Genomic DNA, 72,089 nt, shown 5'->3' with positions numbered 1-72,089 from the left:
GCATTCGGCTCCTTGATCCATTTCCACCAAAGCTTAGCTCCCGAAACTTTACTGAGAGTTTCCGGATCATGCAACCCCAAGCCACCATGGCTTTTGGGCTTGCAGATCTTGTCCCAGGCAACTAAGGCCCACTTTTTTTTCTCTTCCCCTCTGCCCCATAGAAAGTCCCTTTGAATGTTCCTTATCTATTGCTTAATACCTTGAGGAGCAGGGATAGTTGCAAACATGAAAATGGGAATGGCTTGCAAGACCACCTGTGTGAGCACAAGTCACCCTGCTAAGTTTAAAGATCTGCATGTCCATTTTCTGATTTTGTCCTGAAGTTTATTTAAAATTGGTTCCCATATTTTCTTGTTGAGAGGTTTATCAGTAAGAGGAATACCAAGATATTTGGAAGGCAACTGATCCCTTTGAAAACCCAGAATTCTGGTAATGTTTCTTTGTATAGCAATATTTGTGTTAAAGAAAAAAACTTTGGACTTATTTTGGCTTACCTCTGTGCCTGCTACCATAGCAAAGTCGTTTAAGATATCTTTGATTGCCCTTGCTTCCCTGACTGTGGGTATGCCCTGCAGCATAGTATCATCCACAAATTGTTGATGAGTATTAGCCTCTCCATCCGAGGTGAGCTTGATCCCCTGAATTTGACCTTCAACATTTGCCCTTTTGATTGACCTACCTAGCCCATCCATCGTGAGGAGAAAGAGGAAAGGGGAGAGCGGATCGCCTTGTCTGAGCCCTCTGGAAGGTGTGAATGTATTTGAAGGGGCTCCATTAAGCAGAATGGGAAAGCTAGTCATGGTGCCTAGTGCCATAACCAATCTTATCCAATTTTGGTCAAATCCATATGCTTTCAGAGTAGCTTTGATATAATACCAACTGAGCTTTTCATAGGCTTTCGCAATTTCCAATTGAATAATCATTCCTACTTGCTTTTTGCTTTTGAGAGAGTGTACCACCTCATGTGCTTGGATGATGTTGTTGAGAATTTATTGTCCTTCCACATAGCCTGTTTGCTCTTCCGAGATGAGGGAAGGTAGTAGGGGCTTGAGTCTATTGGCTACCAGCTTGGAGATGATTTTATACACCACATTACCTAATGCTATGGGTCTAAATCCATCCGGAGTCATAGCATTTTCCTTTTTTGGGATTACAGCTATGAAGGAAGCATTCAGTGCTTTCAGAACCTTTTTGTATTTTTTTGAGTCTTCCACAACTTCAATGATATCCTGTTTGATTATATCCCAACAATCTTTAAAGAAATCAACATTGAATCCATCCGAGCCTGGTGCTTTTCTACTTTGCATTTCCTTGATCACCTCACTGACCTCCTCTTTCGAGACTAGCCTATTGAGATTGTGGTTGTCCTCTCTAGTGACCAGCTTGGGGATATACTGGGTGAACTGATTAATGAACCTAGACCTATCCTCCATTGGCTCCTTTGCAATATTAGAGAAGCGTTGTACTAGATTTGATTCCATGTCCTTATTTGAGACAAGCTCAACACCTTGAGAATCCTTAATCTTCATGATTCTATTATGTGATCTATGGGCCATAGTGGATTTGTGAAAAAACTTAGTATTTCTTTCTCCCTCTTTGATCCATTGAATCCTGGATTTCTGTCTCCAGAAAGTTTCCGCTTGTAAGCATCGATCTTCCCATTCTTCCTGTAAAGAATTATTTAGCTTTTGCCTTTCTTCATTGAAGCCCTCTGGTATTGATCTGATTGATTTCCTGGAGTTTCTGTTCAGTCTCAATTCTAGCCTTGAGGATATCGCCAAATTCCTTTTTGTTCCAAGCTTTAAGTTTGGATTTAATATATTTCAATCTTTGCTGGAGCATGTAAATTTTAGTGCCCTGAATATTCAGATCCTCTTTCCACCATTTATCAATGTTACTGGTGAATTTGGGGTGTGAGAGCCAGGCATTCTCAAATCTGAAGGGCTTGTTCCTCGGAGTGCCCATAAAGGTAGCTTCTAGCTGAACTGGCCAATGATCCAAACCTCCAAAGGGAAGAATGGACACTGTGATGGCTGGTCCTGTGAGGAGGAGATCCTCAGAGATGATAAATCTATCAAGTTTTGAAGCCACTTGGGAAGCCCCTCCCATTTTGTTATTCCACGTGAAGGTTCCATTTATTGTCTTGGTGTCCACTAGTCCCATGTTCATGATGAAATCTTGGAAGGCTTCAGAATCTCTGCCTAGCTGTCTAGTGCCTCCTTTTTTTTTTTTTTTTTCTGAAAGAGATCTTATCATATTGAAATCACCTACAACTATCCAAGGCATATTGGGATATCGTGCTCTTAGATTTTCTAGGGAGGTAAGAAGCTTGAGTTTATCTACTTGCTTCTGAGGTCCATAAACATTTGTTATCATATATGTTTCCTTCTCACCTACCGAACTGCACACCAAAGAAAGATAGTTCATAAAAATTTGTTATCATATATGTTTCCTTCTCACCTACCGAACTGCACACCAAAGAAAGATAGTTACTAGATGCTTCAACATCTAGGATTCCAAATTTTTGTGGATCCCACAACATAAGAATCCCACCTGTCGAGTTATTTTCCTTGAGCTCTAAATACTCATACTTGATTAACCATTTATTATGAATTTCTCTTATTTTATCCGTTGAACATTTGGTCTCTTGAATAAAGACCATGTCTGGTTTTTCTTCTTTAATTATGTTACTCAGATTCCTTTGTTTCCTTCTACTACCTAAACCTCTAATGTTCCATGTTGTAAGCTTCATTAAGAAAGGTTAGTAAAGGAATAGCTGGTAAGATATTTCATCTTACCTGAGTTAATTAGTGGTTTTCCACATTTGTTTAACAGTTCATTCTATCTTTTCTCCCTCTTTTCCTTCTTGAGTTCTTTGGAGATTGTGCCTGTGAGTTCTCCATAGTTTTGACCCCACTTTGCTCATAGCTTTCATGGTTTCTCTTGACACCAGTTCCCTTCAATTGTGCCCTCCATAGAAAGAGCTGTTGAACTCGATCATAGTCTTCTTTTGGCAAGGAGTCCACTCCTTTGTTCCTACCTTGTTCTAGAAATAGTTCTAGATCCAGATTTTCCCTGTCTAGAATCTCCTATAGTTCATGGTCCTCTATTCCTGCCTCACTTGGAGTCATCTCATAGTCTTTACTGATCTCCATGCAACTTGGTAGATCCTCCTTCTGCTAGTTGTTTACTGTGATATCCTCCATTTCAGCTTCTGTTTCCTGCTCCTTGGATGTGTTCTCCCTATCCTGGACTGTCTCCACGTTCTCCTCTACTTCCTCTAGGATTTTGAAACTATTGTGTCTTGTATTTCTGTCTTCACTACTTTTCTTGTGTGGCCGTTTACCCCCTTTCCCTTTGGCTTCAACCTTGGTAAAACCCTCGTGATCTCTATCCAAAGGTGTTTTCCCATTGTCTTCCATATTGTTTGTTGGGCAATCTCTAAACAGATGGCCGTGTTCATGACATTTGCGGCACCTGAAAGTTATGTGCTCATAGTCCACCATTTGCATCCAATCTTCATCATATACTTCTAAAATTCTTGCTTCTGGAATAGCTCCAGATAGATCCATTTCCACACATATTCGGGTAAAGGAGGTGTATTTACCTTTAAGAGTTTCCTCTGATATCTTCAGAAAATGCCCCAGCTTGTTGCCTATGGTTTCCAAATATTTTGGGAGCCAATAATCCAGAGGTGGTGAGTATAGTCTGATCCAAACCGATATAGAAGTAAATGTTTCACATTCCGGGACAAAGTTCATCATCCATGGTCACATGTAGAGTCCTGCCACAAGATAGAAATAAGGCCCCCCTTCAAACACTCTGTCTTTGTCCTCTAGGTTCATGAACACCACCGTGAAGAAGCCCTTAGAACCCATATGTAAATGTATTTCTCCCTTTGGCTTCCAATGGTTCCTAATCCAGATGTGTAAAGCCCTCTCCATTGGCCATAACCCCATGAACTTGCAGATGATCGTATGTTCTTTCATATGGTCCCTGTGTGTTTGAAGTGTAGGATCACTCAATACAACCCGAGAAATGATGCTCGATTTGGGTTTTCTTCACTTGTTTCCTGTTGATTCCCTTCTTGATCCGGGGATTCGTTTCTTCCAACTATCTCCTTGCCTCTTGCTTCTGAAATATTTCTCGACGGTTTTTTTAAATGCTTCCCTCTTGCTTCCTTGCCTCCTTCTGTGACTACCTGACTATAGGAGGGAGCGATGCTCACCCCTGTGCATCCCGCCATGGAACCCTAATGCAAAACCCTAATGTCAACTTCGATCCTCATTCAATTTGTAGACCTCCAGTTCCGTAACCCCCGTATGTATCGATTTATATGACAATATCATCAAGTGAGGTAGTTATGATTTGTTTGTGTTGTTTTCTCTAGTAACAAGTTATTGCGAGTTTGTGATTTTAATGTTACCATACACGGTGTACTTTTTGTGATGGTAAAGGGAGAAAACTTAATGAGCGGGAAATGTACAAGGTGCAAGTTTTGGCTTGTTGATCTGGAAAAAAGTTAAAGAATAGAAAAAGAAAATGTTGAATGGGAGTGCCTTAAGGAAGGTCAATCAATTAGAAAATCTCTTTCTGCTCTTGGTGATGTTATACCTATGCTAGCAACTCAAAACAACCACATACGCTATAGGTTTGTTGCAGTGTAACTATCTGAAGGGTTCAAAAGTGTTTCACTATTGTTCATTTGTCACTTCCTTTTGCATATGTTGCCTCTTTTTTAAATCAAATTTAATAATGACATGACTGTTGTTTTTGGTGATTTTAGGAGTTCTAAGCTTACAAATTTTCTCCAAGATTCATTAGGTTCCATTCAAATACCTTTTCTCTTGATGTGCTTTTTCCTTTAAGTTCATTGAACTTTGCCACCAGAGTGAGGGGCATAGAACTAGGTCCAACATGGAAACAATTAGATTATTGTGAGATTTTGAAGTATAAACAAATGGTACTTTTAAATAAATTTATTTTACATTGCTAGTTAGCATACAGTTAGAATGATTTTGCATGCATCTTTTCAATGAGTATTATTATTTAATTAAGAACATTCCTTTTACATTAGGATGGTTAGGCTATTCCTGAAAGTGTGAATGGATTTGTGTATTTTGAGAAGGTCAAACAAGAAGGAAAGGTAAAGGATGGCATGAAGCAGAAGATGGATGAGACCATGAAGAACTTGGATGTGAAACTTAACGGAAGAGAACAACTTTGTAGAAATTTTCACGAAGAGGTATTGATTGTGCATTCAATTTTTCCAGTACATGTGATGGTAGGGAAGCTCATTTCTAGAGTGCGTTAAAGAGATTGAAGTTATATAGGTAAACTAACTAGAAGGATAACTTGAAACCAGGACCAGAGAGAAAAAACAACAATGGGAGAAGGATATCATGCAATATGGGGAAAAATTTAGAGGAAAAGAACAGATGTGTAGGAAATCTTAAAGAGAAGGTAATGCTTATTTTCATTTTTTATTTAACTTTCTTTTTAAGTGCTAAAGATTTCATTTGTTTGATTCAATGTACTAAAGTAATATTTCTCTTAATATTACTAGTCATGTAGGTAAAGGATCTTGAAGCACAACTTGAGGGCAAAGTGAAATGGAAACAATTACAGACACAAAAAGAACTAGAAAAACAACTTGAAATCAGGCTTAAAGAGCAGAGACAACAAACAAACAAGGAGATATTACAATATCTGGAAAAACTTAAAGGAAAAGAACAAATTTCCACCATCAGTCCATCAGTTAGGGGGCTTTATAACTTGTGACATATGATGTACTTTTTGAGGGCTTTTGGAATTAAGGGAGAGTTGACGAGGCCAAAAATATTTTTCTTGAGTTTTTGTGAAAGGGTTGTTTGTTTGAGGAGCCTCACGGTTAGTTTGAGCAACCACAATCTTAGATTTTTTTAGGATGTTTTCTTTCTCAGGGATTTGACAGATGGTCTTATATATTTAGTAATTATCTTTCCATCCTTGTTTTGCAGGCCATTTATAAACATTATCACAACAGTGGTAATCTTACATTGCAAGAAATCATCATTTTGTTTGGAGTGTTTGAATTGTTTTTGTCACAATTTCTGGACATCCATTCTTTTAGATGGGTGAATTCAGTTTGCACATTCAACACTGCCAAACTTTCTGCCACAACTATTGGTTTCTCTTTATATGATGATACTCATCACTATCCCTTAGCAGCTGCTTATTGTAAGAACTTTTGGATATGTTTCTTTGAGTTGCATGCATCAAGTTTGTTTTGGTTTAATTTGAACTTTGTCTATATACCTTCTTTGGCGAAAGATTCTATCAGAACGAACATGCCACTGAAAAATATTTGGGATGACTAGGTATTGAGTTCCATGTTGAGAATTAAATAAGGAAATGAATACGTTAATTATATTTAACTTGATAATTGTTTGTGTATCCCCTTTTTCTTATTATCTTTTCTCCTTATTATTATAATTTGAGATACATCAAACAATTACCAAAACAATAAGAACAATGACACATCATATAGGTTGCAAGCCAAGGCCAAAACCCCTCCTCTTCAAGGGAAAACCCTTAAATCTATTCTCCTTTTATAGGTCCTTCAATTGACTAATACCATGACTTTGTGACTCACACAAGTACCCTCCAAGATCAAGATCAACCACTAACTCGGCCTCCTGCTGCAAGAATTTGACCTCCTACTGTAAATATGAAATTTTGTCTTCTCAACAATTGCTACAATTGTTAATGCCACACTAGAAGACTTTGAACTTCTTCATTGGAGCCTATTCTTCCCTCCACTTTCCTTTCCTAAAGACTTAGGACTAGAGAGATACCTTATGTGACATTTGCTTGACTTATTTTCTCTCTTCCTTCCAAGATAGAACTAGTTATAACCCTTGTGCAGAAACCCTAGCTTTGACTTGCACGTGGGAGAGAGAACTAACCCAAACACTTTGACTTCCTTCGACCTCTTCTTAATCCTCTTCCTTGACCTCTTCTTCGTCCTCTTCTTCACATAGAATGAGAGATGAGAGTGTGTTTCTTTGGAGGACAAGTTCCTCTCTTTATATAGGCTTCTTTAAGGGATAGAAGTGGCTTTTCAATAGGCTAACTTGATCTTGGAGGGAATTTCAACACTTTAAAGACAAAAATATTTTTTCTTTACAATATACAATGTGCCCATTAGTGTCTTCAATATATGACAATGACTTTTAGAACTAGGACAAACCCTAGAAGCACTCAATGTGTGCTTGACCTATAAAATAAGATAACTTTAGCATAAAACCCATGCTCCAATAATAATAATAATTTATTTTCATTTTATAATTTACAAGATTACATTTCATAATTATGAAGACCGAAATTAGTTACACATTTTTCAACATGTCATGCATCCAAAATCATTGCGTAGAAATGAGCTTCTAGGCGTGAAATTGATTGACAAATGGTAACATAAATAAGCTAATATCAACAAACTAATTCACTACAAGTTACATACGCCCATTGTGTAACGTTTTTTATTTGATTCCTCAAAGCCACAACTTTAACTACTTTCTACAATGGGCCAATATTTCCTATATGGGAATTACAAGTCTAGGCACTTTCAACTTGTAATGGAACTTTATAATACATGAGTGTCAATGCTCCCACTCTTTAGTCTGCATACAATGAAATCAATTTCTTTCTACACATTGACCCCTAAATATATTATGAAACCTGCTAACTTACTGCAGAATCTACTGACACATAACAGGGTTTCAAAATGGACAAATCTTTTACAACTCACTGATCCATAAACAACAAGTTTATGGTTCGCTTATCTCTTCAACATGGATCCTTAAATAAAATAATTCACTGCATGTTAGATATGCCCATTGTGTAACCTTTTGCATTTTATTCCTCAAAGCCTCACCTTTACCTTCTTTCTAGAATGGGCCAATATTACCTATATGGGAATTACAAGTCCAGGCACTTTCACCTTGTAATGGAACTTTATAATACATGAGTGTTAATGCTCCCACTCTTTAGTCTGCATACACTGCCATCAATTTCTTTCTGCACATTGACCCTTAAATATATTATCAAACCTGCTAACTTACTGTAGAATCTACTGACACATAACACGGTTTCAAAATGGACAAATCTTCTACAACTCACTGATCCATAAACAATAAGTTTATGGTTCATTTGTCTCTTCAACATGGATCCTTTATATATATATATATATATATATATATATAGCAATCAAAATATATACATATGTATAATTCACTTCACTCCTCAGCCATCGATGGATGATGGATCACTATAGTGATTCCACAAGTAAGAAGACACTTCGTTCCAAAGCTCATTCAACCATGATTACCTAAAGCACCATTCTTCAAGTCTTTGTACCATATGGAAGCCATTAGATATGGCACTCTTAGTCCATATCAAGTTTATTTTTTGAATATTAATTATGAAGAGTGGATAAGATGAACACACCACTCAGTTTAAACATATTCCAAGCAACAAGAAAACATTTTTTACTCAAACCATTGATCTAAGAACAACAACCAAGTCACATAGCTTGGGAGGAAGACATTTAGCCAGACAAAAGAGTGTATAGCTTGAGGGAAGGTGTGTGGACATGTGTGGCCTAACCCAGAAAGAAATTAGAGTCACGTAGCTTGGGAGGCAGACATTCATCCAGCCAAAAGAGTGTATATCTTGAGGGAAGGTGTGTGGGCTAACAAAGAAATAAGTTAGCTTAGGGAGACGTGTGTGACCTAACTAATAAAGAAATTAGTTCATGGATACGTGTGTGGCCTGTGGGAAAGAGAAGACACCCAACAAAGGAAAAATTGGCACTGCGAGGGTGTTTGAGCTGTCAAGGGTTTTTTCAGACATGTTTTTCTAACTATCTTTGATTGTTGTGTGCTTAGCTTGTGTTTTGTTCAGTTCAGATATCGAGTTTCATTAAGAGACAAAAAATTCCCGTAATCTAATGACTTCTGCTTGAAACATGACATATAAATCCTTACAGATAAGAGAAATTAGTGAGATTCTTGCTATAGGTAGTGTACATAATTCTATTCTTTTGGTTCATAAATTATAACATTAAAATGTAGGAAACTAATCGATAATTAAACTAATTATCTCATGCATCCATGATTTGGATTATCAGTGAATATGGAGAAAGGATTGAAAATGCTGATGAATTGCTTGAAAGATTTTTGAATACTTTTCCTGAACATCCAGCTCAAGTGCAATTGCAATTACTCACTGCTACTATCAAATTATTGCCTAAGAAGCCTACTAAAGGGCCCCAACTAATGATTCAAGTCTTTTTCATTCATCCCCACTACCTTCTCTTAGAGACCCATGCCTCCTTCATATTTTCCTCGATATTTGATCTCCTATTTATTTTTTATTGTACTTAATATCTGCATGAATAAAAAATTTAGGAAAATATGAAAATTTCATTGGGGACATTTTTGTCCTTATTTTTAGGATGGGAAATATGCCCTAGTCCTATGAAAACATTCCCTGGGGCAAGGGATGAATATCCATGTAACACAGTGTTTGTTATTACTTATTTGTCAATAGTCTTCTTGGTCCCATGGGGCACAAAGAAATTGCAGACACCAAGGCTACATTAGTTGCTTCTACCTCACATTTGGACAACCTACCTCCAAAACATCCAGAGGATTCAAAATTTGGTCTTAAAGTTTATGAGAGAGTTAGGTAAGGTTGATTGGTAGAATGAAGTAGTCTTCGAGAGACATCATTTGCTTAGGACCATGGTAAACAAATTGTGACCATAAGAAGGTGTGTAGACAAAATAATGGTTGGAACATGGAGAAAGTTAATAAACTTTATCACATCTAGCCATATGATGAAATCTTGCAGGAAAATGTTGTAATGCTTAGGCATTATGCTATAGTAGTCAATATAAGAATAACTAAGGGCCTAGTTGGCATGGATTTGTTCTCTCCTCCACTTGCTTAGGGATAAGAACAAACCCTCGAATTTTTTTTTTTCAAAGCTTTGGATTCATTATTTTTAAAACAAGCCCATGGGTGGGTTGCAACTATCAAATTGAACACAAGATGTGTTGTAGGTTGGAATTGATAAAATGTTTGTCTCTACTACAAACTTGTTTTCCAATTGCAAGTGAGTCCTAAAGTACTTCAGGTGCCCATGTTGGCCTACCTCTATTTGGTCCTTCAAAAGGTCATAGATACTTAAAATGATGGGTGACCAACACCTACTTTTGGATGAGCTATCAATGCCTTGCAATCATTTGGATGAGTGAAGGCACCTCTATTTGGACGTTTAAAAATTGTCCAAATTCATATTCCAGGAAACCAGATATGTTATTATCGAACCCACCATCAATTTCAACACAACCCTTTTCTATTTTGGGAATTAAATAATGATCCAAGATCTTTTGCTTATAGATGTATTAAAGAATTACATGGATAAATTTCAACTTAACCATATAAATTTAATGTGCATGTGAAAGAAGAGGAGAAACACATAAAAGCATGAAAAGAAGACAAGAGACTTGATAACGGAGTTCATCCAATTTGGACTACATCTCCGGGCCCTGCTCGATCAATGGGGAGGCCTTCATTCATTAAGTGGGACGAGAAAGAAGAAATACAATCAACATTTACAAAAGGAGTCTTATACCTCCAATCTAGAAAATGGCCAAAAATGGAGATATCTATTGTAGAAACTAGCATCACCATTGAGTTCTTGTTGCCGAGAGGTGAAAAATTGATATAAAACTTGCCCAATTCTAACACTGGACCAAAAATGACCCCCTATAAAATGTGCTCAGGCAAGGTTCCGCTCCCTGTCACAGGTCTGCTCACAGTTCCACCTCCTCTGTCTCGAAATTTGTGTTGCGCTCCCTTCCAAACACACTGTGCATGAGTGTTTAAGTAATATTTCTGCTGGCAAATCTCCTAAGGGAGATCATTGGCGTGTTGGCTAAATTTGGTCGGATGGTTAAGGAGGGGTTAGGGGATCAAATCCCGCCCCTCCTTTTTTTTATGACATAACCATTAATTAAATTGAAATGGGGGCAGGTCCACCGGTCCGGTGGCCTGCTCCCCAAAACTCCACCGTCATATGTGTTAACAATAACGTGGAGGGGCGACGGGGTTGACTGCCTGCCCCCTAACACTATTTATATTATACGGTTGTGGTGGGTACCGAGGGGGCAGGGTTATGGACACCCACCCCATATTTAATGTGTTTGTTTTTTGGTGGTTCCGGGGGTGGCGGGGTCATGGCCGCCTGCCCCCTTTTTTTAATATAATTTTGTTGAGGTTCCACTGGGGCGGCGGGGGTCATGGCCTACCACCGCCCTTTTTTTTAAATTTTATTAACCCACCTTATAAATTTTCTAGAACCTTAGGGGTCATTGGATGAATTAATCATCCTACAAATTTGCCCAGAAAACTGGCCAGATTCCAGTGCCGAATTTCTACCAAATTGCACCCTCCTTAAGCCTACCACATGTGCAAGTCAACTTGAAACTTTGGTTTCTTCTACCTTTCGCATACACACTCAGATTAGAGTGTCATTCATGCCGTTGGAATCAAGGCAACGAGCACTTTGATATGGCGTGAAGTTTATGATCTTTATGCCACTTTGAATTTTGAGCCTTTTTCATGCCACTGGTGTCTAGAGATCCACTTGGATAAATCCTCCCCACTGAGAGATTTTGGACCACCAAAAGCATTAACAATTTTAAACATACAAATTGTGTCCTTTCCAAACCACACTTTCAATCATTTGCACACAAAACTAGTACATCTTCTACACTCACTCATGACTCAACAATCCCTCACTTGGAAAGAGTTTATAGCACACATCCTTTGGTCAAGGGTTACAAAATAACAATCAATACTTCAACTACTCATAAGAAGTCCTAAAAACATCATCATTGCATTTTGAATTGATGGAAACACATCATCACTTTTACATTTGCTTGTAACACATGATTTACAAACTGAGGCCATACAAACTACTATTAAAAAAAGCATCCTGTCTTTAATAAAGCGGACCACTATGAAGGTGTTTGAGCATTGTCACCGGCTGACTTCTCTATTGCTGTTTCCTAGCCGTGGAGCATTTGGAACATGCTTTCCTGATGTCCCTCTTTTTTTTAGCGACTAAAATGATTTTTCTTTCTCCAGACCTTCTGGGTCCTCTAGAAACGCTTCCCTTTGGTGTTCCTCTGATAAGGGTTTATGAAGCCCTTACTATCACTAGAATAGGAGGAGGAAGTCTCGTCATCCATTGTTGACTGATCATTAATTGCTTTGGAGCCTTCCCGAATGTCCTTCCTAACATAACGAAGTCCTTCATGACGAGGCATTTCCTCTACTTTGATGGGGTTCATGATGCCCTGGACATTAATGCTGAGGCCCTTTCACTGATATCCCATATTCTTTAATAGCTTGGACACGATACCTGTAGTATACTTTTCAAAAGCAGCAAAATCATCATCAGAAAAAGTACATGGAATCGAGGAACCATTTTTTACCTCAAGGGGGTTAAGCTACAATCTTCCTAAGGCCTCATTCTTAGCTTGCAACTGGTGTAACAACCTCTATTTCTCCTCTTCTTCTTCCTGTAGGAGCCTCCTTAACTTAGAATTCTTTGCTTGAAGGTTTTGGTTGGTCTCCTCAAGATCCTGGAGCCCTACCACATTGGGTGCCCTTTCCATATTTGGTACAATATCTATTGAAATTTTTGCTTCATCACCTGAATCAGAACCCAGATCGATGGGTCCGTCTGTTGCTATTCCAAGAGCTGCAATCCTCCTTTCATCACTGGAATCTGATCCCATGTCAATGGGTCTACTTCGTGAAAAACCGTAGCTGTGACCTTCTCATCTTCTTCTGACTCAGATGTTTGATCTTGTTGCACGGTGGCGATGGTTTTCTGCTTCTCCTTTCTATCATTTCTCTTAGGTATCAATTCAGGGTGAAGTTTCCAACAATTCTCTTCATCGTGTCCCTCTTTCTCACAATGTGTACAAGAGGGTTTTGTCCCTCTCCTCTTGGTTGTTGCAACTCTTTTTTGGTGATCATTTTGCATGTGCATCCCACTTCTTTCAAGATGCATGGCTTTCACACTAGCCTCATCGATAGTAGCAGGTTCAAATAATAATAATGAATGCCTTATGTAACTATGTAAAGAACCGATATACTTAGTTACAATCTCTGGTGAATCTAATGAAATGCTCAAATTCAATGCTTGTCTTCTAAAGTCTTCAGTAAAGTTTTGCACATTTTGACCTTTGCTTTGCCTTAGGTGTTGCCATTATATTAATGCCTTCTGGCTATATCCCAAAGGGTAAAATTGTTTTTTCAATGGAGACACAAAATTTGACCATGAGGAGAGAAGGTTACCCAGATTCGTGTTGCCCTGCAATTTTTTCTGCCACCAAACGAGAGCGGTGCCACTCAGTCGAAGGGATGCCAACTCAATCTTTTGCAAGTGAGTCCTAAAGTACTTCAGGTGCCCATGTTGGCCTACCTCTATTTGGTCCTTCAAAAGGTCATAGACACTTAAAATGATGGGTGACCAACACCTACTTTTGGATGAGCTATCAATGCCTTGCAATCATTTGGATGAGTGAAGGAACCTCTATTTGAACATTTAAACATTGTCCAAATTCATATTTTAGGAAAAAAAGATATTTTATTATCAAACCCACCATTGATTTCAACACAACCATTCTATATTTTGGGCATGAAATAATCAACAAGATTTTTTGATTTGCAGGCTTGTTTCTCATCCTTGCTTCTTGTGCATTCTGGGTGTTCTCCCACCATAGAAACCACATAATGTTCTTGATATCTATTGTTGAAATTGCCTAGGCCAGTGTCTATTTTCATTGTAGCAGTACTTTTATGCCCAAATTTCAAATAACAAATAATTGTCTCTATTTGTTTCTGATTCTGAAAAACATATTTCAAGTCACCAATCTTTATAACCTCTTAGTCAATGGATTGTTTACTTATGCTCCAATCAACTCCCTGTTCATATTGTCTCATCCAGGACAGGGGATCTCACTACATCTGGTTCTTACATGTTTTCCATAGACATCATCAGCCCTCATATTAATATTTTCACCATGACTCTCATCGTCTACATCATAACAAGGGTCTTCATCAATGTCTTTGGAATTCAATTTTTCTTCATTTCTTAATTCACATAATTTTCCCTCAGTGGTATTAATTTTGAGGCCCTTGGGAAAATCGTCATTTTTGTCTTTGTTTGTTGGTTGTGCCTCTCTATCCGCTTTACTTTTCTTGCCCATTGTCCAGAATGGAGATATGTTACTGGAAATCTTGTTACCAATAGGAAGGGGGAGGATATATTTATCCCTAGAGTGAACAATGTGGCTCAGTCCAAATTATGGGCATAAGTTTTCCTTTAGTAGTAAATTCATTATCAAAACCTGAAGCATAAATCTGGGTAGCCTCATGTTTCTCCTCCTGACTTGAGGAATCAATGTTATCATTTGTGTGGTGAGTAGCATTACCTTCTTTAAATTTTTTATCATCTTTATAGTGGAACTCATGAACACCCACAATTCCATCATGCCTAATTTTTGTCCATAAAGAATTGGTAGAATATCAATTCCTTCTTTGTTAAGGATATTCTTGGGTTTGCAGTAGGTTGGTTCTAACTTCTACCTCTGTCAATAATTTATTTTTTCCTATTGTCTATCCAAGTAAAATGATCATAGTGTGTAACATTAGCCTCCAAAATTTCATCAACTTCACTAAAAGCAATTCTATTTTCATTCACATGATGATCAACTTTGGTATTAGTCTGGACTCTGACCCAAAATATGGTTGTACTTCTCATTAAGGCCTCCTTCTACATGCATGCATTATGCTTGACCTTCTATCTATGTTACTTCATTATCCTTGGATCCTTATCTTTCAGGTGCATCATTCTCCTTTCCAGAAATTGTGTTTGTAATTTTAGAATTCTCTATTATTATTTCACCTTTGTTACCTTCAAGTAGACCAAAAATATTTCACTTCTATAGGACTGCTAGTTAAATTGGTTAAATTATATAACTAACTTAGATTCAAATTAGTAAATCAGTGAGGGGTTGGGACAAAGTGTAGTAGGTTCAATGGTTCAAGTCAGGTTGGGTATAGAGCTATTGTACATAGGTTTTAAATTTTGTTGAGTATAGAGTTATTGTATGTGAGGAAAGTTGTTGAGCTTCTTAGAGTTGGTTTTGTTACCTAAAACTTTAGTGTAATTAGATTGTAGATTTTGGAATATATAGGAAAATCTGTAGATTTAGTGAAGTCAATGGTTTTTCTTCACTTATGTCTCTAGATTTTCAAAATATTTTGAAATCTGTAATTGTGATAAGGATGGCCCTTTCCAAAAAAGAAAAATTGCCACACTAATTGTTGAACTTAGAATTAGTTTTGTTTCATAAAACCTGAGTCTAATTAGATTGCAGATTTTGTAATATTTAGGAAATTTTATAAGCATGAGCAAAGTTAGTGGTTTGAATTCACTCATGTATGTGAAATTTCCAAAATATTTTAAAGTCTACAATCAAGATAAACGTGGCCCTTTCCCAAAAAAACACTAATACATATCCCTCAAAAGAACTTGCAAGTTTAAAATGCCTTTATACCAATATAACATATATTGTGTAGGCTACCTCATTCCCAATGGTTATGAAGGTCATGCCACTTTTAAAAAACATTTATCATAATCTAAAATTCTTTCACGATCCTCATACATTTGATCATTCCAAATTTGAGGTTAGTGAATGTGATGTTTCCAGAATGTTTGGATTTTGAGGAGCATCATTGGTTTTATATATATGTGTGTGCGTGTGTGTTTTTCCATGGTTTAATCAAGATAAACATGGCCCTTTCCCAAAAAAACAGTAATACATATCCCTCAAAAGAACTTGCAAGTTTAAAATTCCTTTATACCAATAAAACATATATTATGCAGACTACCTCATTCCCAATGGCTACGAAGGTCATGCCATTTTTAAGAAACATTTATCATAATCTAGAATTCTTTCAGGATCCTCATACTTTTGATCCTTCCAAATTTGAGGTTAGTGAATGTGATGTTTCCGGAATTTTTTGATTTTGATGAGCGTCATTGGTTCTATGTGTGTGTGTGTGTGTGTATGTGTTTTCCAGGGTTCAAAGTTGGGATTAATGAAAATTTGTGATTTTCACTGTCTTCTTTTCAATATCTACTGATATATTATTTACTTAAAACATATTAAGATTGCGTCTTTGTTGTTGCAGAGACCTCCAAAACAGAACATGTTTCTTCCCCTTGGCAGTGGAGTCCATTCATGCCCTGGGAATGAATTAGCAAAGTTGGACATGCTTATCCTGATCCACAATCTCACAACCAAGTACAGGTACCATTTCTACCAGTATTTGATTCCCTAAATCTATTGAAAAACTTAAAAGCTACAAAATTATATTTTTAGATCATTTCAATCCTGAAGTTTTCAAGATGCGGACTAGATTTGAGCTTCGGCTAATAGATATACATAGAACTTACAATTTTTTTTCTGCACCCATCCCCATCATTTCGTCGCACATACCTCGCTATGTTATGGATATAAAAGTGGCTAAAGTAGAAAGGAATACATTGACAATATTTTAGGCATTAGATTTTGTAATTATTTGGCTAGATTTGGGAGGCCTTTCACAAATATAATGAATTGTCTCTAGAAATACTGGGTTTTCAACAAATAAATAATATACTCATGAAAAAAACTTGACTATAAGGAGAAGCATATAGTAAAATATTGCAAGCAGAGACATGGTTGTGGATTTCTTGTTTATTGTTAATGGTGATCTATCAAGACTTCTAAGACTTATTTTTGGACTTTGTGTAGGTGGGATGTTGTGGGCATAGAGAGGAATTGAATATGGTCACTTCCTTGTTCCCAAACAAGGACTTCGAGTAAACGTCAGGCCCAAGATTTAAAAAATGACCCTCCTCATCACGTACTTCTCAGTGTTTCTAATGATAACAATAGTGGGTGCATGAGACATATATGCAAGATTTACACACTACTACACAGTGGGTTATTTAAGAAAAAAATTACTTAAGATGAAATTAATATTTCATCTGAAGTATTTAATTAAATAAATTTGGATTGAATTAATATGGATCTAAGATCATGTACGAGACTTTTCAATGTTTTCTTTTTTATATTAAAATCTGTTGACAGATATGCAAAATTGCGGTTTTCATAAAGACATGGCAGGGAGGAGAGTAGGTTGGGCTAAAGGGGCTAAAGGGGCTACTCAATTTGCTAAATGAGGTTTTCATACAGACATACGTGTTCAAATGGGTTAAAAGAACTATTCATTTTGCTGCAATTAATTAAACCAAGTGGTAATGGTGTCCATGAAGCGATTTGAAGCATTTATGGGACCCTTTTTTGTATTTCATTATTGGCAAAATCTTATGCAAAAATAAATATGAAAGTTAATTATTGTGGCAAGATATTAACAGCTTGTGCTAATTCTAGTTACTTTTCTTTGTAGGACTAGATTAAATTATTTGTAGATTATTATGTATTATTAGCTTGTTGTGTGGGTCATGCTACAAGGGTGTGAAATTTAGCTAACTTGATTGAGTTATTTTTTATTAAGTTAAAAATAGGTGTTGCATGATTATAGATTTTATAAAGATTGTGCCATTATGTGTTGAGCATTTTTTTTTAAATCAATGTCTACATATGCAATTTCAAGGACTGCTATAACTCACATAATTTTTTAAAGGGTGCTAGCTTAATGGAAAAGCACCTGCCTTATAAGTAGGAGGTTGGTGGTTCGATCCCACTATGCCCTAACATGAATTAATGAATGATATTGTATTTTATTTTTAAATTAGATATTTTTTATATTGATTTATTTCAATGGTGAGATATTTTTCTAGATTCATTGTTTTATATTGTCTCTAAAGAGACAAAAGTGATATTGTATTGCTTTTAAATATAAATTTTTATTGTCTCTAGAGAGACAATAGTTAGGATTAAAGACTTATTGTCTCTATAAAGATAATATGTCTTTAATCCCAACTATTGTCTTTGGAGAGACAAAAATGAAATTGTCTCCTAAGAGAGAATAATGTTTGTGTTATATATTGTCTTTATAGAGACAATTTTTTAAGACAATTAATTTCAGACACCCGCTTAAAGACAATATTTAAGACAATAAAAAAGTTTTGTTTTGTCTCAAGTTGAGACAATTTACCCAAAAATTGTCTTAAATATTGTGTTAAACACCCCTCATGTGTAGTAGTGGGTGGTCCAACATCGCAGTGTGACAAACATTGTCTGAATATGAAAATCAACCATGGTCGAACATTGCATTGTGGAAAAGATTCCCTTGATATGAAAATCAATCATGCTCAAGCATGGTCAATCATGGTCCAACATCGCATTGTGATATTGATTTCCTCATAATGAAAATAAACCATTGTCAACTATGGTCAACCATGTCTATCTTAGGGTTTATATACCTTGATTTTATAATATTAATCCCTTGGGTTTAATATTATTCCCTTGGGTTCATAATCTATTGGGGTTTTAGTATTAATCCCTTGGGTTTATAATATCAAACGTTTGGATTTATTAATCTAAGGGTTCAACCATCATCGAGCATGGTCCTACGTCTTATTTTGACAAAGATTGTCTCAATATGAAAATCAATCATGGCCAGCCATGGTAAATCACGGTTAATATGAAAATCAACCATGGCCAATCATGGTCAACCATGATTAACCATTTTTTATAAAATCAATCATGGTCATCCATGGTCAATCATGCTCAACCATGGTGCAACGTCGCATTGTGACAAAAATTGTCTCAATATGAAAATCAACCTTGGTCAACCATGGTCCAATGTCGCATTGTGAAAAAGATTGTCTTGATATGAAAATCAATCATGGTCAACCATGGTCTAACATCACATTGTGACAAGGATTGTCTTTATGAAAATAAACCATGGTCAACTATGGTCAACATTGTTTATTTTAGGGTTTATAATATTTATCTTAGGGTTTATATACCTTGTGTTTATAATATTAATCCCTTGGGTTTAATATTACTCCCTTGGGTTCATAATCCCTTGCAATTTTAGTATTAATCTCTTGGGTTTATAATATTAATCCCTTCGGTTTATTCATGTAAGGGTCCATATTCCTATGGTTGAATATTGTTCCCTTGGGTTTAATATTATTTCCTTGAGTTTATAATCCCTTGGGTTTATCATTCCCTTAGGTTTATAATGTCAATCATGTTCAACCATGTTTTGTAAAACTAATCATGGTCCAATGTTGCATTGTGACAAACATTGTCTCAGTATGAAAACCAACCATGGTCAACCATGGTTCAACATCACATTGTGACAAAGATTGCCTCGATATGAAAATCAATCAAGCTTAAGCATGGTCAAGCATGGTCCAACGTCGCATTGTGACATTGATTGTCTCAATATGTAAATCACCCATGGTAAACCATGTTTATTTTAGGGTTTATATTATTTGGGGTTTCTATAACTTGGGTTTATAATATTAATCCCTTGGGTTTAATATTATTTCCTCTCGCTCATAATCCCTTGGGTTTTTAGTAGTAATCCCTTGGGGTTTTAGTAGTAATCCCTTAGGTTTATTATTCTCTTCGGTTTATAATATCAAACACTTGGATTTATTAATATAAGGGTTCAACCATGGCCGAGCATGGTCCCACATCGCATTGTGATAAATATTGTCTCAATATGTAAATCAAGCATGGTCAATCAAGGTCATTCATGGTCAATCATGATTAATCACACTCAATATGAAAATCAACCATGGTCAATCATGGTCACATTATGACAAACATGATTTCAATATGAAAATCAACCATGGTCCAACATTCCATTTTGAGAAGTATTGTCTTGAATCTTTTTATCAATGTTATTAATAATATTAATGATATAGATTTGCATATACCAATTATATAATTATGTTAATTTAATTAATTTTTTTTACCACATTCCAATAAAAAATAGTTACAAATTAAAAAATAATTATTTTGATTTAAACAACAATTATTTACCTTTAAATCATTTTTTTAGATTTATTCATATTTAAATTATTATTTGTTTTTTCCCATTACCCGAAAGTCTACGTCTACGTGATGGGATATGGGAGGCAACAAAAATCCTCAAACAGAGGATACATGAAAAGACTGGAATCCCACCAGGCAAACAACTCCTTCTCTATGCAGGGAAGGTAATTCAGGAGGGGTTCAAACTAATGGAATACGGCATAGCAAAGGACTCTACGATCTGTCTCAGCACAAGATTGCGCGGAGGCTGCCCCGGCACAAGTTCAAAAGGACCTGCTTCCTTCAAATATGCAGTCAAAGGGAAGATGGAACCACAAAAGAAACCAGAACAACAAGCTACAGCACCAGGGGCATACATTGTTGAGCAGACAACACAGAACCCTGCATTAACAATCTCCTTACCAGAGGTAAATGAAATACAATCTGATTACTCAACTAAAGCAGTGATATGCAGGTTCAATGGATTTTGGCCCAAGCCGGAAGCCCTTCGCCAATGGATATACTCCATATGGACAGAAAACTGTGATATCCACCTCTGTTCAAAAGGATTCTTTATTGTCAAATTTGACACCATAAAGGACAAAGAATATGCATTGAACGAGGGTCCATGGTTTTGGGGAAACGCTGGCCTATTCTTGAAAGCTTGGTTCCCGGAATTCGATCCAAACAGCATGGTGGTTACCAAAATGCCAGTTTGGGTAAAACTGTTCAACCTTCCTATACATTTTTGGCACTACAAGGTACTGGAAGGAATAGGCAATACCCTGGGATCTTTTTTAAAAGCAGATCATGAGCGCCTATCCAAGGATATCTACACTTTTGCCAGGATATGCGTGGAGGTAGACCTCAGTCAAGGCCTACCAGATCACATTCTCCTAATACATAATGGAAAACAATGGGCACAACCATTGGATTATGAAAACACCGCCTTCCGCTGCCGCATATGTAGACAAACTGGTCATCTACAGAATGCATGCCCACAAAACAAAAAAGAGAGGAAAAGGAGACAACCACCAAAGCCGAAAGGATGGCAATTTTCAGCCACATGGGCGGAGGATATAGAAGAGGATATAGCAGAGGAAAAGAATGCAGAAACCACCAGCGATCTACAAGAAGATGAAGAAGAAAGGAACAACCCAGAGATCAGCAAAGAAAGCTACCCACGCTACCTACAGAACAAGGAAAATCTGATTGAAGGAACAATAGACACAAATACAGGTAACCCTCAGCAACAATATGAGAACTCCAGGCAGGAAATAGGAGGCAGCAAACGAGCATGTTCACCAACAAGCACAGATTCTGAAAAGGACATCATGGCTGCCACAAATGAAACAAAAATGATTATTGTAACAGCTCCGCCTAACAATGAGGGTTGGCGGAAAGTGGAAAAAAAGAAGAGTAGGAAAGCCTAGGTTGACAATTTGATCGATTATTAGCTCCTGATTAGCAGGACAAGTTTATTACAGCAATGCTATACAACATCTACAACATGTAATTTTACTCTTAAATGAATAAAATTACGATTTTTCCAGTGGAAAAAAATATATTTCATTCTTTTTTATTCATAAAAGTAACTCCAGCTAAAAAAATAACAATAAGAGCTAACCACAGTTATTATATGGTTTCAGACAATAAAATAACAATATTTAAAACGAAGAGGACCGTGATTGAACCCAAGCGTATCGATTGCCCTCACACACCTAAGAAGGAAATGAAAAGATTCCATTCAAGTTGGTCTAATGGTTTCAATTTGCTAAATAAATTATATTTAAATTTAATTTATTATTCCTAGGTTTGGAACTGAAAATCTAGTCAATCCCTTTCTTATTATGATAGGATGTAACAACAAATTATGATAGGATGTAACAACAAGAATTTTGAAATCAAATTTTGTCTATACATTTATTGAAAAAACAAAACACATACATTTATTAAAAAATCAAAACCCATATCCATAAGTTGAAATAAGTGTGAAAATAATTTTATAATGTTAGCACAACCACATTAAAAATATTAATGTAATTGATATAAACCTAATACTGCATTTATATTTACTATTAATATAATAATAAATTTATATAAAAAAATTATTACAATTAAAATATTATCTATTACAATCAAAATATTATTATTATCTTTATAATTAATAATTTATATTAATTATTATTTAATCTTAAATGTAATTTATTATTATTTAATCATAAATGTAATTTATTATTATTTAATTTTAAATTATGTAATATAAATTAATTATCTAATAATAATATTTATTTGATAATAGTAATAATATTAATATATAATAATAATATTAGTAGCAATAGTTATTTTCGAATAATTATAATAATCTTTAATTATTAATTTATTGTTAACCGCTATTAACTTATTATTGATTATTAATTCATACTATTAATAATTTAATATTTATTTGTTATTGATTATTAATGATGAACTAAGTATTATTTTTTTTTGTGAACTTAGGCATTAGTACTTTCTATATTATGATATCAAAATTTCTTACATCAAACTTATGTTTCAGGTGGCTAGCCTGCCCGTAGGAAACCAAGCCACCACCTGTCAGCATTATACCCAGACCAAAATTTGAAAATGTTCTTCTCCTTGATTTTGTCATATCTGTTCTTTCAAACGCTACTAACTATTCTATCTATTAGTCTATAATAAAACATCCAGAAACAGTTCATTTCCTAAAGCATTTTAAACAAAACTATCCAAGAAACCAGCTTCATCATTCCTCATCTGAAGAATTAACCGGGGCGGGCGCCATGGCACTTGAACCTGGATTCACATTCTTCTGCTCCAGAACCCATTTCATTTCCTGCATCATTTGTTCCATTTTTCCCAGAATCAGATTATTGCTCGCGGCTTGGATCTGAACCGCAGCAATTTCCTTCAGGAGTGTGGACTTTATATTTTCTAATTCTTCCTGTGTCTGACTCCTTAGCTGCTCCTCCCTCTGCTTTCTTTCCTCCTCTTCTTCCTCCTGGACTGCCTGGTTCATTTCCATTGCACGGGCTACCACGTGCTTCATAATCCAATAATGTTGGATCGACTTATTAAACAGTGAATTGTGACTCCTGGTATTTCCTGGATCTGGAACTAAATCCTCCCATTCCCCCCGGGGAATCTCCTTGTTCGAGCTAATGGATCTCAGCTCCTGTTCCCACCCATTTATCTATTCTCAGATTTCGGGGGAATTCCCGGCCATGTAAGCATTGATCATATACATTCTTTTCTCGGACTCTGGTTTCCTTCCTCGCCGCTTCGGGTTGCTGCTCGATCCTTCTTCCTGGGTCCGAACTTGTTTCTCTTTCTTCGGAGCCATCTTGCTGTTTGCCTGAAACCTGTTCTTGATTGTGTCTTGCCTACCTATCAAGACAACAGACCACAAGTCAGTAACTCTGATTCGAATTCCTACTTCAACCCACTCACTTACCCCCCTTGTATTAGTCTGGTGATCCCGAGTTTGCTTCTGGCAAGAGGTCCCGGGCCACTCCACGACCTGCCCTGCAAGTCGGCCCCTTACCCTCACGCCACTCTCTGCTTCTCTATATTTCCCTCGATGTCCCTCTTGTTGGTTATCTATGTAAGAAGCCATCATGGCTCGTCTCCCCGACTGATGGGGTAAACTACTTTCCCACCTGTTAACCGGTGGAGTTCTGCTCTTTGCCTTCCGGGAATTGCCTATGTAGCAGACATAGTCATGGTTCCTGCGGCCAACAGGGAACCCTACTCTTCCCAACTTAGCTACCCTCCCCACCCAACAACCTTTCCTGGACTTGGGTTTTTCCTTCCTCAGAGATCCGTGTTTCCTTCTTCCCGGGACACCATCATATCTGATGGAGTAGAGATTTTTCTTCCCATTTCTGGGATTGCCTCTTCCCTGCCTACGTCTGCCTATCGACTTCATTTTCATGGACATCTATGAGAAATAACAGAAATTTCTACTTCTATCTATCTCGAGAGCAGCAGGATAGGAAAGTGAATATACATACCACCTTTCCTCGCTGGTACCGTAGCTTTGGTCTGATCTCTACGCCTTGCTGCCACCTTTCGTCATTCCTTCTTGCTTCGTGCTCTGCTGCATGTAAAATCCTGATGCCACCTCAGGCCCTTGTTTGTATAATCCCCTTCATCCTTCCGTCCTTACCTCCACCTGTCCTTTTGTTTTCCCTGCTCTCATCCCCGCATCCCTTCCTCGGGATTTGTCTCTACCTGTCTGACCACCTTTACTCGTCATAACTACTACATTCTCCCAGCTGCTCCTACCGTACCCTTTCTGTACTACTGTTGCCACTTGCCAACCCTTCGCGGCCTCTTGTCCCGACTCCCCACACTCCCTCCAACTCCCTTCTTAATGGCGTCTCGATTCTCTCTTCTTCCCCATCAAGTGACCCTACCCTTCCCTGCCTCGTCAGCTGCCCTGCTCCGTCACTTGCACCACCCCTGTCCTTTCTCACGATTATCCTGTCTGTCACCACCTGCTGTGATCTTTCCCCGCATCTGCCACTTACTAACTTTTCCTGGCCGTTCTCCTCGGAATTACCATGGCCACCCTTATCGACGTCGAGAAGTTTCTGCAATTGTTTGCGCTCCTCCGGGAGCAAAAGCTCCATTCCTCCGCTGTCTATCAACTTTCCCTTGTTCCGGCTTCCCCAGTTCACTAACCAATTTTCCGGTTGATTGCATGAGTGTCTTACATGGGTGGGGATCAGATATTATATTATGGTAAGTAGCTTCCCTATTTCACTGATGAGCCACGCTGTTCACCAACTCTTACTTATTTTTTCCGTTGGTTTTTTCTGTTGCAGCTACCTTACCATATCCACCACCAATTTTGAGTCTCCTTCAATTTTGAGGCTCATAAACTTTTCTTTAATCACAATTTCAAGGCCACGCTTCAGCGCATGTAGTTACGCTTCGTTATTAGTCGCTTCCCCACAATCCATCGTAAATATTCTCAAGGTTTTTCCTCTGTCATTCCTAAAGATCCCCCGATTCCTGCTTCTCCCGGGTTGTTTTTGGCCACCCCGTCGAAATTTAATTTTGAAAATCCCTGTGGGGAATGCCTATACTGTTTAATTTCTTCCACCTCTCTGACTTGGTCTTTTCTTCGGTCACTGCATATCATGCTCTGGGTTAATTCTAGCCTCTGCAAGATCTTCGCCTCTGTTTGTATGACCTTCCAGTCCTCTTCCTTCCAGCGTTCTGTTAAAATTGTTTCTCTCGTGTTCCTGATTGTTTGTTCCCATATGTCTGCCGGGGTGCGTTTTTCTTCTTTGAAGATCACACTGTTCCGTGCCTTCCAGATGTTCCAGAGTAGGAACCCAGCAGACAACATCCATGCACGATTTAACACTAGGTTTTGGTAAGGTTTCCTCGGCCAGTTTTCTAAGGTATTTTTGATGTTTTGGAAATTTCTATAGCGGCGCTCAAACATCTTGTAATGGCTGTCCCACAAGGTGTTGCTGACAATGCATCTGTTCATAAGGTGTTCCATCGTCTCCTCCTGTGCATTGCAGAGTGCGCATCGTGATGGTCCCTGCCTCCCTTTCCTCTGTAATTGATCCCAGGTAAGCGCCCTGCCATGTAACAGAATCCATAAAAAGAAAGTGACTTTCGGCTAGTGCTTTATTTTCCATAAGTTTTTCCATTTCTTTGTCTCTGTCTGTTGATTCTGTTTTGCTTTTAAGTAATACCCTTCTGCTATAGAAAAGGTTCCTTGTATTCGGGTTCCCCATCTTAGGATATCTTGCCCTATTTTTATCGCCACTTTACGGGATGCCATTTCTTTGTGGTAATCGTCCCACCTTTCAGAGTCGGGGGCCGCTACCCAATCCTCCTTCTGTTTCCAATTACGCCAATATTCCCCTATACCTGGTTTCCAAAATTTTTTGACCACGTCCCCCTCTGCCTGGGAGGTGAATGCTTGGATGACTTGAAGGGCTTCCTTATGGATAAGCGTTTCTCATTGTTGCCAGGATTCCTCCCAAAACTTAGCTTTGTCCCCCGCTCTTATCTCCCAAAAGTTGTATTCTCTTATCAGTTCTTTATTACTCCTCGCCAAATTCCATATTGCGGAGCCTTTTACCTCTGTCTGGCTTCTCATCCTGTCTTCTGGTTTCTCAGCTGCCTCATATTTCCTTTCCCAGATTTCCTTCCATAGGTCTTGGCCGCCCTGTGTCCACCTCCACCAAAGCTTCGCCCCCATCACTTGGTTGAGTACGTAGGGGTCCCGCAATCCTAAGCCTCCATCTTTGGTTGGCTTGCTTAGCCACTCCCAAGAGAGTAAAGCCCATTTTCTGGTTTTGTTGGTTCCCTGCCATAAAAATTTCTTGAACATGGCTACTAGTTTTTGGCTAATGGACTTGGGAACAGCTTGGCTCAATATCTGATAAATTGGGATAGCTTGTAGTACTGCTTTTAGAAGAATTATCCGACTGGGGGTGTTCAACGACCGGAAAGTCCAATTGTCCATCTTTTTCCTGATTTTATTTATTAGAGGTCCCCAGTTAGCGACCCTGTATTGGTGCTCATTAAGCATAATACCCAGATACTTCGTTGGGAAGGTTCCAATTCTGAATCCCATTGTTCGAGCCAGAAATCTTTGGGCCGCTAGCTGTGTGTTAAAGAAAAATATTTCTGATTTCTCTTTATTGATCTCAGTCCCGGATGCTTGAGTGAACTCAGATAGGGTTTTTACGATTTGTTGGGCTTCCTTAAGCGAGGCCTGGCCATAAAACATTACGTTGTCTACGAATTGCTGGTGTGTTACGGGGAGATCATTCCCACAGATTCTTAGCCCCTTTATCTGGTCCCTGTCTACTTGTGCTTTTACCAGCCTGCCCAGTCCTTCTGCTGCTAGGATGAAGAGAAACGGGGACAGGGGATCTCCCTGTCTTAGCCCTCTCGAGGGGTTGAAAGCTTCGGTTGGGGTTCCATTCAACATGACTGACATCACCGGTGTGCTCACCATTGACAGGATCCATTTCACCCATCTCTCATCAAATCCGTGGGCTTTGAGGATGCCTTCTAGGTACGCCCAACTAAGGCGGTCATAAGCCTTTGCCAGGTCTAATTTGATTATCATGCCTTGATTTCGAGAGTTTTTCAAGGAGTGGATTACTTCTTGGGCAACTATAATTCCATCTGTTATCTGCCATCCTTTTACAAAACTTGTTTGTTCCTGAGCTATGAGGTCGGGCAGAATTGGCTTAAGTCTATTCACCATAATTGTTGCTAATATTTTGTACACTACATTACATAGGGATATTGGTTTGAATCCCTGCGGTTCGTCCGAGTTTCCAGTCTTTGGAATCAATGCCAAGAAGGTAACATTAAGACCCTGATGCATGCGCTTTGTACACCTTAATTCCTCCACTAGGTCCAACAAGTCGTTACCCATAAAACTCCAGGCTGCTTGGTAAAATTCAATGGTAAATCCATCAGGTCCCGGGGCCTTATTCTTCGCCATTCTGTTAACCACTTCCTCCACTTCTTCCTTTGTAATTACCCTGAGTAGAGCCAGATTTTGTTCTCTAGTTACTTTTTTAGGTATATGTTGACAGACTCTGTCGATTTCCTCCTCCCTGTTAATATTTGGTTCTGTTAGGATCCCTTTGAAATAGTCCACCAGGAGCTTCTCCATTTCTTCCTGTTGCAGCACTCTGTTTCCTTGACTATCTTTCAGTGAAAAGATTCTATTGTGTTGTCTGTGGTTCAACATTGCTTTGTGAAAGAATTTGGAGTTCTTTTCCCCTTCTTTCAACCATTGGACACGTGATTTCTGTTTCCATAGAATTTCTTCCTGCTTTCGTCTTTCCTCTAATTGATTGATTATCCTTCCTTCCTCCTCAGCCAACTCCTCGCTTCTTCCTTCCTCGATGATTTGTTGTTGAATTCCTTCCATTCTGGTCTGTAGTTTCCCTCTCTCTTTCTGAATGTTGCCAAATTCCTCCCTGTTCCATTTCTTAATTTTTCCCTTTATGTCTTTGAGTCTAAGTTGGAACGTGTGCATTTTGTTTCGACCTTCCATTCCCATTTTGATTTCCTGCCACCAGTTTTTTACTTTGTTTAAGAATTCTGGATCTCTTAGCCAAAAGGACTCAAAACGAAAAGGTCTCTTTTTATTCTGATTGTTCATAGCTATTTCCAGTTTGATTGGCCAATGATCTGACCCTATAGAGGGGAGGATGGAGGCTTCGTAGAAGATGTCCATACCTATTATATGTTTAGAGACTAAGAATCTATCTAATCTTGACGCTATTTGTTTGTTCCCACCTCTTCTATTGTTCCAGGTGAATTTCCCATTTATTGTTGGTATGTCTACTAGCCTTAAGTCTGTTTGGACATCTCTAAATCTTTCCATCTCTGGGTCTTCCCTGCTGATTCCTCCTTTCTTCTCTTCTTTATAGGTTATCATATTGAAGTCTCCTGCAATAATCCACCTTTGCTCCTGGTGCATATTTTTTATTTTTTCCAAATGACTGAGGAATAGGCCTCTATCTACCGGGGTGTGGGGCCCGTATACTGCTGACACTACAACCCATTCACTCTGCCCAATGAGTCTGAATCTGCCGGTCAGGATTCTGGGCATTCCTATCCACCAGTCTGATAGGACTTCTGCTGGGTTCCAAATTACTGCTATCCCTCCCGCACTTCCTTTAGCATCTATGGTTACTTGCTCATATCTTGGATTTATTTTATTGAGTATTTCCTCCATCTTCTGGCCTGAAATTTTAGTTTCTTGAATAAGCATTATCTGTGGTTTGTCTTTCCTCAATCTTGCCGCTAAATGTCTCTGCTTCCCTTTGTTGTTCAAGCCTCTAATATTCCATGATGTCAAAATCATTGAGGAGTTTGATTTAGGTTTTGAAACACCGCTGAAAGCGGAACCACTCTCCCTGTGTTCACCAGCATTTCTCCCATTAGTTGGATGGAGTCTTTAAGATTTTTCCTTCCTCCTTTTTTTTCCCTCCCTTGACTTGTCCTTGCTGATCTGTTTTGCTTTCCTTCTGGTTCTCTTGGTATTCTTCAGGCACAGCTTTACCTTTTTCCTGTTTAGCTATATACTGCTGAAAGGTTTCCACATACAACCTCTTTTGGTCTTCTGGGATAAATCTCTCGTCCAAGTTCCTCCATTCGTTTAATAATTTTCTTAGAATTTCTTCTTCTTTACTAAGATCATCCTTGGTTATCTCCATTTTTGTCTCCATCTGTTCTACCAGTTCTACCTGTTCTTTGCCTTTGTCCGTGACCTCACTCGGGGCTTTCCTCTTTGTGTGAGCTCTTTCACTGCTGGAGCTATTGTCTGACTCTTTATCTTCTTGATTTTCCATGGTTTGATCCTCATCTTCTCCCTCTTCCTGTAGTATTTCAAAGCTATTTGATTTCCCTGGGTTTGTTTGTTTTTCCTTCTTGTCTTCCTTGGAGTTTTCTTTGGTTATTTTCCGTCTACTTTTTACCTCTTGGAATCCTTCCTGGTCTACTGGCCCTCTCTTCTGCTGCTTACTTTTCCTTTCTTCTTCTTCCATTGTAATAGGACATTCCTTAACCAGATGTCCATATTCATGGCATCTACGACATCTAAATGGTATATGCTCATAGTCTAAGTTTTGCTGCCAGACTTCTTCATGATACTCTAGTTCCATGGAATCTGGGATTGGGTTCGCAATGTTCATATACATGCATATCTTGGCATACGATGTATACCTTCCTTTCTTCATAGTTTCTGCTATTTTCACAAAGCTACCTATTGTGTTTCCTATCCCTTCCAAGATTTCCGGATCCCAAAAGTCTATAGGTAACCCAAATAATCGAACCCATACTGGAGCTGCTAATTTTTTTTCCTTATCGGGGTTATAGCATTCTTCCCAATATCTCATAAATAGACCAACATTATAATAAAAATAAGGGCCATTTTCAAACACTTTTTCCTTATCTTGCAAGTTAGAGAAGATTACCGTAAAGAAGCCTTTCGCTCCCAACTTTAGCTCGATGTGTCCTTGGGGCTGCCATTTTTGCTGAATCCATTTGGTAAGGTCTCTTTCAGATGGCCATACACCGACAAACTTGCAGATAAGGGCATGATCCTTCATGTAGCTTCTGTACCTTTCCAATTTATTTGGTGGAATCACAAACCTAGGTTTCTCCTCCACACATGGCAGGCATTTTCCCCTTCTGCCCGCCTGCCATGTCGCTCCCAGAACCAGACCTGCATTTTGTTTCTCCTTTGCCGACTGACTGTTCTGACCTTCCCCTGTCGCTGCATCCCGATAGGAGGGGATCTCTCCCCTCCTGACCTCTTCTGTCATGACTGTGTCTCTCAGATGTCTACCTTGTCTGCTGCTGTGACTCTCTGTTGTCTGCACCCTTACCTTTCTTGATTCCTCCCTGCCGATTTTACCACATGGCTGCCATTAGGTTTTTGGTTGCAGAGCTCGCTGATGGCCAAAAAATCGATTAACTAAGTATTATTAGTTAATTAGTTAATTTATTATTATTATTATTATTAAATTATTATTTAATAATAATTAATTATTAACCATGGGTATCTATGATCCATGAATTGCACGCGAAGAAATCTTCCCACCCTTTTCAAACCATTTGTATGGTTCATTTTGAAGATTATTATTATTATTACTATTATTAAATAAACTAGCAATTGCACCACATGTTGCAAAGGAAACTTCGTATGGCTATAACATATGGAATAATAGATTAGATGGAAAAATATGTGATATGTTATGTGATCTAGATGTTTCCTAGTTTGGACCCATTTCCTTTGAAACATAAATTACTTACTAAGAATAGGTAATAATTGAATTTAACTTTACAATAGGTTTAAAACATGCCTCATAAATGGAGAGCCCAATTCCATTTAACAATTATTAAGTTTTAATTTATAAAATATTTCCAATCAACGAAATAAATTAAACTAATGCAATTTAAAATATGAAGTTTGAACTTTGAAATTTGAAAACCCTCCAAAGGGGCCATTCTATCAGGCTCAGAAGATGGCAGAGAAGGCATATATGACATCTGATGAAAAGAGAGCCCATTCCATGCAGAATCAAGTAAGTCATCACACTCCCTAACAATACCCAAGTAGCAGAATTTAGTATCCAAACGAGAAAATATATTCTAAAAAGTTTTGGTTCCTAAAGATATGTTGTACATAAAGCATTTTCTCTGCGTATGGATATTGGATGAAGGGGAATGATGTGTGGTGTAAACAAAGTGTTTGCTTGATGTGGTTGGACGACCCTTCCCATTGTTTCCTTGGTGTCATGTTTTCATGCAAAGACACAACGTCAAACACCAAAAGAGAATGGTGTGAAACCAGAGCTCTCCCACATTCATGGCATGTGATGAGATGGTTTACCCATTTCTGGCTACAGACCATAGGGACTTCCTTGACCACATTCACTGCATATTCTTCCAAACTGTAAGAAACAAACATATCAGAGCAAGAAGACTTGGTACCTTCATAATCAATACCAAGCCCTCCTCCAATGTCAATGATCTTCATATTAGCGCCCAACTTAACCAAATCACAGTATATATACATCGCTTCGCTCACACCATCATTAAGAACTTAAATGCATGGGATCTAAGATGCAATATGGAAATGAAGAAGCTGGAGACAATCCAACATCCCCAATTTCTGCAATTTCCAAAAGATGCCAACAATTTCCAAACTCGTGAGCCCAAATTTTCCCTTCTCACTAGATGTGGCACCAAAATGGCCACCATGTTTGGTCCTCAACTTGGCTCGAACCCCAATAACAGGCCTCACAATTAATAGAAGGAAAAAGTTAAAATTTTATGCAATTTTCTTTCTTTATTGGCATTTCTCTTTAAACTTTGCGCAATTGAGCTACAACGGTTAGGAAAGATGGTAGTTAGAGGAATGCCATCAATATCTGTTTTTTCATAATTATGTTCACTAATAATGTAAATCTAGAGATATTCTTGAAATATTATTATAAATTTTAATGGTGCTTAACATTTGACTCGTCTCAATATAACAGGTATATATCACGAACCAAGAATTTTCTCTGGAGTTTCAGGAAGCTTCTTCACTTATTCTATGTTGGGGAAGTTTTTTGAAAGGAAAACACCTATTCACTGGGTGTCCTTCTTCCTAAGCAGCTCTGCAATGTTTGTTGCGTTTCTAACTTCTGACCTCCTTTCTCGTCTATACTATGTTGATAGTGAAAAGAGTAGGTGGTTGTTGTTATGGATAACAGTAGCAGGTTGGCCCCTAACAATTGTTTTTCTACTTCCATTTTATTTTCAGAAAGAAATTTCACATACATGACTTAGTTGGAAACTTGTTATGTCATATGTTGTGCTTGGCTTGTTTAGTTTTATTGACAACCTAATGTATGCGAGGGCTTATTCATTTTTTCCTGCATCAACTGCTTCTCTTCTTTCTTCATCACCACTCACATTTACTGTAATATTTTCTTATTTCATTGTGGGAAATAAGTTGAATGCTTCAACTTCAAATTCAATAGTGATTATAACTACAACGGTTGTGATTATATACCTAGACTGAAACTCTCATAAGCTAATTGTTGTAAGTCGTCGCAACTATGTTTTTGGCTTCATATGGGACATTTTAGGCTTTGCATTACATGACCTAGTTTTTTCATTATCAGAGATTATGTTCATTAAGATATTAGGAAGGGAATGTTTTCTTGTTGTCTTAGAATAACAAGTTATGGTTTCACTGTTCGGTTGAATTTTTTCGACAATTGGTGTAATTATAAATAAGGATTTCATAGCTATGAAGCTAGAGGCACTTGTGTTTAAACATGGGGAAATTTCATACTATATGGTACTTTTCTGGGGGGCTTTAACTTTCTAGCTTGGAATACTAGGAAGTTTAGCAATGCTTTACTTGGCATCAATACTAATAGCTAGAGTGCTTAATGCAATACAAGTCCCTGTGACTAGTATTGCAACAGTTCTATGTTTCCATGACCCTATGGGTGGCTTAAAATTTCTTTCTGTCCCGCTTATGATATGATGGTTTGGTTCATACATTTATGGTACTTCCACATAAGCCAATGCTAAGCAACAACTAACTAATAGGAAATTTTTTGAAGAAAAATTTACAGTTTGAAGCATGTCATTTGATTTTTTTACAAGAATCCTCTTTCCCTTCCATATAGATATTTGTTTGTAGTATTGAAGGGTTTGTGATATGTTCTAAGATGATCATTTTCTCCACTTTTCTTCGCTTCTTCTCAAGTCCTTTCCTGATGTTTGTATGCTCTGAGAATGGACCAGAACAAAAAATATCGTTAGGAGGAACAATAGAAACTTTCGCGTTGGCATGAGTTGATTCATGTCCGTGATGTTGCAAATATGATATATGTGATTCCTCAAGCTCTGGATGTTGTTTCTGACAAGTAAAAAAGGGCATTGAGGATATGGGATGTTGCCCCATCTAGATTTCATTATGATCACCCTCACTCCCCACCTGTAAATATTGTTGGAAAGAATCTTGCCTCATTGTTTGTCTCCTCTCTTAGCATTGAACAAACTCGGTCCCTGTAGAAATTTGCAAATCTTGAGATATTCTTGAAATATTATTATAACTTGTCCATTTCTTATCATTTGGAAACTCATTGTGACAGTCGAAGTTCTTAAACTCCTTTGAAACTTTTTTTTTGAGTATTTTTTAGAGTTCTCAAGAATTTATAGATACAGCAACATATAATTAGATTAATTTAATGAGCGATACATTATCTATGCCTATCTCTACATGAATTAAATTAAATGGCCTGCATAGATGCCTATTCTCAAAATGGTAATCCAAATACCTAGTTTGTATTAAATCTTACAAGCATAAATAATTGGTATTAACTAATAGTTAAGATAGATTAGGGTACCTAAAAACGTCATATCTATTCAATGAAATTGCACACATGATTACAATTTATATAGGAATGTAATCATATACATGAAATAGGTATAAACATGCTCTACTTGTCATTGGTCTTAAATAACCCTAAAACAACACATAGCTCAACTTACCTCTAGTAAAGCTCAATCTAGAACATTCCCATGATAATCTCGATGGCCTATTAAGAGCTTCCTTTGTGAAAACCAAACATAAATAAAAGAAAAAAGATCTGGTAATACCAACATGCATTAAATACAACATGCTACTTTTATTTCTAATTAACTTTTCACTCAATGCTCTTGGGAGATAAGTTCCCTAAATGAAAATTTATTACCTCGAGATATTCATTATATGATTATTTTCCCTATATGTCCTTGACTAGGATGGTAACAGTGATGTTGAAATCATAATAGAGTATAATAGCTTTCTCTCAAGTATGGCACTTACAAACATTGAGAATCTACAAGTAAAATGAATCACCAAACAACTCCACAGGTACCTATCTCCCAAAACAAAACATTTTTTTAATGGATGATTCCAGTCGACATGAACATGATTACATGTGCTTGTGAAAGAAAGCCTTGGGCTAAGATGCAACAACTAAGGAGTAGCCACAACAACAAATTTCACCCATAAATTGCACACATTTTTTTAATGGATGCTTCCATTTCAAAAGTATGTTCACTGATAATGTAAATCTGGAGATATTCTTGAAATATTATTATAACTTTGAATGGTTCTTGACATTGGACTCATCTAAATATAATAAGTATATATTAGGAACCAATAATTTTCTCTGGATTTTCAGAAAGCTGCTTGACTTATTCCAGGTTGGGGAAGTTTTTTGAAAGGAAAACACCTACTGACTGAGTGCTCTTCTTCCTAAGAAGCTCTGCAATGTTGTTTTTGTTTCTAGCTTCAAACCTTCTTTCTCATCTATATTATGTTGATGGTGGAAAGAGTAGGCGGCTTATGCTATGGATAGCAGTAGTAGGCTGGCCTCTAACAACTTCTTTTCTACTTCCATTGTATTTTCAGAAAGGAATTTCACATACACCACTCAGTTGGAAACTGGTTATGTCATATGTTGTGCTTAGCTTGTAAGTGTTATTGACAACCTAATGTATGCGTTGGATTATTCATCTTTTCCTGCATCAACATTTTCTCTTCTTGCTTCATCATCACTCACATTGACTACAATATTTGCTTATTTCATTGTGGGAAAGAAGTTGAATGCTTCCACTTTGAATTCAATAGTGATTATAACTACAACAGTTGTGATTATAGGCATAGACTCAAACTATGATAAGGTAGCTGGTGTAAGCCATCGCAAATATGTTGTTAGATTCATATGGGAAATTTTAGGCTCTACATTGCATGGCCTAATTTTTGCATTATCAGAGCTTCTGCTCATTAGGATATTAGGAAGGAAATATTTTCATGTTGTCCTAGGATAACAAGTTATGGTTTCACTGTTCATTTGCATTTTTATGAGAATTGGTGTAATTATAAATAAAGATTTCATAGCTATGAATTTAGAGGTACCCACATTTAAACATGGCACATTTTCGTACTATATGGTACTTTTCTGGGGGCTTTAAATTTCTAGCTTGGAATACTAGGAAGTGTAGAAATGCTTTACCTCACATCGACGCTAATGAATGGAGTGCTTAACACGATAGAAGTCCTTGTGACTAGTATTGCAGAAGTCGTATGTTTCCATGAACCTATGGGTGGCTTCAAAGTTATTTTTGTCCTTCTTACGATTTGGGGGTTTGGTTTATACATTTATGGTACTACCATAGAAGACAAAGTTGAGAAACAAGTAACTAAAAGAATTTTTTTGAAGAAACATGTACAGTGTGAGGCCTGCCATTTGAATTTTTTAGAAGAATTATGTTTCCCTTCCATATAGATATTTGTTTGTAGTATTGAAGGGGTTGTGATAAGTTCTAAGTTGATCGTTTTCTCCACTTTACCTCGCTTCTTCTCAAATCCTTTCCTGATGTTTGTATGCTCTGAGAATGAACCAGAACAAGAAATATCATTAGCAGGAACAACAAAAACTTTTGTATTGGCATGAGTTGATTCATGTACATGATGTTTCAAATCTGATAGATTTCATTCCTTAAGCTATGGTTGTTGTTGTTGACAAGTAACAAAGGGTAATGAGGATATGGGATGTTGCCTCATCTGGATTTCATTATGATCACCCTCACTCCCCACCTACAAATCTTATTGGAAATAATCTTGCCTGGTTATTTGTTTCATCTCTTAGCATTGAAAAAACTCGGTCCCTGGAGAAAGATCTGGAGATATTCTTGAAATATTATTATAACATGTCCATTGCTTATCCTCTGGAAACTCATTCTGACAGTATAAGTTCTCAAACTCTTTTAAAAAAAATTTCATGTATTTTTTGAAGTTCTCAAGCATTCATAGATAAGGTACCATCTAATTAGATTAATTTAATGAACGATACATTATCTATGCCTGTATCTACATGAATTCAATTGAATGGCCTGCATATATGCCTATTCTCAAAATGGCCAGCCAAACTTACTTTGTGTTAAATATTTGAAGCATAAATAATTTGGATTAACTAATTAGTTAAGATCGAATGGGGTACCTAAAAACATCATATCTGTTCAATGAAATTTCACAAGTGATTACAATTTATATAGGACTGTAATCATATACCTGAAAGAAGTATAAACATGCTCTACCTGTCATTGATCTTAAATAGCCCTAAAACATCACATAACTCAACCTACCTCAAGGAAATCTAAATCTATAAAATTCCCATGATAAGTTGGATGACCTATTAAGAGCTTTGTATGTGAAACCAAACATCAATAAAGGCAAAAAGTTCTGGTAGCACCAACATACATTAACTCCAACATGCTACTTTTATTTCTACTTAACTTTTCACTCGACGATCTTTGGAGATAAAGTTCCCTAAAGGAAAATTTATTACCTGGAGAGATTCATTATATGATTATTTTCTCTATATGTCCTTGACTAGGATGGTAAGTTATAGAAAGAGTGATGTTGAAATTAAAAAAGAGTAGAATAGCTTTCTCTCAAGTATGGCACTTATAAACATTGAGAATCTACAAGTAAAATGAATCAGAAACCAACTCTATAGGTACCTATCTTCCAAAACAAAACATTTTTTTAATGGATTCTCCTAGTCCACATGAACATGATTACACATGCTTGTGAAAGCAAGCTTTAGGATAAGTTGCAACTAAAGAGTAGCCACGACAACAAATTTCACCCATAAATTGCACACATTTTTTTAATGGATGCTTCCAGTCAACATGAACATGAGTACATGGACTTGTGAAAGCAAGCCTTGGGCTAAGCTGCCACAACTAAGGAGTAGCCATGACAAAACATTTAAGCCATAACTTGCACCTGGTTCTAGGTGGTGTTGCAAGTATTGGTGCACCATGTTGCAGCAAATAAGGAGTAGTTATGAGAACAAATTTCACCTAGAACTTGCAGCTAAGCCCAAGAATTGTCGCAAGTACTGGTGCACAATAAACACAAACACAAGGATGTCCTAGGTGAGACTTGAAACTTGGTGGGGGTTGTAACAACACCCCACTTTTACCAACTTGGCATTATTCCTCAAGCTCTGGTTGTTATTGCTAACAATTGAAAAAATCACCATTGTGAAAGGAAATCACCCGATACCGTACTTTCCAATTGCAACAATCTAAAAAGAGGTAACGAGATATAACAAACCACAAATAATCCTTCTTCAATAAGTAATTTTTTCAATTGAATTTTGCTCGCTTATCTCTTTTTCCCTTTTATGAATTTTTGAAACTCTCTCCTTTTTCCTGTTATTATTTTCTAAAATATGTAAAACCCCACCCTTGACTCAAATTTTTTTCTATAGATTTAGATAAAGTATTTACCACCAATATTCTTTGCAACATCTTTCAGGCTTCCAACAAAGTATTGCTGAAGAACTTCTAAATTAATCGTTTTCTCCACTTTACCTCGCTTCTTCTCAAGTCCTTTCCTAATGTTTATATGCTCTGGGAATGAACCAGAACAAGAAATATCATTAGCAATAACAATAGAAACTTCTGTATCAACATGATTTGATTCTTGTCCCTGACATTTCAAATCTGATATATTTTATTCCTCAATCTCTGGTTGTTGTTTCTGACAAGTGAAAAAAGGTAATGAGGCAATGGGATGTTGCCCCATATAGATTTCATTATGGTTAGACTCACTTCCCACCTACAAAGATTGTTGGAAAGAATCTTTCCTGACTGTTTTTTTCCTCTCTTGGCATTGAACAAACTTGGTCCCTAGAGAAATTTGTAAATATGGAGATATCTTGAAATATTACTATAACTTTGAATAGTTCTTAACATTTGACTCGTTTTCAATATAACATGTCAATATTAGGAACAAAGAATAATCTCCAATTTTCAGAAAGCTGCTTGACTTGTTCTAGGTTGGGGGAGTTTTTTGGAAGGAAAACACCTATTCAGTAGGTGCTCTTCTTCCTAAGAAATTCTACAATGTTTGTTTCTTTCCTAGCTTCTTGCCTCCTTTCTCGTTTATACTATGTTGATGGTGGGAAGAGTAGGTTGTTCCTGTTATGGATAATAGTAGCAGGATGGCCTCTAACAAATGTTTTTCTACTTCCATTTTATTTTCAGAAAGGAATTTCACCTACACCACTTATTTGGAAAATTGTTCAGTGTTATTGACAAACTAATGTATGCACGGGCTTATTCATTTTTGCCTGCATCAACTGCTTCTCTTCTTGCTTCATCATCACTCACATTTACTGCAATATTTTCTTATTTCATTGTGGGAAACTAGTTGAATGCTTCCACTTTGAATTCAATAGTGATTTTAACTACAACAGTTGTGATTATAAGCTTAGACTTAAACTCTAATAAGCCAACTAGTGTAAGCCATCACCAAAATGTTGCTGGCTTCATATTGGACATTTTAGGCTCTGGATTGCATGGCCTAATTTTTGCATTATCAGAGCTTATGTTCATTAATATATTGGGAAGGGAATATTTTCATGTTGTCCTAGAATATCAGGTTATGGTTTCACTATTCGGTTTCGTTTTTGCAACAATTGGTGTAATCATAAATAAGGATTTCATATCTATGAAGTTAGAGGCACTTGCGTTTAAACGTGGGGCAGTTTCGTACTATATGGTACTTTTATGGGGGTTTTAATTTTCTAGATTGGAAACTAGTAAGGGTAGCAATTCTTTACGTGGCATCAACGCTGATGGCTAGAGTGCTTAATGCAGTACGAGTCCCATGTGACTAGTATTGCAGGAGTTTTATGTTTCCATGACTATATGGGTGGCTTCAAAGTTATTTCTGTTGTGCTTACAATTTGTGGGTTTGGTTCATACATTTATGGTACTGCCACAGAAGCCAAATCTGAGAAAAAGCTAAATAATAGGAAAATATTTGAAGAAACATCTACAGTGTGAAGCCTGTCATTTGAATTTTTTACAACAATTCCCTTTCCCTTCCGTGCTTATCATTTCTTTCATTCTTTCTTCCCTACCTTTGCAGTTCTGCATTTTCTATTTTGTCTTGCTCAACTACTCCCTCTTGGTGTTTTTTTACTACTTCAGAAGAATATATGTACCACTCAGAACTTGCAATCTATGCTGACATGATGTAAAGTGCAATCTTGATGCTCTGAAAGTGGTAGGAATGGGCTTTCTTGTCCATTTTTAGAACAAAGTAATATGATTCCCAAGTCAGCTCAGTACAATAGCCTTGTTCTCTAAATGATTTCTTCTGCAACATGAAGGGAAACCTTGAAATAGTCTATAGCTTCCCAGATTATGTCCATATCACCACACATTGCCTTCTCCAGCAACTCTTCTCCTTGAATGTGTGCCTGGATTGCTTCACAAAGTGTTTGGTAATTGAAAAACTTTATTTTCAAATCTACTACTTGTTTCACCACTTCCTTACCCATGGAAGCAACACCCACAAGTGTTTTAGCTCGTTGAAGAGATCCATAATAGCCATGCAATGGACTAGGAGACAGGTGCAGCAGCAACGCCTACACCATCGCCATTGGAAAAGAACGGACTAGGAAAAATTGGAACCAGGGGAACAAGAAGAGAGCCCTCCTCGGGAAAGCCATTGTTACGGAGGGGGTTATGATGGGAAGTACCACCCACAAGTGTTTCATCTCATTCAAGAGGTCCATAACAGTCATGCAACGAACCAAGAAATGGGTGTAGTAACAATGCCTACACCACTGCCATTGGAAAAGAAAGGGTTGGGAAAAATCGAAACTAGGGGAACAGGAAGAGAGCTCCTAGGGAAGGCCATTGCTATGGAGGGGCTTATGATGGGGAGACTCCACAACGTCTAAGAAAGTTAGGGGTGGCATAACTTCTCGCCATTTTTTGTCTTTCAAGATTCACAGCGGTGTGGGTATCATTATGGTAATGAACTTACTATAAATGCTCATGATAATCTGATGGTGGGAATCTTTTCAATCGTCTAACACATCAAATAAACAGTGCAAGACACTACACATGGCACATAGGGGAGTTCATTTCAGAGAGAAACGCCTTATGACGTAATCATTATTAAACTTTTAATAATTAAATTATTATTTAATAATAATTAATTATTAACCACGGGTAATTTATAAACCATGGTTGATTTTCATATCAAGACAATCTTTGTGATAATGCGACATTCGACCATGTTTGAACAGATTGACCATGGATGACCATGTTTGATTTTATAAAACATGATTGAACATGGTTGACCAAGGTCATGATTCACAATGGCCGACCATGATTATCATATTGAGACAACCTTTGTTATAATGCGATGATCAACCATCGTTGGCCATGGTTGACCATGTTTGACTAAGGACAACTATGAGTGAACAATGTTGACTATCATTGAGTATGGTAAACATATAGTTGATTAGCAGTGAATATGGCTGACTATTTATACATTGTCTACAAAGGTTAAATATCTTTCTCTATGTCATCATGATGACTCTAGATATGTGTCTATGCTTAATTATAAGCATGTTAAACATATTGTTTATCAATTATCATGGTTCAACGTGATCTTCATGTTCAATATCTTTGAGAAAATTGATAATGAAGATTGATCATGTTTATAATGTGTTAGTGTTTAAATTAACATATTATTAAATGTGGAAATTTATAAATCAATGCAATAATATATAGTTATTATTCTATTATTATAAATTTATTAAAGTTTAAATAATATCATTAAGTTAAAATGATATTAATAAAACTCTCTTTGGTGCAGTAGTTTGAAGAAAAGAGGCGGAGCAGGAGCGGCGCGAAATGTCGTCAGCGAAAATACCGTCACACAAGACTTTTCGCATCAAGAAGAAGTTGGCTAAGAAGATGAGGCAAAACAGGCCCATTCCCCACTGGATCAGGATGAGGATTGACAACACCATCAGGGAGCGGAACACAGCTGCCGATCTACTATCCAAGGAAGCAGCACATAAGCCAATAGGAACGTGGAGCATACTGGAGCAAACTGATGGAACCTTCCATCAGTATTATCATAGACCTTTTATAGAAATATCATATTAGTAAAGCTCAATGGGAGTTGGACATAAATTTTTGCTATATATTTTTTGTTGTCTTTATATAAATATTATATGAAGTTTTTTATCAAGTAGTTTCTACACATGACAGTTATTTTTTGATACTCTCTGCATAGAGTAAGTACATAAAGCATTTTGAAAATCATAGCTCAGAGCAGTGTCTCCCTGCGTGGAGTACACCTCTCTCTATTTTGAATACTCAACAGGATAGGCTTCTAGCCCATAGTACAGTATATGCCACTGGCATCTGCAAAATGTAATTTTCCTCATTAATGAAAATTACGACTTTTTCCAAGGGAAAAAAGAAGAAGATATTAATAAAATAATAATAATAATGTATTATTAATATTAGTAATTATATTAATGTATTTATAACATTTATTTATTATTATTATTATTATAAATTATATTCTAAATATAGTATTAAAAACTCTAATAAGTAAAACCCCAAAAACTCTAATATTAAACCATATATAAATATTCAAGTTATGAAATACTAATTTTTTTTGGGTTGTGTAGTTATCTTTAATTTTCAAATTATTAAATATTCTTATTATTTTAGATGTCTATTTTAATTTTTTATTAATTTTAGTTGTTTTTAAATTTATAATTAATTTAAGTAATTATAATTTAGGTGGTTATTTTATTATATATATAATTATTTTAATTATGAAGTTATTATAGATACGTGTCTTATTTAAATTTTTATTTTTTAATTATGTTTAATTTTCATTCTCATTTACTTCATTGCATTAAAATGTATGATTCTTTTTAATTTTTCTTTTATTTATACTTATTTTTAAGTTTCTTATAACAAAACACTAATACAACATTATGGTTAGCTTAAATAAAATAAAATTTTATATCCACTTTTACATATTTGTTGTGAACATTTTTTTTTGTTTTTCATTACATTTTTCTATTATTTAAAAATATAATTATATAAAATCCTTTATTATGGAATGTGATGGCTCGGGAATTAGTATTGGTGTTGTTTTAATGCAAGAAGAAAGACTCATTTCTTTTGAAAATCATCCAATCAAGGGAAGTATTTATAGAAACCTATTTGTGAGAAAGAAATGTTGGAAATACTACTAGCATTGAAGAAATGGTGCCATTACCTAATGAGAATAAACTTCAAGGTAAAAAAATATCATGATAGTCTTAAATACTTCTTAGAACAAAGATTATCTCCAAAAGAGCAGAAAAAATGGGTCACAAAGATTTTGGGTTATGATTATGAATTCATTTACAAAAAAGGGAAGCAAAATATTGTGGCAGATGCACTTTCAATAAGGGATGAGGATGTGGAGGCATTTCTCTGTGCCATTTCTATTATCCAACCTAATTAGATAACTAAAGGAAGGGATGAATGGAAGAATGATGAAGAGGTATGGACCCTCATTCAAAAGTTGTAGCAAGATCCTAGTGCATCTTATACATTTATTTGGAAAAATGATTCATTGTGGTACAAATACTACTTATATCTATGTAAGAACTGCCAACTCAAAAAAAAGGTTCTTTAAGAATTTCATACCTCTCCTATAAGAGGGCGCTTCATATTTTTAAAAACTTACCACAGGGTCAAGAAGGAATTTTTTGGGATGGCATTAAATATAATATTTAGAGTCTTGTGACGAATATTTGGTTTGCGAACAAAATAAAGTTGATAAATTAATACCCTGAGACTTTTATAACCATTATCCATTCCAAGTCAACATTGGGAGGAGGTCTTAATGAATCTTATCATAGCTTTAGCCAAGTCCTAAGGAAATAATGTCAACATGGTGGTAATTGGTAGACTTAACAATTATGCACACTTTTGTGCATTATCTCATCCTTTCAAAGCCAGTATTGTTGCTACTGTGTTTGTGGAAATAGTTCAAAATCTACATGGAAACCCAAAGATTATTGTAAGTGATAGATATCCCATTTTCATTGGATCTTTTTGGATAGAATTACTTTCTTGTCTCAATAGTCAATTAGTTCATGGTTCATCTTATCATCCTCAATCTGATGGGAAAACTCATATAGTGAACAAATGTTTGGAAGTATATATGTGTTGCTTTTTATCTAATAAACAAACACAATGGATCAAGTGGATATATTTGACAGATGGTGGTATAACCCTCCCTTCCATACCATAGCAAAAATGACCCTGTTTATGCCACTTTATGGATATCATCCACTGTCTATCACATCATCTTTAAGAGACAATCCTAAGGTTCAAGCAGTGGAAGATCACATTGAGCATCAACAACAATTTCTCCAACTTGTAAAGGATAACTTGACTTTGGAACATAATCGAACAAAACAACAGGAAAATCAAAATTACAAATAAATAAGTTTTGACGTGGGTGATTGGGTATTTTTATGCCTATAACCATACAAACAAATGTCCCTCAAGAAAACTAAGAAGGATGATAAATTATCACCCAAGTACTATGGCGCTTATAAGATGTTGAAAAAGATAGGTTCTATGTCATACAAATTGGAGTTGCCTATATCTTCATGAGTACACCTAGTTTTCCATGTTTCATGCTTAATGAAGGTTATAGGTGATAGGATCCTAGTTCAAACTATATTTCCAGAACTTGACGAGGAAGGAAATATCATATTGGAGCTTGAAGTAATCATGAAGACAATAATATAACAATTATGAAATAGATCAATTTTAGAGTATCTCGTTAAGTGGAAGAACTTACCTGTTGAAGACTCCACATGGGAGGATGAGTATTTTATTCAGAAGTATCCAAAACTACTCAAGCATTGAGGACAACACTTTTTTCAAGGATAGGGGCATGTTAGGTCCCCATAATACTAGTGTAGCCCCCATAGAATCCCACTATTATTACTGTTGTTCCCTTCCAATATTATTGTTACATAGGCCCTAATTATATTTTGTCCCCAATACTCCTATATATACTAAGAAGGTCTTGTCATTTGAATCATCTAAGAAATTTTCATTTATGTGGTGTCATAGGAGGTTTCCCCCTCAAAGAGGCTTATTTTCAAGTTATTGATCTATATTTTCTTTAGTTTTCATACCTGGTTACATAACACCACATGCAAGCCCCAACTTGCAATGCACGCAAGTATCCACTCGCTCCAAGATACTACCTGATCGAAGCCACCACTTCCTCAATTATGTATGCCACCACCTATTTATATGGAGACCCCTACCTCCAATAGTTCCTCCAACCACCACCGAAAGTAGGACATCTCTCCTTGAGTAATCCACCACTTATTGCATTGAAAGCCCCAACCCTCATACTTTTGTGGACTACATTTCATGTCTTTTCAAACTAAGACCACAAGCATAAAATAAATCAACTGTGGGCCTTGTTTCATCAATTTTCATACTATACCGACTTATTATTTACTCAATTAAATGCAATCATGATATTTTCTACAATACAAATTCTGGCATAAACCCTAGTAGCTTAACTCAAACATATACCAACTAGTGATAGTGTCGGTGGTCGATAGTGGCAAGCCTGCGGTAGTCTCTGTAAACTTGGAAATAAAAAATATCCTCCATCCAAAAATAATTCCACCTACATAAACCTCTACAACCATCATGCCAAGACATCTCTGTCAACCTTCTGATCATCAACACAACCCCACTATCATGTTGACATCAAGGCATAGTTGGCAAACTCATCTTGTTGACATCATGCCAACACTATGTTACCAACATGAAGGGAAATAACTTAGTTTACCTTATACAAGGTAAGTTAACATTATTTTAATCTTGGAACTACCATTATATATTGGATTTCCATTTCACTGTTAAAAAGATGAAAGACAAGGAAATGGATGATTCACATGAAAAGTAAGAAACTAATTTATTTACATTAATCCATTCATAGACAGTTTGCATGTCATTTCTTACTAGGATAAACATAAGGATTAAGGTGAGGGAGCTAGCGTATTGAGATGGTATTGACAAGTGCATGTCACTTCCTACTCAAGATAAGAATGCATGTGTTTCCTATCTTTGTATTACACTACCAATGAAACCACCTCTACTTTACATATATGGATATTATGTCAAGTCCTTTTTCATTAGACAACCCTGATGCTTCCATCCTTTGGTCCCATGGTATAGATGAAGGCTTGAAGATGAGCATGCATTAATGGAATGTGTAGCTCCATATTAAATCACCACAATTTTTGCATAGATGGCTTCCTTATGTGTATAGTGCCATCCGAAATTTCCTTCAAAAAGAAAAAAAAAATATGATCCTTTGTTCACCATATGGAATAGGATAAACTTATAGAAAAGATATATACTTTTTAGGAAAAAGTGGAGTTGAATTGAACTAAATTTCTAGGGGTAGCCTAAGTTTCACACAATCATATTTCCATGCATTTCAGAACCTTGTTCCCTCGATTGTTGCATAATTTTAAACAAACCCATACGCTAAAAAAATCAACCAAAGTTCCAAATTAACCAAAATTTTAAATCATTAAATGCTTTGATTTGATGAGTGAGAAACGTTAGATGAATAAACTACTTCCTCAACACATAATTTATCAATATTAAATACAACCATGTGTTATAATGGGGCGGTGGGGGTTTAATCAGTGTAATGGCCAATTTAATCAATTTAAAAAATTTCATAATTCATTATAACTAAAACCATAAGAGTGCATCAACAAAATCAATCATCACATCAATAAACATGAACACCAAATATACGTGGAAATCGTTGCGGGATAAAACCATAATTCTTCTTAACTTCTTCAATATTTGATTACATCAATTTGCAAGAACCTACCTACTGGAGGAACTAATCCACAAAAACATGCAAGCACCAAATAATTATAAGCTTCAACCTAATGTACACACCAACCTGATGTAGGTTTCAACTTGATGGAGGCACCCATCTCTAAAATCTTGAAGCACCAACTTCTTGTAGGCTCCAACCTAGTTGAGGCACCAAACTTTGATGGAGGCAACCACCTCCTTAACAAAAATATAGTGAACCACTTTTAACAATCTTTCAAACTATATCCACAAGCTCAAATCAAACACACACACACACACACACACACACACACAAACACACACACACACATCCCTCAAAGTTTGATCATCTCAATGTAACAAAAAATGGCTTCCAAATCATTAATAGCAACATCACTTTCATTTCTCAAATTTGAAGCTATACATAAGCCCCCAGGAAATTCACAATAAAAAAGGAAGAATTCAACTTCTAGCCTTCAATAACTCATCTTTGTGACTCTTCATATCATCCCTATGTTATAGCTCCAAATATCACTCTTATGGTTTGTGATGTTGCACTCATGGCCTAGGGCAACCCCTCCTTCCAGACCTGGTCCAAAATTTAAAAAACAGTGTTTTATCCCTTATTCGCGACATTGCCCTGAGTTAAACGCGTGTATACGTGGGTAGGCATATACCCAACCTGCGTGTATGTATTAAAACACTTAAAAAATATAAAACTCCTTAATTTCAGGCGGAGATCGCGGGTTTTACCTGCTGATCACCTGTTAGTGCCCGTGGCCCAACTGTTCCCAACCAAATCCCAACTAAAAAACTACTTTGGGAGAGGTATAAAAAGACCTCAATGGGAAGGCCTAAAGGAGGAGAGAAGAGAGAGAAAGGTTATTATGCTGAGATTTTTCCCCTGACCAGGTCTGAAGATCCTTGTGCCTCCAGCACTTCCCCCATTTGTACAGGAAACCCTTGTTTCCTTGTGTGTTGATGTTCATCCACTACTTGTGACATCATGGAGTAAGTCATGGAAGGAGTTTGTTAAAGGCTTGAGGCTAGACGAATTTGGAAGGAAGCTTTGCTTGGAGCCTACGAAAGGTGACTTAGGTGAAATTATTCCTTTTCTGTACTTTATTTGTCTATAATAAAAGAAACACATGTCTTGGTTCCTGATATAAATCTTCTTTATGTTTATGATATTCATGTTGGAATTCATATGTGAATGGTTGTTTATATTTCATAACTAACTACCTTTCTTTATAACATGAAGATGGTCTCTTTATAAGGTTTTGTCCATATACCGCTGTGCTCTCCGGAATTGGTTGTTTTGCATGACAAAGAAGTAAGAGGAACTCGAAGAAGGGTTTGGACCGTAAAGGACCTTCTCAAATGTAGGACCTAAGGTATGCTCCCTTATCATAGAATTTGCTTATAATAGCATAATGGCTGTGTGAATGTGTGTTTCTCTGTATAGACAACTTTCAGTCTGCTAGGGTTTCAACCCAAAAACCCTAGGGGAACATTTCCCTTAACAAAATTGGTGACTCCACTGGGGACAACATTGTTGTTGTTCCTAGTTTGGGTGTTTTCAAGCCAATCAGGGCTCAGCTGCCTGTTTGCTTGTTGTTGCTGTGTGGTCTGTTCTTGAATTCTAAGTTTTGCCAGTTTCTTCAGTTTGTTTTTTATTTTTCTTGAAATCTTTTATATACGCTATTTTTCTTAGTTACAGAAGCATATATACGCATGTTTCCTTAAGTAAACCCGCGTATACGTAGGTTTCCTCAGGCACAGTAGTGCATACACGCAATCTGTACATAAGTACAGTCGCGTATATCTAGCAATTTTCAAGATTTTTAAATCTTTTTATCTCTGAAGGTCTGTCTGATGGTTTGATTCAATCTGAAACAATCACTTTCTAGTATCAGTTGTTAGTTTTACAGCAAGCATCTTGTTCCAAATTCTCTCTGATTGTAATAAGTATTGGTCTTGTTTTTGTTGTTGCAAGCGTCATCGTTTTTTGCTTAAGCACGCAAGATTTCTTGCTTGGAATCTTGGCTGCTCTGATTCATCAGGGTAGGAAGATTGATCTCAATCTTTGTGTTAAATATTCCTTTTGGTGAATTTTTGTTTGCTTGACAAAACCGCTTTTTGTGACCATCCACTTCTTTGTTTCATGAAAGTTGTTGATTGATACTTTCTTGAAATTTGTCTTTTTGATCTTTTTGGTCTTTGTTGCCAAAGCTTTCATTGCTGCTTTTGGTTGTTAAGAGCATCTTTAAACACATTTCTTTTTGTTGAATTTTCATCCATTGGGTGGTGTCAACTTGCAAAAGTGTTTGTTACCTATTCTTCAATCACAAAGTTTCAGTCTTGTTGAGAGAATTTTTGAAAAGACTCTTTTGTTGTTGCTTTTGAAGAAAACTTTTTGAAAAACTTAGTTTTTCTTTCTTGAACTTTGTTTTCATTTGGTTTCCTTTTAGTGAATGAAAGTGCTTTTTGTTTTTCTTGAAACTTGTTTTTAGTGTTTAGACGAAATGAATGGTACCATCTCATATTCCATTTGGACATTTTAAGTGGCAAAATAAAAATTGATAAGCAAGCAACTTTCATTTCTTGATTTTAGAGTAGTTTTGAATCTTGCATCAGCATATATTTGTTGCATTAGGATAGATTTGCAAATATTTTTAGGCATCCATAGTTTTGTTAACTTTTGTGAGTGTGAAGCATGAATTAAAGAAAGGAAAAGAAAATTTGTTTTATTTGAAGTTCCTCTGAACCCTGTAGAGATTTCTTTTCATCGAAAAACGAAAACAAGTGGATGTGCATGTAGTTTGGTTTTTATTAATTTCTTTTGCGTCAAAAACACCACTAGTTTCACTTCCGTTTATCCCGTGACTTGAAGAACAACCTATTTTAAAATCAAGCGCTAATTAAAATTCACTATAACTTTTTTTTAAGTTAGATACACCAACAAGTTTGAGGATTTTAAGGCCTTGGATTAGGCGAGTGGAGAGTTAACTCTCCAAGGCCATTTAAACTGTCAAACATAGGAGTCTGAATAGTGAGTGAAAATCCAATAGCGTTAGGAAGACCAGGAAAGCTTCGGATCTAGGAGTTAAGCACGAGGGCCTGTGAAGACAGGGATGAGAGATACCCCCTCTCCTACTTGTCCAAACTTACCTCACGACTGTTCCACTTGGCTTCTGCGACGAGTTGGTATCCATAGTTGCTACTCCTAGTGATCTACACAGGTGGCTATGGAGGGGAATCCCATGGCACCTGAGGTCGACGTTGCATCACTCTCAACGGTACTACTGGAGGGCACCCTTGCGAAGCTTGGGGGCTTGCACCGGTGCAGGTTGTTGTTAGGAGGTCAGCGTAACTTCCTCTGTTACCTTCGCTGATAGGACTGGGCCCTCATCATCCCAGACTATCTTCAGAAGGCCCCTTAATTCACTTTCTTGTATTTTGGTGTCCGGTCCTAATCACCCGAAACGGAAATACTTGGAAGTTGTTTGACTGTCTGTTATCTTTAGGGTCTTTATAGTGTGTTCTTTGTGCTCTTAGTTGGCCTAGCTTTCAATTTTTTGAGTCTTTAGTCAGATCTTAACAAGAAATTCAATGTGGCTGATCGATCTCCTAGACGGTCTCGAAGACTTCATGGTCTTTCACCACCAAGTTTAGAGTCTTCTCCTAGAAGGTGCAGAGGTAATACTGCTGGTGGGTTTCGTCCCACGACAGTTGATGCATCGGAGATTGATCCTCCTCTCGGGGGCATTAGTGTTCAAGCAAGGCCTGGCACTTCCGCGGAACAAGAGAGGAACACTCCAGTTCTTTCTCGAGTTCTATTTCAAGCAGAGAATAACATAGAGGTAGAAGAACTCTCAGAGTCGTTAGCGGCTCCGAATTCTCCCCTACCATCTAGTCATCCAGATGTATTACAATACGTTGGGACTCCGACGCATAGACCGTCAAGTCCAGGTTACGCTACGCACTTACCATCGATGACCACTACTAGAAGCATGGCTTCTACTACAAGTGCTACAACTATGCAGACTCCAACATCGGTACAAGGGGGAGGAACGATTTCCATCTCCTCTGCTTCTTTGTTTGGATCTTTTGCTAGCACATCTTTAGTTGGGTCTACCTCCATTCCGTCCACGAGTGGAAATTCTGAAACCAATGCTTTTGGTTCTGGATTCTTCCCATTTGGCACCCATTCATAGGGTATTCCATCAGTTCCGTTTAGTGCCACCACATCCATGATGGGTGGATCGGCTTCATTCCAGGGTTTTCCTTTCGGAAGTGGTCATATACCACATTCCAACCCGACGATAGGATCCATGCCTTTTTCTTCTATAGGACAAAGCAGCAATCCTTTCCAAGGTTGGACTAACCCTGGGGTTAGTGGCGCGGGAACTGGGAATCCGTTTTTCGGCCAACAAGGGAATAGGCCGTACTCCACAGTTAGTTCATTTCAAAGTATTCCTCCCTTAGCTTCGGCTTGGAATCCGTATCAGGGGTTATCAACTCCTTATAATCCTTTAGGAGGAAACTTTGCTGGTTATGGAGGCTTTGCGGCCGGAGTTGGTCAAACTCTGAATTTTACTGGATCACAAGGCTTGCCTTTTGGTTCAACCGGTTCTACTGGTTACTTCGGGCAGCCTGGTGCCTTCCAAAATCCAGGCCAATCTTTTCAGAACTTTGGGAGCTCCGCCCAGTCTGGGTGGAATCCCCAAGGTCCTCCTAGGCTTCCATTTCTGGCAACTTTGAACTTGCCAGATCTCACTAAGTTAACAAACGATCCAATCAAGTACAATCCGGCCTGGCCTTCGGTCCCAACCAAACTCCCTTCGGACATTCCAAAATTCGAAGGGAAGAGCGGTGAAGACCCAGGTGACCATGTAACCACATTCCATTTGTGGTGCTCATCGAACTCCCTTATCGATGACTCGATTAGGTTGAGACTTTTTCAACGCACCTTGACTGGTAATGCGGCCAAATGGTATATAGAGTTTCCAGGGGGCAGCTTTACATCTTTCGCTGACTTAGCTAATATTTTCTTAAATCATTTCCAGTTTCCTGTCCGTTATGATGCCGGAACTGAACTTCTGGCCACTTTTCGTCAGGATAAGGCAACTCACATTTCTGACCATATTCAGGAATGGAGATGGAGAAAGAGGCTCATTAAAGCCGAAATCCCTCCGAAATACCGTCTTGAATGGTTTTTGAAATCTTTACAACCCGAGATCTCTAAGGATGTCTCCATGTCTAGAGTCTATTCTGAGGAGCAAGCCATTTTTAGGGCCTAGCAATTAGAATTGATCTACTCTCAGTCTGGGATCCTACAAAAATACTTGCCAGATGCTCCTAGGTCTAAGGTTGACATAGCCAAGTCGAAGCCAAGTCCCCATGCGGATGGTATCGTTGGGTCGGTAGACACAAATGCGGTGAACTTGTTGAACCAATTGAAGCAGTTGTCTTTACAAACTGCTTCTAACAACCAAGTCACATCGTCTAACCCTCCGACTTCCCAAACCTCTTCGATTAATGCCGTCCAATCTGATAACCCCAAAGGAAATCAAAATTCCAATGGAAGAAAGAAAGGACGAGGTAAGAAAAAGAACCAGGATGGGAAGGCTGACGCAAATAAATCTGGCAATAATGCTGGTGGTGGTAGAAATGAGTCTAGAAAGAAAGTCAAGTTTCCATGTAAGTTGTGCAGTGGAGACCATTTAACTCACCTCTGCCCCAATATTGAAGATGCTCAGCGCTTGTTAGGGCAGCAAGCGACTTCTAGTTCTCAGGTTGTGCTAACCAATCCTTTTCCCCAAGGGCAGCAACTTCTTGCCGACGCGAGTTCAAACCCTGGAACCTCCACAGGGGGCAACCAGGAAGGGGAAAATCATCAAATGTTTTCATGATGGGTTCTAACATCCATGTGGCTACTCGGTCACGTGATTACAGTGAAGCCAAAACTTCCAAGGACAAGACTGCTCCCGGAAATACCGACCTTCATATTGAGCTACCCCCTGTCGAGACTATACCACGGATACCGAAAGGTTCCGCTAAACATGCGACTATTAATCCTAATGCTAGGGCCGCCTAGAATTACTCCATTGTTGAGGATCTGGCTCAGAGTCCATGCGCCATGTCCGCTTTAGAGGTTCTCCAGTCGTGTCCAGCTCAGCATAGTGCTTTACTTTCCGCGATTGGGGCGGTCGATCCAACTAACTCTTTAGTGCTCACTTTTGACATGTTAAATGTCAAAAAGTGACTCCCTCATCATATGGCTTTCCAAATAAAGTCTACATACCGGAAAATTAACATTTTTCGTACCGTTATCGATGAAGGAGCTTCCACGTGCGTCATGTCGATGTCATGTTGGAAGGCTATTGGATCGCCTTTGGCTATTCCTTCACCTACCGTCTTGACTGCATTTGATGGTCATTCTCATAAGCCGCATGGGATTATCCTGGCCTTTCCTATATGTGTTGGGGGGAAGGTCGTCAATATTGAAGTAGAAGTCATAGATGCTAACCTAGACTACAATCTCCTCTTAGGAAGGAACTGGGTATACGAAATGGACGCCGTTGTTTCGACTCTGTTTCGTGTCATTTGCTTTCCTCATGAGGGGAAAATCGTTAAGGTTGATCAATTGGATTATTTTCTAGTCAATCCTCAAGCAAGCTCTGACTCTACTATTCCCTTAGTGGATAACCCTCGTCCGCCTACTGAGAATTTAGGAGTGGGGATGTATTCCTCATTGATGGGTACCTTTGATCTTCCCTCTCCTTTCGCTAGAATCAATGCCGTTTCATCATCTAAGGAGTCTCCTCGAGAAGAGTTCTTCCGAACTCGTTATTTTTCAGACCCTTGGACCTTTCCTTCACCTACGACCACATTAGTTGAAGGACAAGTAAATGGAATGGCATTCCCTATATCTGTAGCTGAGCTTAGATATCAGTCTATCGTTAGCTTTGCAGACGACCACTCTACTCCTTTTTCCGAAGAGAAATTAGATGGTGATGTGGCCCCGGCCTGGAGCCTTGATTCTACCTATGCTTTGGACTGCTTAGATTCAGTTTTACCTTCTGAAGAAGCAATCCTTGAAGCAATGATGGGTATAGATCGACCTTGGGAAGACTTACACCATCATTCATACTTTCTTCCTCCATTGCAGGAAGTAGAATCTAGATTCTCTGAGCTCTTTACTAGTGATGTTTGTACAGTGTCAAATCCTTTGGCTCCAGCACATGTTCGTGCCGAAGGTAATATGTCGGTGATTTCAAAAACGATACCTATAAACATCTCTAGGGACCCTAACGTGATCGAGAATCTCTTCATCGGAATTGAATGTTCCCCTGAAGAAATTCAAATTTACATCGACCTGTTCAAGGAATTTCGAGATGTATTTTCTTGGTCTTATGAAGAAATGCCTGGCATTGACCCATATATAGTTCAACATGAGATCAAGACGTCCAAAAACGCCAAACCAGTTCATCAAAGGCTTCGGCCAGCTAACCCTCGGAAAGAAGCAGCTATCAAAGCTGAAGTTGAGAAGCTACTAAAGGTGGGTTTCATATACCTTGTTCCTCTTACTGATTGGGTTTCTAATCCAGTCCCTGTGGATAAAAAGCAAGGAACAATCCGAGTATGCATCGATTTTAGGGACCTAAACAAGGCTTGTCTGAAAGATAATTACCCCACGCCATTCATTGATCAGATTATCGACGAGTGTGCGGGTAATGAGATTTTTTCCTTCATGGATGGTTTTTCTGGTTATAATCAAATTTCTATTTGTCCTGAAGATCAACATAAGATAGCCTTTATATGTCCCTGGGGTACCTTTGCATATAGAAAAATGCCTTTTGGTCTTAAAAATGCTGGAGCCACTTTTCAACGGGCCATGTCACATGCTTTCCACGACATCAAACATATCATCGAAGCGTACTTGGACGATCTCGTTGCTCGTTCTTGAAAGAGAACTGATCACCCTAGTCATCTTCGAATGGTTTTCGAGTGATGTCTTTTTTATAAAATCCAGTTGAAACCCAACAAGTGCGTTTTCGTGGTTACATCCTGTTAGTTGTTAGGGTTCATTGTGTCAAATGAAGGGATTCGAGTTGATCCCTTGAAGGTTGAGGCAATAGTTCAGTTGCCTCCCCCGTCCTCAATTCGACAACTTCAAAGTCTTCAAGGGAAGGCTAATTCCTTAAGACGGTTTATAGTGAACTATGCCAAGATCACTAAAGGGTTCATGCATTTGCTATGGAAAGGAGTTCCATTTGTGTGGGACGACTTTGCGCAGCGGTCGTTCGATGCTTTGAAAAATGCATTAGTCTCTGCCCCGCTTTTGAGTCCACCGGATTATGGTAGAGACTTCCTTTTATATCTCACTGCAGCAAAATCAACCATTGGTATGGTTCTTGTTCAGGAGGGTGATGCTCTCACTGAGCATGTGATTTATTATTTGAGCCAAGGCTTAATAGGTCCTGAACTTCGCTATTCTCCGGTTGAGAAGTTGGCCTTGGCAACTGTCCATGCTATCCAGCGGCTCTGTCATTATATCCTGCTACGCAAAACTTTTGTCTTAGCGGCGGTCAATCCGTTTAAATTTGTCCTCAGTAGGTGAGTGATTGGGGGCAAATATAATCGATGGATAATCATTTTGCAAGAATTTTATCTCGAGTTCTTGTCTGCCAAGTCTACGAAATCCATGGTTTTCGTTGAGCTAATTTCTGAGCTGCCTTGTTGAGAGGATATTGTTTATGAGGAAAGTTTTCCCGACGAACATTTATTCCTCATCTCTTCACTCGACTCTTGGTATGGAGATATCATTGTCTATCCCCAGACTTCGAAGTTTCCCTCTACTTTCTCCAAGGATGAATGTCGAAAATTATGTCACCTGGCTAAAAATTATGTTATCATTGGTGATTCATTATACCGTCGAGGGGTTGATTCAATCCTTCAGCGCTGTTTAACCTTAGAGGAAGCAGAGTCAGTGCTAAATGACTGCCATAGTGGAGCTGGTGGTGGTCATCTATCAGGGCTTGCTACAGCTCTTCTTATCTTACGTGCCGGTTATTTTTGGCCTTCACTCTTTAAAGACTGTGTGGAAGCAGTCAAACACTGTCACCCCTGTCAAATTTTTACTCGGAAGATACGTGCACATCCAGCTCCTCTTTTTCCTGTTGTCACCATCGGTCCCTTTACTAAGTGGGGTATTGATTTTACAACTTGTAATCCGCCTTCAGCACCGAATCACAGGTACATTATCGTGGCTGTAGACTACTTTACGAAGTGGGCCAAGGCCATGCCCACTTATAAAAATGATAGTGACATGGCAACGTTGTTCCTTTTTAATCAGGTTATCTCAAGATTCGGTATCCCAAGAGAGATTGTCACTGATCATGGCAGTCATTTCCAGAATCAACTGATGTCTGAATTGGCTCTTAAATTGGGTTTCCAGCAGGAGCATTTGTCTCCTTATTATCCTCAGGCCAATGGACAGGTCGAGGCAGTCAATAAAACTCTTAAGACGATCCTCCAATGGACAATCGATAAAAATCGGTCCAATTGGCACGTTATGTTGTATTCGGCTCTTTGGGCATACCGGACCTCCGTAAAGACTGCTACTGGTTTTACACGTTTTCAGTTGGTTTATGGGATGGAATCTATCTTTCCAGTTGAATGTGAAATTCCATCTCTTAAGTTAGTTGTTGAGCTCCTTCCAGAGACTTCGAGTCTCGAAGAGCGCCTCCTTCACTTGGAACATCTCGATGAGCAGCGTCGAGATGCCGCCACGATGAATGAGGCTCATAAGAAAAGGGTTAAAACGTAGTATGATAAATCTGTCCGTCCTCGAGTCTTTTTTGAAGGTGACCTTGTCTTGGTCTATGACCAAGATAAAGACACCTTGGGGGCAGGCAAGTTTAAGCCTATGTGGTACGGTCCTTTCATTATTAAATGAGTTTTAGAAAAAGGGTCGTATGAGTTAATCGATTTTGAGGGAAACAAGCTGGCGGAGCCCCAAAACGTGCTCTACCTAAAGAAGTACTTTGCTTAAGTAGGAGTTAGGCAATGGCTTCTTTGTACATTATGTATATTTGTACATATATCATCGAGAATTTTTTGATCTCAACACTTTTTGGTCTATTGTGGCAGGTGTTGATGGATGACTTGGTCTATTTTGGATTCGCCGATGGTGCTAGTCGGCACACTCAGAATCTCGCTTCCGTAGCTTGGCTACTCTATTATCGAACTGGTCAATTGATGGTATCAAGAGGCGTATGCATTAGTCCTGCTTCAAACAATATGGCTGAGTATACTGCCGTTATTAATTTACTATCCGAGGCAATTTCTCACGAGATCGACTCGTTGGTAGTTTATCTTGATTCTCAACTGATAGTGTCACAGTTAAACAACATTTAACGAGTAAGGGATCCATGTTTATATCGCCAGTATTTAAGGGTGAGGTTGCTGCAAAGATCATTTACCTATATTAATTATTTGCACATTCCAAGATCTCATAATTGGTTAGCTGATTCTATCGCTAATCAAGCATTAGACTGGCACATCAATCATTCATCACAATAAAATGAAGCGTCAAAAAGTAAAACTGTATATATATATATATATATATATATATATATATCGTAAAGCGTCTCCAGTGTACATATGTTTGTCCAAAAATATACAAAATTGGGACTCAAACACCCATAATCATGTCCGGCATATCTAATGCCCCGGCTCAGGATGAGCGGCTAAGTAGGTAACTATCACATTGGCCACACGCCGAAAAGTGCGAACCCAGTCACGTGGCATGCCAACCACATGACGCTGCATATCCTCAGGAAGGTCCTCTATGGCAGCCATCAGTATTCGGAAGCTCAGTCTCGCCAAGTGTCGTTGGACGTTATGTAGAGTTCATTCTGTATCAGCAGCCGCCTCTTCGACTCCTCGGCCGCGCCGTCCATGCCGTGGGAACCCATCTGGTCGTACCGTCCCAATATCTGGAACATGATCATCATATTAGTCATTTGAATCCCATCAAAAATATTTTTCAAAATTCATCGTTATATTCAAAAAATCCAAAAAAAATCATAAAATCAAAATTCTTACCAATGTCGCCCCATGCTGCGTTCGGTGGTAATGCTAGATCAGGATCTCCTCGGAAATCCAACCCAGCATAGGGGTAGTCATCTACGGCGATGATCTGCTGATCCCACCAGGTGAAGAAGTCATCGTCAAATGCAGTCCGTGGGACCTCCCCACCCCCTAGACGTTTCATCAGGTCAGGCCATCGGCCCATGCGTGGATCTCGTGGGGTGCTGATGGAAACTGCTACCCTAGGGCGGAGTGCGGGGACTTTCTTGAAAAAGAAAGAGCACAGGATAGTCCCATATCCAAATTTTTTGGTCTATCCCCTCTTGATAGAAGTGAGCTGGCTCTTCATGTTGGCCAGAAGAGGAGTACACCAGTCAAATATAGTAGTGAGACAGTCAACTGCCACGCTCATGGTTAGTCGTGATGCCTGATGCAGAGAGGCTGATCCATTCACTCAAGCTATGGTGAACAGGATTATCCTCAGTGATAAACTCGCCACATGTGTGATGGAAATCTGGCTCCCAACCTTCCTGGGATGTCTCGGGCAATATATCTGTACGTAGTCCTCGATCGTGAGACTGCTCCATGTCCTGCGCCGGGAATGTACTACCTCTCCCCTTCGAGAAAGGCTCGTGATGAAATAGATATCCTCCACTTCTATTTTGAGTGGCATCTGGTCAATCATAAAGGCATCCTCCTCGACATCCCAATAATCAATGAGCATCTCAAGCAGACGTGTGTTTGCTTTCATATTCGGCAGTTTGAAGAATTTAAGCAAACCACATCCCCGTAGGGCTTCCAAAGCATCAGGATCGTTCATGTCTTCATTATCCAGCGCTGCATGCTCTCGTTCTCATCAGGTGACCAGCATTCTGAGCAAAAAATGATTTTCAACCATTAGTTTTTTGGTTAAAAATGTTCACGGCGTATACGCGGGTCCCTGTGCACACAGTCGCATATAGGGCCCGCGTGTACGCGGGTTTCATATTACCAACCCGCGTATACGCCACGGTGAAATTTTTGGCAAAAAATTCAACGGTGAAACATCAATTAAAAATCTTAAAACCAGTCACAGTCAATTGCAAGCTAAGTATAAGAGTTACCTGGAGGTTTTTGAAGAATTTGAATTGTTGAATTTGGCGTACGGGAAGTTTGCTCCTTTTGCTCCAACTCTTTGCTCTCAAACTCAGATGGTGAAAATGGTGAGTCCAAAAGCTCTTTTATAGGTTTTGAAAATGCAAAATTTTTTCAAAATTTTATTTTGCTTGGCCTCATGTGACTTTTAACTTGGGAGCTTGGAATGTCGAGAATGGTTTGTTTTTCAGGACATTTTGGACGTTTTTTCGATAGTTTCGAGACGGTTCCATGACTGCTGACCCATCATGGCAGGTATCGTTTTCTCACTGGAATATAGGTTAGGGACACCATTTTTCCGTTGCATTATGCATACTAGCCTCCATTTGTCGATACATTTGCCATAGGGTCGACCCCATCGTGTTATGGTTCGCAAGCCATCTTCACTCGCTGTTTCTTTAAATCATGACATAATGGTAGAGCCATCCTTTACATGGGCATCGTAGTTAGCACCTCACTGACATTTTTTGCCCATGCTGCTCCGATTTGAGTAGGCTCGAAAGTCCTCTGTAGTCTCGCCATGACTTATGCGTTGAAGACTCATTCCTCTTAGCTTCTTCGCTTCGTTCTGGCCTTATACCCTAGAGGCTCCTTTGTGTTGAGTTGTACTACTGCATTGCATGTTGACCACTTGCACCTTTTGGCCTAGAGCTGGCTTCACTTGGACTCGTGTTTAAGACAACTTTTGACCATGACGACTGTAAAATCAACCTTGTATACCTTTGACTTCTGCAGCTTGACACACCTTGACCCGTGGAAGGAACGCACCTTTGAGTGTCACTGACCAGTTTTCACCTCCCTGCATTGAGCATAGGAACATTCCATTCCCAGGAAATAGATCATCTGTTTCATCGACACTCATTCTTTCCACTATACCATAGCATTCTTTTATTCTTTTTCAAGCTTAACAGAAAAAGACAAAAAAATTAAATATTCCAAAAAGAGCGGGAACGGGACAGTATTTCCATTTATTGTTGGCAGCTAGAGTCAGTCGTGTCGCCCTTGAACAAAGCACTCAAAGCAAAGTCTCCTCCGTTTGGGCGGGATTTAGTTTGACTTAGGTATGCCTTAACCTTGTTATTGAGTCAGTTCTCCCCTGATTGGTTATCTCTTCCAATCATATGGAGGGTTCGTTCGTGCCTCCTGCATGACGAACTTATACAGAGTCATCATATGCTGCCACATAGTCACATTGAGTCGTGCTTTTGTTCAAGGGAAGTTAGCCTGAGTCGGCCTCTCTGCGGTGTCTCTTGACTCATTTTTCAGTCGGCCATCCCTGGTTGTCAGTATCATGTCTATCATCACATCAGCTATATTGGTCCTTTACTCATGCCGGTTTGAGAAGGTCTCCATTGACTTCTTGCTGGTGGGTCTTGTCCTTATCGACGACGACATCTTGCTCTGAGGACAGGCCTAGAGCCGCACCCTGGCCCTATTTTCATTATTGATAGGTCACCTTGTGCTTAGCATCGATCAATATCATGGGTCTTTGACTGAGTGGTTTCCCTTGTGTTCGACATCAGCTTACATTATCACACATTGGGATTCATGTAGTACCTTGGTTTCCATTTGACCCTATTGGTGGATACCTCGCTTCTGTGTCAGCTTTCATTATTGGTTGGTTCAGAGGGTTTCTATCGTGCGCTAGCCACATCTTGTGTACGCCGAAAACGTACTTCGGTTGGGTTACTACATCTCTTTCGTCTGATTCCTTCCACATGATTGGCCTATGGGTTACACTCGCGCTAGATTGATGAAGGATGCCTTAATGCCTTCCTTCTAGCCGATCTTTCCCTATCGACTTTGACTCATTGCTCTGGGGCAAAGATCTAGAGTCCATTTGGCAGTACCTTGGGGTTTGCAGTCATTAGTCGCAGATCCTTCGCTATCAACAGTGGGAAACCATAATTGTCTCTTGATCGATAGATTCTTACAGGTGTTCGACTCTAGCTCATCTATTCACACTTGTTAGATTTTACTGGGTACCTTGACGCTCATTATCATTATCGGTGAGTAGTCTCGCGTTTGTTAACGGTATACATCAATGACCGGTAATCAAACAATTTATCACATGGTTGACTTCAGATCATTTATTCCCATGGTGTTGAAATGTACCACGGCGGTCGGTGAAGACCTCAGGTTGTATCAGCATTCATTGGTTCACTTGATAGTTGCTCCTGTTGCTGCTAGTTGACACCACTCCACCTTATATGTTGCAGTCATTCATGGTGACATTCTATATGCTGGCACCTGAGTTTTCAGTGTAGTACCATCCTATTCCATCATGTTCAGTTGGTACCTTTTGGGATCAGTCTTTGATATCAGTGATTCGTTGCATCTTTCAGCATCATTGACAGTCTTATATGTGATATTCAGACATGTACTTGTTCGATCATGATCAAATGATCCATTATGTATTTTCCAGTCATTTATACTTGTATACTTAGTGGATCCACTTGTACTTGATATGCGGACATGCTTTACTTTTTCTGAGCATGGGTATGCCCGCCTCAGATAGTGTTTCTTTCTGATCTCCTTTTGTGGATTGGCAGGCTAAATTCTGGTGAAGTCCTCCTCAGTTTTTGACAGATTTCCTTTCCATGTACTTGCTTAATACATTTCGGCCATCATGTACCCCTTCTGACCTCATATACTAGGGGGCATCTGTTATAGCTCCAAATCTCACTCTTATGGTTTTTGATGCTACACTCATGGCCTAGGGCAACCCCTCCTTCCAGACCTGGTCCAAAATTTAAAAAACAGTGTTTTATCCCTTATACGCGACATTGCCCTAAGTTAAATGCGTGTATACGCAGGTAGGCATATACCTAACCCGCGTGTATGTATTAAAACACTTTAAAAAATATAAAACTCCTTAATTTCGGGTGGAGATCGCGGGTTTTACCTGCTGATCACCTGTTAGTGCCCGTGGCCCAACTGTTCCCAACCAACTCCAAAGTAAAAAACTACTTTGGGAGAGGTATAAAAAGACCTCAATGGGAAGGCCTAAAGGAGGAGAGAAGAGAGAGAAAGGTTATTATGCTGAGATTTTTCCCCTGACCAGGTCTGAAGATCCTTGTGCCTCCTGCACTTCCCCCATTTGTACAGGAAACCCTTGTTTCCTTATGTGTTGATGTTCATCCACTACTTGTGACATCATGGAGTAAGTCATGGAAGGAGTTTGTTAAAGGCTTGAGGCTGGACGAATCCGGAAGGAAGCTTTGCTTGGAGCCTGCAAAAGGTGACTCAGGTGAAATTATTCATTTTCTGTACTTTATTTGTCTATAATAAAAGAAACACATGTCTTGGTTCCTGATATAAATCTTCTTTATGTTTATGATATTCATGTTGGAATTCATATGTGAATGGTTGTTTATATTTCATAACTAACTACCTTTCTTTATAACATGAAGATGGTTTCTTTATAAGGTTTTGTCCATATATTGTTGTGCTCTCTGGAATTGGTTGTTTTGCAGGACAAAGAAGCAAGAGGAACTCGAAGAAGGGTTTGGACCCTAAAGGACCTTCTCAAACGTCGGACCTAAGGTACGCTCCCTTATCATAGAATTTTCTTATAATAGCACAATGGTTGTGTGAATGTGTGTTTCTCTGTATAGACAACTTTCAGTCTGCTAGGGTTTCAACCCAAAAGCCCTAGGGGAAGATTTCCCTTAACACCCTTTAAGTCATAAGAATCATAACTCATTTTTTAGAATTAATTTAGACTTCAAAAGAACCCCAAAAACATATTAAAAATTAATAAAAAATAAAGTGTTGACAAAATGCACTTTTTAGTGTACACTAGACAGAATGCACCCCATCATTTGAAAAATGCAGTTTTCGGGTTCAAAAAAATACACTTCTCATTTTGACAGATATTTCAAAACCCCAAAAAGATTTTGATGAGTCCCACAGGATTCAAACTTGTGACCTCATGCGACACAACCACACCCAATACCAACCGTATTGTCGTTCTATTTATTTGTGCCATCCATCCAAAATTGTTTTAATGTGAGTTAAATGATAGGCCAAATCTAGGCCACAACCAAATGGAAATGATAAGCCACAAATTAAGCCACAGTTCCAATAATAATACACAATAGAAACCAAGTGCCAATGATAAGCCATAACTGAAGCCAAGTTCCAACAATAATCTAGAGTCAAAGCCAAATGGCAACAATCTAGAGTCAAAGCCAAATGGCCACAACTGAAAACCAAATTTCAATAGGCTCAAACAAAGACTCGACCTCATGACCTCTGAGCCAAAGACCTCCATGCTTGATCAATGTGCCATAGAATTCTCATTATATCTCAGAAAAAATTCCTTGCCATCCCATATATATCTATGTGTGTGTGTGTGTGTGGGTGGGTGTGGATGTGTGTGTGTGTGTGTGTGTGTGTGTATGTATGTGGATTCCACCAAAGCGAAATAAATTTAAATTGGGGCTAACTTTAATTAAAAAATGGGGAAAATATTCAAATCTTAATGTGACTGGATTTAGTGCTTATACCATGACTAGGGTAGCCCCTCAGACTTGCCATTTTATTCCATATGACTATGTCATGTGTCCTAGTCCTTAGGGGTCCACGGTCAATCACATATTGATGTTAGTGTGATGTCATTGTGCCACAAGGCACCAAGGAAAATTTTAAGGATGGAAATTTATTTTAAAGTTTAGAAACCTTAGTGAATTTAACTATTCCATAATATGCAATCTATAAAATGTTTGGCAATATGTTTGTAAAAATATTCAAATTTCTAATAATTTTATGTAGTCTCTATATAATTTTTTGGCAATTTTTAAGGTAAAACAAGTTTATAATATAAAATTTGGGCAAATAATTTTTAGAAAAAATAGAAATTAGCGAATCTATTTTTTGGAAAAAGCATGGAAAATTAGCCCACTTTTGAATATTAGCCCCTAAAATTTTCCCTGAATGGCACTCTATGATTGGTGCCACATTTCACTCAAAATTTTCCTAATTGGCCACCCAAAACTATTGATTAGGCATGTTTCATGGCACGCTATTGCATTGCCACATCATCTTCATTCTTCTGCATAATTTGTATTTCCACATCATCATTTGTGGACCAATCACATGTTGCCACCTGTCAACCCACCATTGGGTACACTTGTGACATAATCAATCCATGTGATGTGTTAACCTACCATTGAAGGGTCCATGACATCCACTTCACAATGATGTATCATGTTTTTATTGGTTGGAAATATTTTACGTGGTGGAGGTTGGAAGGAATGGGGTGGGAAGTAACATCCATTAACTATTGTACAATATTTTCCTTCCACCATGTATCAACCATAGATCATCCATAACCACTTGATTCACCTATAGTTGCGCAATGGTTAAAGTCATTAAACAATGCACATGTTCAGGCGCCAATCTATTATTGATTTCCCGCAAGTGTGTGGATCTTCCCTAAGGCTACAAAATCTTTAACAGATTTGGTGTTTGATCCCTTTTCACAAATGTGCACTTTCAAATAGGCTTATGTGCACATTTTGGAAGATTTTGACCAAGTGTAGTACCATTCGAAAGCTCTCAAAGAAACCTGTCCAACCAGACCTTCTACATACTCATTTGATCATCATAATTTCAACAAATGCTCAATTATCTCCAGGGTATCATACCTCCTTTAACATCAATGACATGAAATTAATTTTCATTAATGACAACACATTGTCCAACAATCTCCCCCTTTGTCATTGATGGAAACACCACCAGACATTGATGGTCATTGGACTGAACTTCCCCTATCAAGCTACTGGTCCAAAATATCCTTCCTCTCTCATTAATAAATGTCATATTTCTCTCCCCCTTTGACATCAATGGAAGAGGGACCCACTAAAAATGATTGCTCATCTAGTGACTGCTTACTACCGAGCCAATGTTGCACAACTATTATTGCATCTACCTATGAACCTACTCTCCCTATGAATGAGCTCTCACCCTGTGGAAAAGTTCAAATCCAATAAATTCTTCTTCTCATGTGGCTATAGTCATACTCCCCTTGTAAGTAGTTTGGAAGCTAATGATATACTCCTCAACTGATATTAATAAGTCTTTCCTTCTTGTGGTGAAGAAATCACTCCCACTTTTTGTCTAAAATTTTCAAAGATTTATCTTGGTAAATATTTAGTAAATATATCTCAATCTATCTCAAATATTATTACTTCTTCAAGTTTCATCTCAAACATACATATACTTGAAGAAGCTTTCATCAATGGACTAGATCTAAGTGGTCTGATCTATCCTTGGTTTTTATTGTTTCCTTATCCATAATTTAATAATCTTCCTTAACTTAGCATAGAAACCTTCTTCTTGAACCATCTCATGTTGATCCTACATTCATGAGAAATATACCCTTCATTGTTGCATTTTTTTCATTGGACATTGGTATAAATGGCCCATAAGATCTATTGTTGTATATTTTGATTTGATTATCCATATTTTTGTTCCTAGAAATCTAATTATAACCTCTATCTCTGACATAACCATCCTTGACTTAAGTCCTTCAATCCCTTGCTTTATGTCCAAATATTATACATGAAAAACAATGACCAAAAAATGTATTTTGATACCTGGCTGAGTAGGATTATCTTGAAGCATTTCTCCTGAAGTTGTTCCTACTTGGAAAATATTCATCTCTTTGTTGATCCTTGTATCCAACTCCATTGTTTCTTGTGGATCTCTTCAAAGAACATTATGATGTATCAGATCTCATACCCTCATCTTGGTGTCTTCCCTTGCTTCAGCTAGTTGTATGTTGATGATTCTTGGTTCCTTCTTGAGTGTCATGTTGGGTAGCGGAAGCCCCGCGCAACGGTTCAGGGGCGCGAAGCTGGAAATTTTGGGTAAAGTTAGCGTAAAGACTTCACTGAACATGCGGAGCGTGAATTGTAATAGGTTGAGTCAAAGGGTAGTCCACTTGAAAATAATGTAAAGAAATATAAATAGAGTCAGCCCGCACAGGGGTCGCAGGCCAAGGAAGGGTATAAATAGAGCAAGGCTCTATGTGGGGAAGGCAGTTCTTTTTGGGGAATATGAATGGTAATGGGTTCTAAAAGAAGATAATATGAAACTGTCTGTAAGTCCGAGTCGAGGGATAAGGGTAGTAGGTAGAGGCTCTGCAGCTGTGTGCACAGAGGCCTAGAAAGTCCGCAGCTATGTGTGCAGACCCCTGCAGCTGAGTGCGCAGGGTGGATCTGGATGTATTGGTGAAGATTGTTAATAAAGATAAGTTTACCCTGAATTCTGTGTTAAATGCGACTTTGCTCTTTTTGAATTGTTATGATCTATGCATTTCTACTGTTGAATACTTGTGAACTGGGTTTATTCTTGATGCGCAAAAGTAACCAGAAATAATAACAGTTTTCTTAAAGACCGCTCTAACTAGATCAGAATAGTAATAATTGATCCAATCTGTAATAAGCGCAATAAGGGTAATCGTGTTGCAGAACGGTGCGTGAACCTCACAAACCACATCTAGACATCCCAAGGGTGTGGAAACCTGGTTCCAGCACCCTCCCCTGCTACCTTGGGTGAGACCTCAATCCGTGCTCCACGGGCTGTTGCCGAAAGGGCTGGTAGCTACGAGATTTGTTTGGCTAAATAACTCTTCCAAACCTGGGTAGGCCCCTATAAGCCAACAAATGGTTCCGTTGCCGGGACCGGGATCTGCCTAAGGGGTGTCTAATGTGGGAACACTGGAATCCTACAAAGAAAGAACTCGAAGATTGGTGGGATATGAAGCTCCACGAGTTCGTGGTTCAGGAGAACAAAAACTCGTGGATATCAGAGGAACAATGGTTATATCGCTATATATTCATGGACATACATGAGATCTTCTTCGTAACATTCCCTATAGAATTGTATGAGTGCTTCGGAAAGTTAGCTGATAGCGTGGGAAGGTGCAGATTGGACCAGCCCATAGTGTGGACTCCGGAACTAGTGCGAAGGCTGGAAGCCATCGAAGATAGAATTACACGCGTGGTAGACCACTGGTTAGATCAGATCATTGGAGAATTTATCACTAAATTTGTGATAGATACAATCGTAAGTTACAGTGAAGAAGAAAGGCACTTTCTCTAAGGACGCGGGGTAGGTACATCAAATCATTAAATACTGCGATTAAGATGCCATTGTGCGAAAAATAGATTTTGCGTGTGTATTGATGTCTGGGGTAACGCGAAGTGGAAGGGGTTATCGAAGAATAAGAGAAGTAGAGAATAGCCCGTTGATTTCTGTCTCGCGGGAAAGCGAGGAGGATCTCACCAGGTTCTCACCAGGAAGTGTAGTCTGATTGATTAGAGAACGCTTCCTACTGATAGCACCTCCATCTACACCGCCACCCGCTTCACCCCCATCGATTCCATACATACCAACACCTTTGCCACACCCTCCACCACCAAATGTCGGGATGGCGACCGCAGTCAAGTTATCGACCTTTCGAGGTATAGGGAATGAAGAGCCAAGTCAGTTTTGGTTTATGATAAAATCTGTATGGGACACGTAAGGCATAACAAATGAAAACATTAAAAAGGCCATGCTGGTCAGTGCACTACAGGGCCACGCACTGACATGGTACATAAAATACTCAACCGACCATCCAAATGAGGGAATAGCGGTGATCCAGGACACACTGAATAAAGAGTTTGGCCAACCAAAGTCTAAAGTCCAGTTCATCATTGGATTGAAAGAGATAGCAATGTTGCCTGGTGAAACTCCATGGGATCTAGACCAGAGATTATAAAATGCTATTCGCGAAGCGAACATGACCTTAATAGATGGGCAACATTGCATGTGGTTTGTGGCATCCTTGACACCCCATTTGAGGATGGCTTTGTCACAGCATAAGATCTCAACCCAAGCCGAGGCATTGGAGGCAGCAATGAGGCTACACGCGACCCCAATACCGGACCTAGGGTTGGGAGTTCAGCAAATCCACGCGCAACTTCAAAACTTGAGCTTGGAAGTGCAGAGTCTGAAGCAAGGAAGAATGTCTTGACCAGAGGTATGCCTGGAGGTAGGCTATATCAAATGTAAGAGCCCAATGCATGACAAGGACCATTGCCCGGTTTTCTTGAACTATCTGGTAGGAGGAGGTCTGATGCCATTAAAGGTAGAAGTACAAGCAGGACCAAGTACTGCGCAGGCACTTTGGTGTGCGATTTTCCAGGAGGGAGGGAAGCATGCGACAGATAACTGCCACCTATTACAGAAGTACACCTAGACCTCGCAACAGCTGTATTGCAAATTTTGTTGATCGGTGGGACACGATGAACGAACGTGCTGAAGTTATGACTTAATGCTAGAAAGAACCCCAGCCTACCGGGTGTAGACTGAGGTGTGAGGAGGGTTTCAAGGACGCGGTAGGGGAAGAGGATTGGGGCCTGGACAGGGTTGTGGTCAATTAATTTTTTATAATTGTGGAGGATAGGGACACTATGCGCACGACTGCACTAACCCAACCAAGATCTCATGCCCCTACTGTGAGCAGTTTGATCACGAATTAATAGACTGTCCGATTTTAATTGGCCAATTAAGCGAAAAGGGAGTACTCCAACCTCCACCAACCCAGAATATCCAAATGATGTGTGCGAAACCTCGCGAAGAGGACCCTAGCATAAATATGGTACTAAGAAGTGGCGCAACTAAAGGAAATGAAGGTAGGGATAGGTGCGACACACCTATGAAGGAACAATGTGCGGAGTCAAAGCAAGGAAGGATGGGGCCAACAGAAGCTTAGCAGAGATTCGTGGACGCTTTGACCCCAGATAGGAGGGATCAAATGGAGTCAGGAGTGGGCGTCTCTATGGTCACTACCCTTCTCGAAAACTACATGAAATTGTTGCGCGATCGTAACTTTGTTCAAGGATTGCAAGAGCTAATCACCAGATGCGCCGGATTCAGTGAACCGCAGGTCGTTCGGAAGATAGGAAGACATGCTCTACGCACCGGACGCGAGATGAGACTAACCGCGCAAATCAGTGACTATGAAATGGATCAAGTTATCTTGGATTTAGGCTCAGATGCGAACGTACTGCCTAAACAAACCTAGGAACGGATGGGCAAACCCACACTGCAATGGTCCCCAATTCAATTACAAATGGCCAACTAGCAAAAGATCTTACCAATGGGCCAATTGCAAGGAATAACGGTAGATATCGATGGTGTGAGTACTCAGATCGATTTTGAAGTTATAGAAATTTTTGACGACAACAATTCTTACCCAGTGCTGCTGGGAATTGATTGGGATTTAGATATGAAGGGGATTATTAACTTAAAAAGGTGCACAATCACCTTTGAATAGAAGTCACTATAGGTGGTAATTCCGTTGGATCCAGCGAAAGGAAAATGCTATACCGAACCTGTACGCGATGAAGAAGGTGATGACGAACTTGATTGTATTTATCAGATAACAGTGAAAGAACAAGATCGGATGCATGCTGCCGAGAATAGAGGAATCCCATGGGAACGCGATAGCATCTGCACCATGGACTCTGAGGAGGAAGCAGAGCGATGGCAGAATTGATTGCAGGATGTTACAACACTCAACTGTAATAGGGTGACTCAATCAGCGCGATGTAACAAAAAATGCCCCCTAGGAAGGAAGGATATGACCCCTGAAGAACAGCTCACATGCGTAGTACAGGAACAACCCAGTGCGTTGGTAGATAGGTTATGCGTACCAGCAGAAGAATCGTGGAAGCTCAGATATAAGCGAAAGTTTTGACTCTGGATTGGAAGATATGCACGGTGGATAAGATGGCATAAAACAATAGCCCGAAGAATACGAGTGTATGGCGAACGACCGACACCTCAAAAAGACCAGAGTGGAACACAGGATCATCAAGCTAGGGAGAACCTCCTCCCTACAGCCAAATCAACCACTATAGGTACAACTTATCCCACCAGGGATGGCATCTGCGACAAGGTTCAGCAGCTGTGGGATGCCATTCTGCGTGCAAAATGACGACTGGATGAGTTGGAACAAACTGAGGCCCAAATCCATGACCATAGTATGAAGTTGGACAAAGCCATCGTGAAACTTCAATTAGAAGTGGCCTACCTAGATGACGAAAAGGAATTGCCCAAGGAAACTAACATGGCTGGCTTTCCTACCTTGATACGGTTGCACCTAGAGCCACAGGGGTGCGCACACCATAGTTCCGTAATGGAAGCAGAAGGACGTATAGGGTGCTCGCGACTCGGGTCAGTGGGTAAGAAGAAGACCTGCGTGAGGGGTTCGCCCTTCTGACTATCCATCAGAGGTTCAGTCCCAGCACCCCAAGCAGTTGGAAGAGGGTGTGTGACTATAAAATAGGCTGCTGTAAAGTTGTGCGATATGACCACCAGATCCATGCAGAAACCACGTCTGCATCCCTGGGGATTCGCTACTGCAAAGGAAAGATGGAAAGTGACCGTTAAAGATATTGCTCATGGTATGATTGTGCATTTAAAGCACCTTGAAGCGGGCGGTGGGCCATTAACGCAAAAGCATAACCATCCAAATCGCATTTATGAGCTATCACAAGAACAAGCCACTACAGAAAAACCACTACCAAGCGCATAGACACCAGTAAAAGACAAGGCACTCAGAAGTAAACCACTTAGCTGACCGTAATGGATATGTCGTCCACTACTACAGGTATCCCATTGAAGCACTCAGCCACACTAGAGTGCTCGAAGCCATGAAAGAAAGCAAAAGCATCTAAGATAGACAGTGAAGTAACCACCCTAATGGAGGGCAACCTAAATGACATCGAAAACATCGTTCGCGAAGCTACTCGGGAGGCAGTTGATGAGGCTATGTCGGAGCAACACATTGTGTTGGGGGAGCTTCAGACACAGTTATGCGAACTGGGATCAAGAATGGTGCAGGTAAGCACTAACGTTTCTGCAGAAACTTCCGGTATGACAAAAATGGCACCATTGCCTAGAGCCCAAGTTGCTCATTCTACTCCAATTCTGGCAGGCGCGTTGGTCACCAACCAATTGATGGATCGAGCCATACTAGAATGACTTACCGAACTAGGGCTGAACGTGGCTGCACTTCCGCACGATAGTTTGCAACAACTCCATGATAGTACCACAATCGAACTTTGCACTAGGGCCAGCCGCATCGACCAAATACTCCACGAGCAGAAAATTAATAAGGAATAACTATGGCTGTAACACGATGAAGCAATCAGACAAAAACAACAGATGGAAAAGGTAGTAGCGGAAGCCTGTTCGAGCGCCCAGACGTTAAGAATTACAGGGGACTTGCCCTTTGAAGCACAAATTTATGCTGGCTACAGAGTTCCAAAGGACAAAAGAGGAGGCCGCATGGGTCCAACTAGAGCTCAGCACGCAGATTGCCGAGTTAAGATTACAGGTTCCACCACCAATGCCCCCAGAGGTTGTACCACAATGCAGGAACATTATTGCTATGGGGCATGCAATGCATACACGGTCACTCGAGGAATGTACCGAGTTACTCAATTAGTCGATCAATATGCTCACTATCCTTCAGGAAGATCCCACACTCCGTAAATTGGAAGCAGAGCCCCGGGAACTTCAGCAAGCCTACGATCAGCTCAGGGGGATTGCGCAGACCGTTGTTATCCCACAATGCTTGGCCAAGATGAGGGAGGTATAAGACATGAAACTCCAAGCCGAAGCCGCGAGATAAAAGAAGGTAGTGGTGAAAGCCCATATCTAGCCAAGGTTGGATGAGGAATTTGTAGTTTCAACCACCATAGAGCATAAGGTAGCACACATGAAGGTCGAATGTGCTATAATGGAGACAGTCGAGACAAGGGCAGAAATATCAGTACCACAGGTGGAATAGATGCAACACATGACGGAATAATTTGCTTCTAGTACCAGTGATGCACTGAAGTTGTTGACCAACCTCTGCACAAAGATGGACACACCAGCTCAGTGACTCGGGACGAGTCACGATGATTGTGTTGGGGGATTGTTGGGTAGCAGAAGCCCCGCGCAACGGTTAAGGGGCCCGAAACAAGACATTTTTGGTAAAGTTAGGGTAAATACTCTGTTGAATGCGCGAAGCGCGAATTGTAATAAGTCGAGTCAAAGGGTAGTCTACCCAAAAATAATGTAAATAAATATAAATAGAGTCAGCCCGCGCAGGGGTTGCGGGCCAGGGAAGGGTATAAATAAAGCAAGGCTCTATGAGGGGAAGGCAGTTGTTTTTGGGGAATATGAATGGTAATGGGTTCTAAAAGAAGATAATCTAAAAGTTTATGTAAGTCTGAGTCAAGGGATAAGGGTAGTAGGTAAAGGCTTTGCAGCTATGTGTGCAGAGGCCTGGAAATTCCGCAGCTGTGTGCGCGGACCCCTGCAGCCAAGT

At 38.7% G+C, this 72,089-nt stretch overlaps 4 pseudogenes; all 4 read left to right on the top strand.

Annotated features, from left to right (window-relative positions):
• The window catches only part of LOC149228911 (kinesin-like protein KIN-14R), a 10,516-nt pseudogene extending 4,735 nt beyond the window's left edge, over positions 1–5,781 (top strand).
• A 26,012-nt stretch (positions 5,782–31,793) lies between these two features.
• LOC149228910 (putative purine permease 5 pseudogene) lies at positions 31,794–33,242 on the top strand (annotated as a pseudogene).
• Positions 33,243–33,961: 719 nt separating this feature from the next.
• On the top strand, positions 33,962–36,171 carry LOC149228909 (putative purine permease 5 pseudogene; annotated as a pseudogene).
• A 2,464-nt stretch (positions 36,172–38,635) lies between these two features.
• Positions 38,636–39,580, top strand: LOC149228908 (putative purine permease 5 pseudogene; annotated as a pseudogene).
• Positions 39,581–72,089: the final 32,509 nt, after the last annotated feature.

This window comes from Pinus tabuliformis, chromosome J (genome assembly GCF_031772625.1).
Source record: "Pinus tabuliformis cultivar Carrire ecotype Pingquan chromosome J, CPIR1, whole genome shotgun sequence".
Taxonomy (NCBI): Eukaryota; Viridiplantae; Streptophyta; class Pinopsida; order Pinales; family Pinaceae; genus Pinus; species Pinus tabuliformis.
This window is presented reverse-complemented; position numbering and strand designations above follow the sequence as displayed.